The 72,089-nt window shown below is 37.8% G+C and overlaps 5 protein-coding genes across 11 annotated transcripts; all 5 read right to left on the bottom strand.

Annotated features, from left to right (window-relative positions):
• Window positions 1-5,085: 5,085 nt before the first annotated feature.
• Window positions 5,086-6,834, bottom strand: LOC142505713 (cis-prenyltransferase 4, chloroplastic-like). 3 transcript variants are annotated; one of them, XM_075618803.1, is made up of 3 exons: window positions 6,317-6,834; window positions 6,168-6,235; window positions 5,086-5,639 (listed from the first exon to the last, which is right to left on the bottom strand). In XM_075618803.1, exons 1-3 carry the CDS (start codon window positions 6,755-6,757, stop codon window positions 5,189-5,191), a joined length of 960 nt encoding a protein of 319 aa, XP_075474918.1. In that variant the 5' UTR covers window positions 6,758-6,834; the 3' UTR covers window positions 5,086-5,188. The 3 variants fall into 3 exon arrangements, with proteins under 3 accessions (XP_075474918.1, XP_075474921.1, XP_075474920.1); XM_075618806.1 differs by having other exon boundaries at window positions 6,368-6,834; XM_075618805.1 differs by having other exon boundaries at window positions 6,329-6,833.
• A 5,599-nt stretch (window positions 6,835-12,433) lies between these two features.
• Window positions 12,434-14,181, bottom strand: LOC142505710 (cis-prenyltransferase 4, chloroplastic-like). 3 transcript variants are annotated; one of them, XM_075618799.1, is made up of 3 exons: window positions 13,664-14,181; window positions 13,515-13,582; window positions 12,434-12,987 (listed from the first exon to the last, which is right to left on the bottom strand). In XM_075618799.1, exons 1-3 carry the CDS (start codon window positions 14,102-14,104, stop codon window positions 12,537-12,539), a joined length of 960 nt encoding a protein of 319 aa, XP_075474914.1. In that variant the 5' UTR covers window positions 14,105-14,181; the 3' UTR covers window positions 12,434-12,536. The 3 variants fall into 3 exon arrangements, with proteins under 3 accessions (XP_075474914.1, XP_075474916.1, XP_075474915.1); XM_075618801.1 differs by having other exon boundaries at window positions 13,715-14,181; XM_075618800.1 differs by having other exon boundaries at window positions 13,676-14,180.
• Window positions 14,182-19,783: 5,602 nt separating this feature from the next.
• On the bottom strand, window positions 19,784-21,532 carry LOC142505691 (cis-prenyltransferase 4, chloroplastic-like). Of its 3 annotated transcripts, none has more exons than XM_075618772.1 (3): window positions 21,015-21,532; window positions 20,866-20,933; window positions 19,784-20,337 (listed from the first exon to the last, which is right to left on the bottom strand). In XM_075618772.1, the coding sequence occupies exons 1-3, from the start codon at window positions 21,453-21,455 to the stop codon at window positions 19,887-19,889; spliced, it is 960 nt and encodes a 319-aa protein (XP_075474887.1). In that variant the 5' UTR covers window positions 21,456-21,532; the 3' UTR covers window positions 19,784-19,886. The 3 variants fall into 3 exon arrangements, with proteins under 3 accessions (XP_075474887.1, XP_075474889.1, XP_075474888.1); XM_075618774.1 differs by having other exon boundaries at window positions 21,066-21,532; XM_075618773.1 differs by having other exon boundaries at window positions 21,027-21,531.
• A 46,316-nt stretch (window positions 21,533-67,848) lies between these two features.
• LOC142505009 (uncharacterized) lies at window positions 67,849-68,313 on the bottom strand. Its single transcript, XM_075617835.1, has one exon. It carries the CDS (start codon window positions 68,311-68,313, stop codon window positions 67,849-67,851), a length of 465 nt encoding a protein of 154 aa, XP_075473950.1.
• A 2,289-nt stretch (window positions 68,314-70,602) lies between these two features.
• LOC142505008 (uncharacterized) lies at window positions 70,603-71,718 on the bottom strand. The gene is made up of 2 exons (XM_075617834.1): window positions 70,867-71,718; window positions 70,603-70,731 (listed from the first exon to the last, which is right to left on the bottom strand). The coding sequence occupies exons 1-2, from the start codon at window positions 71,716-71,718 to the stop codon at window positions 70,603-70,605; spliced, it is 981 nt and encodes a 326-aa protein (XP_075473949.1).
• Window positions 71,719-72,089: the final 371 nt, after the last annotated feature.

Genomic DNA, 72,089 nt, shown 5'->3' with positions numbered 1-72,089 from the left:
GCCATCGCCGTTTCATCTTCCAGGATTAGCTTTAATCCACATGCTTAGGGGGAACAAAGGTTAAGTCATTAATTAAATATAATTCTCAACTGTTTCCTGCTAACTACATTACTTATACGGTTCATTTTCCTTGGGCACGATACTTCCACGTCATTTCATAAAAATTACTCAAACTTTTCGACTGCCTCTGACTGACATGAAGGTTTTTACTTTTGAAATTTCAAATTAATGATTTTACCGCCGCCCATTTTTTTAAAAAAAACTTACAAAATTGTCTCCACTAACAGTCCTCCACGTGAACTGACTGGTGATTATCTGAACTGCACATACATACTCTACATTTGCAACCTTGTTGATATTACCTTGCTATTACACTTGATCGCGTTTTAACTTAACTTGCAGGTGCTAAATTCAAATCTTCTCGGTAAATCAAGGAAATGGCTGCCTCCATTGCTCAAAACACAGTCGCTGTTAACTTTGCGTCAATATTTGACATGCCCAACAAATCTATGCAAGCCATGTTTCGCACGATAGAACATTCTGGGCTTCGCTCTTTTCTGGGTTGGCACTACAGTTACTCCGACACACTATTGAAGGAATTCTTTGATTCCATGTACATGAAAAACGGAGAAATTGTTTGTGATGTTCAAAACAAAAACCTGCTGTTCGCACAGAAGATGTTTGCTTAATTGTTCAGCTTACCTACGGAAGGAATTACTGATTTCTCCACACTGCCGGTCGGAAACATTGACATTTGGTGTAGTGCTTTCTCAAACACAGATTCTCCAATTTCTCATCCAACATGTCAAAAACGCGACTTAAAGATTGAATTCAGACTGTTGGCAGATATCGTGGCAAAAGGACTACTTGTCAAAGCTGGTGCCTATGATAAAATAACCTTGGAGAAAATTCTTTATTATGGCCACTATCTCATCCAAATTGCGGATAAATTGGTCTGACATTCTCTTCAAGATATTGGTGGCCATGATCAAGAAAGAAAATCAATCTCAAGGTTTTGCGGTTCAAATCTGCCATATGCTGATTGATGTCGGGGTTCAACCGGTTGATATGGTAGAAATTGGAAAAACTAAGGTTTTCAACTGGGTATCGATTGAAAAATTTATCAAAAAGAATCGGCTGGCAGATGTGGAGATAGTCTCCATCAAAACCGAAACCAGGGAAGAATTCGTGAAACGAAAGAAAACATCCAAGACCGCTTCAACAGCCAAAGAAACCAAAAGGAAGCTGGTTCTAAAGTCCAGTTCCGATGATGAGTCTAAGGATGACGTTCCAGTCTCTCAAGTTTTTAAGAAGAAAAGAACTGCACACTCAAAACAAGCAAAGATCAGACTGGTCAAACATCTCTCTGCACCACTCGTTCCTGCCCCAATCCCTGCAATCTCCGCCACAAAGTTTAAAGGGATTCAAATTACTGAACCAGAGATTGAGTCCTCTTACTCATGAGTTCCAATTATTCTCTCCTTAGATAAGGGCAAACAGGTGATGATTGAAAATCCGCCACAAAGCAATGAAGTTCATACGACCATAGTACTCACAAGTGAGCGTGTCAATGAGGCCGTCCAGAAGAAAATGAAGATGTTTGATATATGGGTTCAATATCGGACTGCTGTAACTTTTGACTCTTTACTTCAAACCGGCAAAATAAAAGCAGCCGCTAAGCTTGAACGGTCCATTTTGGAATGGACAGAGACATCTGATATCCAAACCGCTCTACGTCGACGAGACTTTCTGGAACTTCAGATGAAAGAAAGCACTCCGAGTCATCATACAATTGAAAAGGAAAAACTTTGATCCTTTTTGTCCTATGGCCAAGGATGATTCAGCTGTCATCTCTCAACTTGAAATGGACGCATTGTCTCTTGCAATGAAGGTATCTTTAATGCGACAGGATCTCAATCTTCCAGCAGTTACAGCACAGGGAAAGTTTGACTCTCTGATGGAAATACATGAAGATCTGAGCTCTGAACAGTTTCAAGCCATCCCCACAAATAAGGATTCTTCACCTACTTCACACGGTACAAGCACTAAGCTTTCATCACCAGTACTTACCGTAACAGCTCAACCAGTTGATGAAGAGAATACTCTGGCTCCTTTTGAAAAAATCACGCCAGAAGACTTTCCAAGTGCTGGAAAACAATGCCATCAGATTGCTTCCGACATCACATCTGTATCTCCAACAATCTCTAACATTGATACGTCTGCACAACTGCCTCCACTTAATCTTTCAGCCACTCAAACTAAATCTGTTGATGAGGCAGTGAAGTTTTTATCTGATTTTGATAAAGCTATCACCTTTCAAGAAAAATCGGGCTCTCCAACAGGCTCTCCCACCAAGGATGATCCAACAGCTCTTTCAGAACAGCTGTTGACCTCTCCCAAGGAATTACATGAAACCGAGCTGATCAATCCTTCGATGTATGCAAACTCTCCTCCACCAACTTCTCCGCCAGCAAATCCAGAGGAACCAGATGTCACAGGATCTAAACCGTCTACTTCCACTGAGTTGAAAGAAAAGAAAGACGACTAAAAGAAGTGGAACAAAGTAAAAGGTCCAAAGAAACACTAGTTGCCTATTTTCTTACAACAGTTGGTTACTTTGAATATTGTAATTTCATTCACTTAATAAAATACAATAATTTCGCTCTCATATATCTTCGTCAAAATTATTATGTTTCATAGCCCTACAGCTAGGTTTTGTCATCACCAAAAATGGGGAAATTGTTAAGAAAATATTATTCCCCAGAATTTTGGTGTATAACAAAAACAAGACAGCTCGAAAACAGCTGCGATCTGTATATGAGATATGCATCAGTTCAACCGCTCGGCTCATCAGCTGGAATATCTTCCTAACCGGCTGAAGGTCAAAGAAGTCTCAACCGCTTACTTCAGACCGTTAGCAGATTCAGCTTGGACTTAAATGATCCTCAGAACTGGATTATTAAAGAGAACCATTTATTACTCAAAGATATTCTCTGAACGGCTTAATACATTCATAGTATTGCACCGCCTTGAAGTCAACGTATACATTCATCAGTTCCAAGAATGATCTGCATTTATATCTTTATCCCAGAAAAGGTAGACCAATTATAGACTTCAAGTTCTGATGAAAGAAGACAGTTACCATAAAAGGAACTCCTCAGGAAAAGCGCTTCAGAACTACGCTGAGCAAAAGGAATATTAAATGCTTATATGAAAGATCATTTAATACACATAAAGATGAAAGCAACACATCTGTTCAAGGGATCAGGTTAACGTTGATGCATCCTTTCCGACCGTTAAGAAGATCGTATATATTAACGGAGGAATGTGCTAGCTTAGACTACCTCTCGATCTACAGCTAAAAATCTCGTTGCTAGCATACACAAAGATCTCAGAGCGCTATTAAAAGCATTCATACTTTATCGCTCTTTCAGCACGCTTTAAACATCATTACATTCGATCTTCTATGGATCAATTTCGTGCTACTCAAAACAAACTGATTGTTCATATCAGTAACCTTTTGGTTATTTGATTTAGTCTCAGTATCTAGTGAACTAAGTGTTCTTAAAATCCAGAAGTGTAAAGTGATCACTAAGAGTTCAAAACAGGCAGTGTGATAAGTCCTGATTAGAGTGGGCTGTTGCAAAAATTTTGTAGAGCCAAAGTCTTTTAGTGGAAACCTTCCTAAGAAAGAAGAAGGGGTGACGTAGGAGTATTCATTCTCCGAACATCTATACAAATCTTGTGTCACTTTACTTATCGCAAGCATTTTCTTTGTTTCTAATTGTTGAATAAGCTTGTTAACGTGTTCAAGTTTATATTGGAAATTATTAACCGTCTTCCGCACTAAATAGTGGTACCTATTTCCAACCGTTTGAGAAGAATTGTCTCAACCGCCTAAAAACAGTCGAAACCAACATTTTACACGAGAAAATTTGAAAGAGTTCATTCACCCCCCTAAATTCTTTCCTGATCATAACATAACTCAAATTAAATAATCATATACGTTTAAAAATCTCATAATCCGTAAATTTTAGATAAAAAATAAATCAAATTTATTTCTTGACAAGTCGTACTATACTGATACCTATGTCGATCTTCTCAGTTTTGGACTTTTTTCAAATAAAACTTTCTTAACATAAAAATTCAACTAGATATTTATACAACTCAAAATTAGTTCATGATCATTATTATACTCTTGGACACTTTAATCATGTCAAGTTCTCAATCTCTATATTCAAATTCTTGAATTTAATTATCCTGTCCTGTTCTCGTAGATCACAATATGTGTGTGTGATCCCAATTATTCAAGTATATGTTAGTTTGGATTCAAATTCATTTAATCGACTATTCTGCGGGGATACACCTTCGCATAGATCACAATACGTATTTTTTACTTTTAGTCATTTTTTGCTGGAGTTATGAGGAGACGTCAGAAAAATGATGATGTGACACCAATAATTGCTTATAAAGTGTTCGGCGTCACGTAACGTCTTCATTAAAAAAAGAATAAAAGCCAAACACAACCTAACTTACAGAATCAATTAAATCCAAAATGAATACTTACAAGTCCAAAACACAAATAGAGCAAACTTACAAGATCATTTTGACTATTATCTCTTATAAATTTATTACTTAAGCACTTATATGTATACAAAATATATAAATTCTCACTTTCATATACATATACATATACATATACACACACATATATGTATACATATACATACACACACACACACACATATATATATATAGATATAGATATATATATATATATATCTAATGTATGCATATTCAAAATTGTTCCTGCAATTTATTGATAAATTACTTGATATTATGTGTGATCATCGTTCCTGCAATATATTGATAAATCACTTGATATTATTTGTGATCGATATATTTTCAATAAATATGTCAATCTAATATATATAGAGATTTGTATTGTTCAATTGTATGTTACCAGTGTCCATTCGAACGCAATAAAATTATTTTGGTGTTAAATGTTTTTTGGTTATTTTTACATGTCGGTTGTATATAATAATGTTTTATGTAACATAGTTAAAATATTTATATTAACCGAAATTTATTCTCAATATTTATCACACATGGGATATTATCTTTTATTGAAAAACAAAACAAGCTACAGAATCTCATGTACTCCATTTATTATCCAACTCGGTACAATTCAAGAACCTGATCTACCACCATATCGTCTCTGCCTTTGCTGAAAGGAACTCAAAGCCTCTACGAACTCATCTTCACCGAAATCGGGCCAGAGCGAATTTGCAAAATATAGTTCAGTGTAAGCCAGCTGCCACAAGAAGAAATTACTGATCCTAAGTTCACCACTAGTCCGAATCAGCAGATCAGGGTTTGGAAACTCAGTACAATTTGTTTCGAGTTCCTTTTCCAGCAAAAACTTGTTGATGTCTTCTGGTTCAATGAGACCGTCTTTTACTTTCAGTGCCATGTTTTGGCAAGCTTGCAAGATATCGTTTTGACCACTGTAATTAAGAGCAAAAACGAGGTGAAGCTGCGAGTTGTTCTTCGTAGTTTCCTCCGCTTCCTTTAGCAACACTTGAAGGTGTTTCGGAAGTCTAGTGCAGTCCCCGATGAGGGAAACACGGATCTTCTTTCTGGTCAGAACAATCAAGTAAAAGAAAAACTGCATTATATATATATATATGCCGACAGATACGATCTAGTTATGAACATATCGCCATGACAAAAAGCGATCAAAAAAATAAATGACGATCTGCGAATATTCAAAAAGACGGGGTTTTGATCAGAAAGGCGATGATTCCGAAACGATTTAGAGTTGAGATCAACTGATAGATAATAAATTAAATCATCAAACATAAGCACCATTCATACAGCATAGTAAAAAAGAAGGAAAATCTTGGCAACGCAATTGCTTCAAAAGTAACCTGCCAGAATTCAAGCTAAACAATAAAAAAATAATTGTTCAAAGAAGGTGAATTTTGATCAATCTTGCACTCATATATGGTAGACTCATTGAAGCGCAAAACGCGAATGCGTCACTTAAATTTCCTTATTCACATAAAACAACAATTATTCCGTACGTATTTTCAAACATTTAATTGGTTAGAAGTTTGGAAACAGTACTTTAATAGGATTACTGGGAAGCAATTTTAACTTAATACCTCATAAGTTGTTGCAATTCATCTCTCAATGCTCTCTCTAACAATTCCATGATGAAATCTATCTCCACCTACAGTTAAGTGGAAAACACAAAATAAAGTGAAACAAACAAACAAGAGCTTTCATTTTCTAAGAATGAAGTAAAGATTACTAAATGTTGAACTTTTGGACGAGTCCAATTGTCGGATGAGAAAGCAAAGACCGTTAGAACCGTGATCCTCCACTTGCAACACAAATCAACAACTGTCCGGAAAGCCTGAGCCCCCGCCTCGTAACCCCACACAGATGGCAAACCCCTCCTCTGTGCCCACCTCCGGTTCCCGTCCATAATCACCGCCACGTGGCTTGGCATGGAGTCCTTCCGGAGATCCGGTGGGACTGAACCTGGGTCTTCATCTGCATGATTATCAACAGGCGGCAAGCAATTCACTAGCACGCCGTTTCCCCGCGGCCCACTCAGGTTGGTAGCTTTAGAAACGGAGGAAAACAAAGGACAACACGTATTTGGAGAGAGTTTGTTGAGCGGCACGTGAGGGAAGCGCTGATGTTTGAGAGTCGAGGGATGGATTTGGAAAGATAGCATTGCCGCCATTGCTTGTTCGGATTATTTCTTGAGGCACTTCACTCGCTCTGCATATAGGAATATGTACCTAGCTCTTCACCCAAAAAAAAAAAAAAAAACACGAGGAATATGCAGTGTAATAGAGATCATTATATGTTAAGGAATAATTTGTACATAAAAAACTTTAATTATCTATGGTTGTGTGCTTGTCAAGCTAATCCATCCCACCTGATTTCCTTCACGATAAATGCTAGTTATAAAGCAAGATGACAGTCCAAAAGCATGTGAATGGCCATAACAAATTAGAGAAGGAAGCATGAGTTTACATGTTTTCACGGAATGGGCATAACAAAGTAGACAAGTACTTTAAAAACGTTTTCCGTATTTTATAATTGGAAAAAAAATAAATTAAGTTTGCGTTTAATTGGATATAAAAAAATTTTGAAAAATATTTTAAACAATATATTATCTAAGTAAAGTTTTGAAAGAATAATTGTGAGATGAAATTTGAAATTTTTGGAAACGAAAGCAATACTGAAAATGAAAACATATTATTTTTTAATTGTAGAAACATTTTTATAGAATAATTGTTCAAACACATATTTAATCTCAAAAAAAAATTAAAATTTTAAATTAAAGTTTTGTAAAAAAATACTTTTACACAAATGTTTTATAAGTATTTGTCCAAACGAAGTTTAAAACAGCTTTTTAGGCTACTCTCAGTTAATAAATATTAGTATGTATTAAAATTAAATATTTTATAGAATTTAAATTATAATTACATATATCTTAACAAATGTTAATCAAGTATGTTCCCATAATCCGTAATTTTAGATCGTAAACTTCAAAATAAATCAATTTTTTTTTCTTCGCAAGCGTATTATTAATACCCATGTCAATATTCACATTTTTGGACTTTAATAATTTCCAAGAATACTTTCCTAATAAAAATTCAACTAGATTTTTATGCAATTCAAAAAATCTATTAATCATCTTTGTTTTGTCCAATGTTTGACTCAAGTATTATAAAGATTAGTGTTATGCAATATTATCTTATCCAAGTATGTTGATTTATTATCTTTATATTATACATCATCTTATCCACGAGCCAAGCAATACCGATACTTAATAATATGGAATTCTCAATCTTTTAATTTTCCTTTCGCATAGACCACAATATGTAATTGTGTGATCCCAATGGTTCTAGTGTATTTAATTAGTCCGGATCATAATTCTTTGTGATTTTGGATATAGTCAATTAAAATCATTTGAATATTGATTGTGAAGGGAAATATAATTTTCATATTAAATTGATTTCCCTAATATTATCTTTTCCTTGTTGATTTGATTGAGCATAACATTTAATTATGATTTTGCCTTTCTATATAATTATGTTAAGATTTTATTGTGATATAATATCTTCCTTAAATTTAATTTCCTATTGATAGATTATGTGGAATATTGGGTTTGCCTTTTCTAGATATTATATTTATGATAAAGATCTTGAAGATATGATATTATTGATTTAACTCTTTATTTATTTATTTTGTAGATTTCCTTGTGATATGAAGTGAATTATAAATATAAGAGATGAAGATTCAAAAGAAAAGAGAGAGAGAGAATTGAGAGAGACGAAGAGAAATTCAGAGAGTTTTAGTGGAGGAGTTTTAGTAGTGGAGTTTTTCGTGGAATATTTTTCGTGGGCGGCTTCTTCGATTTATTGCTATCGTGTTTTTCACTCTGTGCTTGAAAGTTTTCCTGTTGCATATCTTGTGCACGTTGCATATCGTAGTTCTCAATGAAAAACACCCTACAAAGACGCTGCTGTTTTGAACAGTGCAGAAATCGCGTGTTTCCTTGAATGTTGGCAACATCTACAGACAACATCCGTGACGAAGTTGGCTGAAGATCGTTTTGTTGCCTTAACTTTTGACTCACGTTTTTTCTTTCTTGATTAAGTTTTTATTCTGTTTATTTGTTTTAGAAAGCGTTTATTTTGTCAACGTGTTGAGTAAATTGATTTTAGTCTTAATAACTAGTGATAGGTTTTTGTAATCGGTTTGATTTTCTAGTGATTAATTTTTGCCATAAGGCACCGCACAAGTATAAATTTAATCCCGTCCATTTATTTCTTTAAAGTGAATTTGTATTACAAACTTTCATATTCCGCTGCATGTTGTCTTAAATGTTGTAATATTTGACACAATATTTAATTCTGATAAAACACAAATTTACTATTTTATATCCTATTCTGATATTCTTATTATTTTGTGGTATCTGTCGAACAATACGATTCCTATCAAGTGGTATCAGAGCCTACTCTTGATATACTAAGTGTTGATTCTAGTTTTTGTTTTGTTTGACAGAAATATTTAAATGGACACATCACTGGCAAACGCAGCACTTCGACCACCAGCTCCTAAACCTCATGTCCAACAACAGTTTCGACCAAGGAATGAAGAAAAACGCTGGTTGCAAGTAAATCCTTTAGGTGTTGCCCTAGGTGTTGCCACTCCTGGCCGCAACATCTGCGAAAAATCAGTTTGTTTAAAATCTACAGCTTCTGGAAATTCGAGTGTTGATGATGAATTGGAAGCTGATGATGAAGAGATGACTCTTGAGAGTGTTTAAAAGCTTTATGAAGAGTTGTTTGAGGATTGGACCAAAAGAAACAAGCTTAACTCAACTCTTATGAAGGAAAACACCAATCTAAAAGTCGTGGTTGCCAAACTTGAAGTAATTCTGAGCAAAAAGGACTTAGAACTGGGTAAGACTAAAAAAGAGCTTCAAAAGACAACTAAAACATTATCCAAATTCAATTCGAGCACATCCAAGCTTGATTCCATAATTTTATGGGAAGAGATGATAAAAAAGGCTTAGGCTTCAAAGACAGTGTGTTTGAGATTGGTGAATCATCCAAGTCGACTATCTTTGTGAAGGGAAAAGATGATACATCCACACAACCACAATCCAAGCCGCCGATCAAAAGCTCTTCACCAAAAAGACAACCTGCTGCACCCGTTCCTAGGAAAAGAAAACACAGGTATGTATGTCATTACTGCTTTAAGCCTGGTCATATCAGGCCCTACTGTTTTAAACTCAGGGATGACCGCATGAACCAAAAGTCGAGTCGAATGTTGCCACTGAGCTGAAAGAAAAGAAAGACGACTAAAAGCAGTGGAACAAAGTAAAAGGTCCAAAGAAACACTAGTTGCCTATTTTCTTACAACAGTTGGTTACTTTGAATATTGTAATTTCATTCACTTAATAAAATACAATAATTTCGCTCTCATATATTTTCGTCAAAATTATTATGTTTCATAGCCCTACAGCTAGGTTTTGTCATCACCAAAAATGGGGAAATTGTTAAGAAAATATTATTCCCCAGAATTTTGGTGTATGACAAAAACAAGACAGCTCGAAAACAGCTGCGATCTTTATATGAGATATGCATCAGTTCAACCGCTCGGCTCATCAGCTGGAATATCTTCCTAACCGGCTAAAGCTCAAAGAAGTCTCAACCGCATAATTCAGACCGTTAGCAGATTCAGCTTGGACTTAAATGATCCTCAGAACTGGATCATTAAAGAGAACCATTTATTACTCAAAGATATTCTCTGACCGGCTTAATACATTCAAAGTATTGCACCGCCTTGAAGTCAACGTATACATTCATCAGTTCCAAGAATGATCTGCATTTATATCTTTATCCAAGAAAAGGTAGACCAATTATAGACTTCAAGTTCTGATGAAAGAAGACAGTTACCATAAAAGGAACTCCTCAGGAAAAGCGCTTCAGAACTACGCTGAGCAAAAGGAACATTAAATGCTTATATGAAAGATCATTTAATACACATAAAGATGACAGCAACACATCTGTTCAAGGGATTAGGTTAACGTTGATGCATCCTTTCCGACCGTTAAGAAGATCGTATATATTAACGGAGGAATGTGCTAGCTTAGACTACCTCTCGATCTACAGCTAAAAATCTCGTTGCTAGCATACACAAAGATCTCAGAGCGCTATCAAAAGCATTCATACTTTATCGCTCTTTCAGCACGCTTTAAACGTCATTACATTCGATCTTCTATGGATCAATTTCGTGCTACTCAAAACAAACTGATTGTTCATATCAGTAACCTTTTGGTTATTTGATTTAGTCTCAGTATCTAGTGAACTAAGTGTTCTTAAAATCCAGAAGTGTAAAGTGATCACTAAGAGTTCAAAACAGGCAGAGTGATAAGTCCTGATTAGAGTGGACTGTTGCAAAAATTTTGTAGAGCCAAAGTCTTTTAGTGGAAACCTTCCTAAGAAAGAAGAAGGGGTAACGTAGGAGTATGCATTCTCCGAACATCTATACAAATCTTGTGTCACTTTACTTATCGCAAGAATTTTCTTTGTTTCTAATTGTTGAATAAGCTTGTTAACGTGTTCAAGTTTATATTGGAAATTATTAACCGTCTTCCGCACTAAATAGTGGTACCTATTTCCAACCGTTTGAGAAGAATTGTCTCAACCGCCTAAAAACAGTCGAAACCAACATTTTACACGAGAAAATTTGAAAGAGTTCATTCACGCCCCCCTAAATTCTTTCCCGATCCTAACATAACTCAAATTAAATAATCATATACGTTTAAATATCTCATAATCCGTAAATTTTAGATAAAAAAATAAATCAAATTTATTTCTTGACAAGTCGTACTATACTGATACCTATGTCGATCTTCTCAGTTTTGGACTTTTTTCAAATAAAACTTTCTTAACATAAAAATTCAACTAGATATTTATACAACTCAAAATTAGTTCATGATCATTATTATACTCTTGGACACTTTAATCATGTCAAGTTCTCAATCTCTATATTCAAATTCTTGAATTTAATTATCCTGTTCTGTTCGCGTAGATCACAATATGTGTGTGTGATCCCAATTATTCAAGTATATGTTAGTTTGGATTCAAATTCATTTAATCGACTATTCTGCGGGGATACACCTTCGCATAGATCACAATACGTATTTTTTACTTTTAGTCATTTTTTGCTGGAGTTATGAGGAGACGTCAGAAAAATGATGATGTGACACCAATAATTGCTTATAAAGTGTTCGGCGTCACGTAACGTCTTCATTAAAAAAAGAATAAAAGCCAAACACAACCTAACTTACAGAATCAATTAAATCCAAAATGAATACTTACAAGTCCAAAACACAAATAGAGCAAACTTACAAGATCATTTTGACTATTATATCTTATAAATTTATAACTTAAGTACTTATATGTATACAAAATATATAAATTCTCACTTTCATATACATATACATATACATATACACACACATATATGTATACATATACATACACACACACACACACACACATATATATAGATATATATATATATATATCTAATGTATGTATATTCAAAATTGTTCCTGCAATTTATTGATAAATTACTTGATATTATGTGTGATCATCGTTCCTGCAATATATTGATAAATCACTTGATATTATTTGTGATCGATATATTTTCAATAAATATGTCAATCTAATATATATAGAGATTTGTATTGTTCAATTGTATGTTACCAGTGTCCATTCGAACGCAATAAAATTATTTTGGTGTTAAATGTTTTTTGGTTATTTTTACATGTCGGTTGTATATAATAATGTTTTATGTAACATAGTTAAAATATTTATATTAACCGAAATTTATTCTCAATATTTATCACACATGGGATATTATCTTTTATTGAAAAACAAAACAAGCTACAGAATCTCATGTACTCCATTTATTATCCAACTCGGTACAATTCAAGAACCTGATCTACCACCATATCGTCTCTGCCTTTGCTGAAAGGAACTCAAAGCCTCTACGAACTCATCTTCACCGAAATCGGGCCAGAGCGAATTTGCAAAATATAGTTCAGTGTAAGCCAGCTGCCACAAGAAGAAATTACTGATCCTAAGTTCACCACTAGTCCGAATCAGCAGATCAGGGTTTGGAAACTCAGTACAATTTGTTTCGAGTTCCTTTTCCAGCAAAAACTTGTTGATGTCTTCTGGTTCAATGAGACCGTCTTTTACTTTCAGTGCCATGTTTTGGCAAGCTTGCAAGATATCGTTTTGACCACTGTAATTAAGAGCAAAAACGAGGTGAAGCTGCGAGTTGTTCTTCGTAGTTTCCTCCGCTTCCTTTAGCAACACTTGAAGGTGTTTCGGAAGTCTAGTGCAGTCCCCGATGAGGGAAACACGGATCTTCTTTCTGGTCAGAACAATCAAGTAAAAGAAAAACTGCATTATATATATATATATGCCGACAGATACGATCTAGTTATGAACATATCGCCATGACAAAAAGCGATAAAAAAATAAATGACGATCTGCGAATATTCAAAAAGACGGGGTTTTGATCAGAAAGGCGATGATTCCGAAACGATTTAGAGTTGAGATCAACTGATAGATAATAAATTAAATCATCAAACATAAGCACCATTCATACAGCATAGTAAAAAAGAAGGAAAATCTTGGCAACGCAATTGCTTCAAAAGTAACCTGCCAGAATTCAAGCTAAACAATAAAAAAATAATTGTTCAAAGAAGGTGAATTTTGATCAATCTTGCACTCATATATGGTAGACTCATTGAAGCGCAAAACGCGAATGCGTCACTTAAATTTCCTTATTCACATAAAACAACAATTATTCCGTACGTATTTTCAAACATTTAATTGGTTAGAAGTTTGGAAACAGTACTTTAATAGGATTACTGGGAAGCAATTTTAACTTAATACCTCATAAGTTGTTGCAATTCATCTCTCAATGCTCTCTCTAACAATTCCATGATGAAATCTATCTCCACCTACAGTTAAGTGGAAAACACAAAATAAAGTGAAACAAACAAACAAGAGCTTTCATTTTCTAAGAATGAAGTAAAGATTACTAAATGTTGAACTTTTGGACGAGTCCAATTGTCGGATGAGAAAGCAAAGACCGTTAGAACCGTGATCCTCCACTTGCAACACAAATCAACAACTGTCCGGAAAGCCTGAGCCCCCGCCTCGTAACCCCACACAGATGGCAAACCCCTCCTCTGTGCCCACCTCCGGTTCCCGTCCATAATCACCGCCACGTGGCTTGGCATGGAGTCCTTCCGGAGATCCGGTGGGACTGAACCTGGGTCTTCATCTGCATGATTATCAACAGGCGGCAAGCAATTCACTAGCACGCCGTTTCCCCGCGGCCCACTCAGGTTGGTAGCTTTAGAAACGGAGGAAAACAAAGGACAACACGTATTTGGAGAGAGTTTGTTGAGCGGCACGTGAGGGAAGCGCTGATGTTTGAGAGTCGAGGGATGGATTTGGAAAGATAGCATTGCCGCCATTGCTTGTTCGGATTATTTCTTGAGGCACTTCACTCGCTCTGCATATAGGAATATGTACCTAGCTCTTCACCCAAAAAAAAAAAAAAAAACACGAGGAATATGCAGTGTAATAGAGATCATTATATGTTAAGGAATAATTTGTACATAAAAAACTTTAATTATCTATGGTTGTGTGCTTGTCAAGCTAATCCATCCCACCTGATTTCCTTCACGATAAATGCTAGTTATAAAGCAAGATGACAGTCCAAAAGCATGTGAATGGCCATAACAAATTAGAGAAGGAAGCATGAGTTTACATGTTTTCACGGAATGGGCATAACAAAGTAGACAAGTACTTTAAAAACGTTTTCCGTATTTTATAATTGGAAAAAAAATAAATTAAGTTTGCGTTTAATTGGATATAAAAAAATTTTGAAAAATATTTTAAACAATATATTATCTAAGTAAAGTTTTGAAAGAATAATTGTGAGATGAAATTTGAAATTTTTGGAAACGAAAGCAATACTGAAAATGAAAACATATTATTTTTTAATTGTAGAAACATTTTTATAGAATAATTGTTCAAACACATATTTAATCTCAAAAAAAAATTAAAATTTTAAATTAAAGTTTTGTAAAAAAATACTTTTACACAAATGTTTTATAAGTATTTGTCCAAACGAAGTTTAAAACAGCTTTTTAGGCTACTCTCAGTTAATAAATATTAGTATGTATTAAAATTAAATATTTTATAGAATTTAAATTATAATTACATATATCTTAACAAATGTTAATCAAGTATGTTCCCATAATCCGTAATTTTAGATCGTAAACTTCAAAATAAATCAATTTTTTTTTCTTCGCAAGCGTATTATTAATACCCATGTCAATATTCACATTTTTGGACTTTAATAATTTCCAAGAATACTTTCCTAATAAAAATTCAACTAGATTTTTATGCAATTCAAAAAATCTATTAATCATCTTTGTTTTGTCCAATGTTTGACTCAAGTATTATAAAGATTAGTGTTATGCAATATTATCTTATCCAAGTATGTTGATTTATTATCTTTATATTATACATCATCTTATCCACGAGCCAAGCAATACCGATACTTAATAATATGGAATTCTCAATCTTTTAATTTTCCTTTCGCATAGACCACAATATGTAATTGTGTGATCCCAATGGTTCTAGTGTATTTAATTAGTCCGGATCATAATTCTTTGTGATTTTGGATATAGTCAATTAAAATCATTTGAATATTGATTGTGAAGGGAAATATAATTTTCATATTAAATTGATTTCCCTAATATTATCTTTTCCTTGTTGATTTGATTGAGCATAACATTTAATTATGATTTTGCCTTTCTATATAATTATGTTAAGATTTTATTGTGATATAATATCTTCCTTAAATTTAATTTCCTATTGATAGATTATGTGGAATATTGGGTTTGCCTTTTCTAGATATTATATTTATGATAAAGATCTTGAAGATATGATATTATTGATTTAACTCTTTATTTATTTATTTTGTAGATTTCCTTGTGATATGAAGTGAATTATAAATATAAGAGATGAAGATTCAAAAGAAAAGAGAGAGAGAGAGAATTGAGAGAGACGAAGAGAAATTCAGAGAGTTTTAGTGGAGGAGTTTTAGTAGTGGAGTTTTTCGTGGAATATTTTTCGTGGGCGGCTTCTTCGATTTATTGCTATCGTGTTTTTCACTCTGTGCTTGAAAGTTTTCCTGTTGCATATCTTGTGCACGTTGCATATCGTAGTTCTCAATGAAAAACACCCTACAAAGACGCTGCTGTTTTGAACAGTGCAGAAATCGCGTGTTTCCTTGAATGTTGGCAACATCTACAGACAACATCCGTGACGAAGTTGGCTGAAGATCGTTTTGTTGCCTTAACTTTTGACTCACGTTTTTTCTTTCTTGATTAAGTTTTTATTCTGTTTATTTGTTTTAGAAAGCGTTTATTTTGTCAACGTGTTGAGTAAATTGATTTTAGTCTTAATAACTAGTGATAGGTTTTTGTAATCGGTTTGATTTTCTAGTGATTAATTTTTGCCATAAGGCACCGCACAAGTATAAATTTAATCCCGTCCATTTATTTCTTTAAAGTGAATTTGTATTACAAACTTTCATATTCCGCTGCATGTTGTCTTAAATGTTGTAATATTTGACACAATATTTAATTCTGATAAAACACAAATTTACTATTTTATATCCTATTCTGATATTCTTATTATTTTGTGGTATCTGTCGAACAATACGATTCCTATCAAGTGGTATCAGAGCCTACTCTTGATATACTAAGTGTTGATTCTAGTTTTTGTTTTGTTTGACAGAAATATTTAAATGGACACATCACTGGCAAACGCAGCACTTCGACCACCAGCTCCTAAACCTCATGTCCAACAACAGTTTCGACCAAGGAATGAAGAAAAACGCTGGTTGCAAGTAAATCCTTTAGGTGTTGCCCTAGGTGTTGCCACTCCTGGCCGCAACATCTGCGAAAAATCAGTTTGTTTAAAATCTACAGCTTCTGGAAATTCGAGTGTTGATGATGAATTGGAAGCTGATGATGAAGAGATGACTCTTGAGAGTGTTTAAAAGCTTTATGAAGAGTTGTTTGAGGATTGGACCAAAAGAAACAAGCTTAACTCAACTCTTATGAAGGAAAACACCAATCTAAAAGTCGTGGTTGCCAAACTTGAAGTAATTCTGAGCAAAAAGGACTTAGAACTGGGTAAGACTAAAAAAGAGCTTCAAAAGACAACTAAAACATTATCCAAATTCAATTCGAGCACATCCAAGCTTGATTCCATAATTTTATGGGAAGAGATGATAAAAAAGGCTTAGGCTTCAAAGACAGTGTGTTTGAGATTGGTGAATCATCCAAGTCGACTATCTTTGTGAAGGGAAAAGATGATACATCCACACAACCACAATCCAAGCCGCCGATCAAAAGCTCTTCACCAAAAAGACAACCTGCTGCACCCGTTCCTAGGAAAAGAAAACACAGGTATGTATGTCATTACTGCTTTAAGCCTGGTCATATCAGGCCCTACTGTTTTAAACTCAGGGATGACCGCATGAACCAAAAGTCGAGTCGAATGTTGCCACTGAGCTGAAAGAAAAGAAAGACGACTAAAAGCAGTGGAACAAAGTAAAAGGTCCAAAGAAACACTAGTTGCCTATTTTCTTACAACAGTTGGTTACTTTGAATATTGTAATTTCATTCACTTAATAAAATACAATAATTTCGCTCTCATATATTTTCGTCAAAATTATTATGTTTCATAGCCCTACAGCTAGGTTTGTCATCACCAAAAATGGGGAAATTGTTAAGAAAATATTATTCCCCAGAATTTTGGTGTATGACAAAAACAAGACAGCTCGAAAACAGCTGCGATCTTTATATGAGATATGCATCAGTTCAACCGCTCGGCTCATCAGCTGGAATATCTTCCTAACCGGCTAAAGCTCAAAGAAGTCTCAACCGCATAATTCAGACCGTTAGCAGATTCAGCTTGGACTTAAATGATCCTCAGAACTGGATCATTAAAGAGAACCATTTATTACTCAAAGATATTCTCTGACCGGCTTAATACATTCAAAGTATTGCACCGCCTTGAAGTCAACGTATACATTCATCAGTTCCAAGAATGATCTGCATTTATATCTTTATCCAAGAAAAGGTAGACCAATTATAGACTTCAAGTTCTGATGAAAGAAGACAGTTACCATAAAAGGAACTCCTCAGGAAAAGCGCTTCAGAACTACGCTGAGCAAAAGGAACATTAAATGCTTATATGAAAGATCATTTAATACACATAAAGATGACAGCAACACATCTGTTCAAGGGATTAGGTTAACGTTGATGCATCCTTTCCGACCGTTAAGAAGATCGTATATATTAACGGAGGAATGTGCTAGCTTAGACTACCTCTCGATCTACAGCTAAAAATCTCGTTGCTAGCATACACAAAGATCTCAGAGCGCTATCAAAAGCATTCATACTTTATCGCTCTTTCAGCACGCTTTAAACGTCATTACATTCGATCTTCTATGGATCAATTTCGTGCTACTCAAAACAAACTGATTGTTCATATCAGTAACCTTTTGGTTATTTGATTTAGTCTCAGTATCTAGTGAACTAAGTGTTCTTAAAATCCAGAAGTGTAAAGTGATCACTAAGAGTTCAAAACAGGCAGAGTGATAAGTCCTGATTAGAGTGGACTGTTGCAAAAATTTTGTAGAGCCAAAGTCTTTTAGTGGAAACCTTCCTAAGAAAGAAGAAGGGGTAACGTAGGAGTATGCATTCTCCGAACATCTATACAAATCTTGTGTCACTTTACTTATCGCAAGAATTTTCTTTGTTTCTAATTGTTGAATAAGCTTGTTAACGTGTTCAAGTTTATATTGGAAATTATTAACCGTCTTCCGCACTAAATAGTGGTACCTATTTCCAACCGTTTGAGAAGAATTGTCTCAACCGCCTAAAAACAGTCGAAACCAACATTTTACACGAGAAAATTTGAAAGAGTTCATTCACGCCCCCCTAAATTCTTTCCCGATCCTAACATAACTCAAATTAAATAATCATATACGTTTAAATATCTCATAATCCGTAAATTTTAGATAAAAAAATAAATCAAATTTATTTCTTGACAAGTCGTACTATACTGATACCTATGTCGATCTTCTCAGTTTTGGACTTTTTTCAAATAAAACTTTCTTAACATAAAAATTCAACTAGATATTTATACAACTCAAAATTAGTTCATGATCATTATTATACTCTTGGACACTTTAATCATGTCAAGTTCTCAATCTCTATATTCAAATTCTTGAATTTAATTATCCTGTTTTGTTCGCGTAGATCACAATATGTGTGTGTGATCCCAATTATTCAAGTATATGTTAGTTTGGATTCAAATTCATTTAATCGACTATTCTGCGGGGATACACCTTCGCATAGATCACAATACGTATTTTTTACTTTTAGTCATTTTTTGCTGGAGTTATGAGGAGACGTCAGAAAAATGATGATGTGACACCAATAATTGCTTATAAAGTGTTCGGCGTCACGTAACGTCTTCATTAAAAAAAGAATAAAAGCCAAACACAACCTAACTTACAGAATCAATTAAATCCAAAATGAATACTTACAAGTCCAAAACACAAATAGAGCAAACTTACAAGATCATTTTGACTATTATATCTTATAAATTTATAACTTAAGTACTTATATGTATACAAAATATATAAATTCTCACTTTCATATACATATACATATACATATACACACACATATATGTATACATATACATACACACACACACACACACACATATATATAGATATATATATATATATATATCTAATGTATGTATATTCAAAATTGTTCCTGCAATTTATTGATAAATTACTTGATATTATGTGTGATCATCGTTCCTGCAATATATTGATAAATCACTTGATATTATTTGTGATCGATATATTTTCAATAAATATGTCAATCTAATATATATAGAGATTTGTATTGTTCAATTGTATGTTACCAGTGTCCATTCGAACGCAATAAAATTATTTTGGTGTTAAATGTTTTTTGGTTATTTTTACATGTCGGTTGTATATAATAATGTTTTATGTAACATAGTTAAAATATTTATATTAACCGAAATTTATTCTCAATATTTATCACACATGGGATATTATCTTTTATTGAAAAACAAAACAAGCTACAGAATCTCATGTACTCCATTTATTATCCAACTCGGTACAATTCAAGAACCTGATCTACCACCATATCGTCTCTGCCTTTGCTGAAAGGAACTCAAAGCCTCTACGAACTCATCTTCACCGAAATCGGGCCAGAGCGAATTTGCAAAATATAGTTCAGTGTAAGCCAGCTGCCACAAGAAGAAATTACTGATCCTAAGTTCACCACTAGTCCGAATCAGCAGATCAGGGTTTGGAAACTCAGTACAATTTGTTTCGAGTTCCTTTTCCAGCAAAAACTTGTTGATGTCTTCTGGTTCAATGAGACCGTCTTTTACTTTCAGTGCCATGTTTTGGCAAGCTTGCAAGATATCGTTTTGACCACTGTAATTAAGAGCAAAAACGAGGTGAAGCTGCGAGTTGTTCTTCGTAGTTTCCTCCGCTTCCTTTAGCAACACTTGAAGGTGTTTCGGAAGTCTAGTGCAGTCCCCGATGAGGGAAACACGGATCTTCTTTCTGGTCAGAACAATCAAGTAAAAGAAAAACTACATTATATATATATATATGCCGACAGATACGATCTAGTTATGAACATATCGCCATGACAAAAAGCGATCAAAAAAATAAATGACGATCTGCGAATATTCAAAAAGACGGGGTTTTGATCAGAAAGGCGATGATTCCGAAACGATTTAGAGTTGAGATCAACTGATAGATAATAAATTAAATCATCAAACATAAGCACCATTCATACAGCATAGTAAAAAAGAAGGAAAATCTTGGCAACGCAATTGCTTCAAAAGTAACCTGCCAGAATTCAAGCTAAACAATAAAAAAATAATTGTTCAAAGAAGGTGAATTTTGATCAATCTTGCACTCATATATGGTAGACTCATTGAAGCGCAAAACGCGAATGCGTCACTTAAATTTCCTTATTCACATAAAACAACAATTATTCCGTACGTATTTTCAAACATTTAATTGGTTAGAAGTTTGGAAACAGTACTTTAATAGGATTACTGGGAAGCAATTTTAACTTAATACCTCATAAGTTGTTGCAATTCATCTCTCAATGCTCTCTCTAACAATTCCATGATGAAATCTATCTCCACCTACAGTTAAGTGGAAAACACAAAATAAAGTGAAACAAACAAACAAGAGCTTTCATTTTCTAAGAATGAAGTAAAGATTACTAAATGTTGAACTTTTGGACGAGTCCAATTGTCGGATGAGAAAGCAAAGACCGTTAGAACCGTGATCCTCCACTTGCAACACAAATCAACAACTGTCCGGAAAGCCTGAGCCCCCGCCTCGTAACCCCACACAGATGGCAAACCCCTCCTCTGTGCCCACCTCCGGTTCCCGTCCATAATCACCGCCACGTGGCTTGGCATGGAGTCCTTCCGGAGATCCGGTGGGACTGAACCTGGGTCTTCATCTGCATGATTATCAACAGGCGGCAAGCAATTCACTAGCACGCCGTTTCCCCGCGGCCCACTCAGGTTGGTAGCTTTAGAAACGGAGGAAAACAAAGGACAACACGTATTTGGAGAGAGTTTGTTGAGCGGCACGTGAGGGAAGCGCTGATGTTTGAGAGTCGAGGGATGGATTTGGAAAGATAGCATTGCCGCCATTGCTTGTTCGGATTATTTCTTGAGGCACTTCACTCGCTCTGCATATAGGAATATGTACCTAGCTCTTCACCCAAAAAAAAAAAAAAAAACACGAGGAATATGCAGTGTAATAGAGATCATTATATGTTAAGGAATAATTTGTACATAAAAAACTTTAATTATCTATGGTTGTGTGCTTGTCAAGCTAATCCATCCCACCTGATTTCCTTCACGATAAATGCTAGTTATAAAGCAAGATGACAGTCCAAAAGCATGTGAATGGCCATAACAAATTAGAGAAGGAAGCATGAGTTTACATGTTTTCACGGAATGGGCATAACAAAGTAGACAAGTACTTTAAAAACGTTTTCCGTATTTTATAATTGGAAAAAAAATAAATTAAGTTTGCGTTTAATTGGATATAAAAAAATTTTGAAAAATATTTTAAACAATATATTATCTAAGTAAAGTTTTGAAAGAATAATTGTGAGATGAAATTTGAAATTTTTGGAAACGAAAGCAATACTGAAAATGAAAACATATTATTTTTTAATTGTAGAAACATTTTTATAGAATAATTGTTCAAACACATATTTATTCTCAAAAAAAAATTAAAATTTTAAATTAAAGTTTTGTAAAAAAATACTTTTACACAAATGTTTTATAAGTATTTGTCCAAACGAAGTTTAAAACAGCTTTTTAGGCTACTCTCAGTTAATAAATATTAGTATGTATTAAAATTAAATATTTTATAGAATTTAAATTATAATTACATATATCTTAACAAATGTTAATCAAGTATGTTCCCATAATCCGTAATTTTAGATCGTAAACTTCCAAATAAATCAATTTTTTTTCTTCGCAAGCGTATTATTAATACCCATGTCAATATTCACATTTTTGGACTTTAATAATTTCCAAGAATACTTTCCTAATAAAAATTCAACTAGATTTTTATGCAATTCAAAAAATCTATTAATCATCTTTGTTTTGTCCAATGTTTGACTCAAATATTATAAAGATTAGTGTTATGCAATATTATCTTATCCAAGTATGTTGATTTATTATCTTTATATTATACATCATCCTATCCACGAGCCAAGCAATACCGATACTTAATAATATGGAATTCTCAATCTTTTAATTTTCCTTTCGCATAGACCACAATATGTAATTGTGTGATCCCAATGGTTCTAGTGTATTTAATTAGTCCGGATCACAATTCTTTGTGATTTTGGATATAGTCAATTAAAATCATTTGAATATTGATTGTGAAGGGAAATATAATTTTTATATTAAATTGATTTCCCTAATATTATCTTTTTCTTGTTGATTTGATTGAGCATAACATTTAATTATGATTTTGCCTTTCTATATAATTATGTTAAGATTTTATTGTGATATAATATCTTCCTTAAATTTAATTTCCTATTGATAGATTATGTGGAATATTGGGTTTGCCTTTTCTAGATATTATATTTATGATAAAGATCTTGAAGATATGATATTATTGATTTAACTCTTTATTTATTTATTTTGTAGATTTCCTTGTGAGATGAAGTGAATAATAAATATAAGAGATGAAGATTCAAAAGAAAAGAGAGAGAGAGAATTGAGAGAGACGAAGAGAAATTCAGAGAGTTTTAGTGGAGGAGTTTTAGTAGTGGAGTTTTTCGTGGAATATTTTTCGTGGGCGGCTTCTTCGATTTATTGCTATCGTGTTTTTCACTCTGTGCTTGAAAGTTTTCCTGTTGCATATCTTGTGCACGTTGCATATCGTAGTTCTCAATGAAAAACACCCTACAAAGACGCTGCTGTTTTGAACAGTGCAGAAATCGCGTGTTTCCTTGAATGTTGGCAACATCTACAGACAACATCCGTGACGAAGTTGGCTGAAGATCGATTTGTTGCCTTAACTTTTGACTCACGTTTTTTCTTTCTTGATTAAGTTTTTATTCTGTTTATTTGTTTTAGAAAGCGTTTATTTTGTCAACGTGTTGAGTAAATTGATTTTAGTCTTAATAACTAGTGATAGGTTTTTGTAATCGGTTTGATTTTCTAGTGATTAATTTTTGCCATAAGGCACCGCACAAGTATAAATTTAATCCCGTCCATTTATTTCTTTAAAGTGAATTTGTATTACAAACTTTCATATTCCGCTGCATGTTGTCTTAAATGTTGTAATATTTGACACAATATTTAATTCTGATAAAACATAAATTTACTATTTTATATCCTATTCTGATATTCTTATTATTTTGTGGTATCTGTCGAACAATACGATTCCTATCAAGTGGTATCAGAGCCTACTCTTGATATACTAAGTGTTGATTCTAGTTTTTGTTTTGTTTGACAGAAATATTTAAATGGACACATCACTGGCAAACGCAGCACTTCGACCACCAGCTCCTAAACCTCATGTCCAACAACAGTTTCGACCAAGGAATGAAGAAAAACGCTGGTTGCAAGTAAATCCTTTAGGTGTTGCCCTAGGTGTTGCCACTCCTGGCCGCAACATCTGCGAAAAATCAATTTGTTTAAAATCTACAGCTTCTGGAAATTCGAGTGTAGATGATGAATTGGAAGCTGATGATGAAGAGATGACTCTTGAGAGTGTTTAAAAGCTTTATGAAGAGTTGTTTGAGGATTGGACCAAAAGAAACAAGCTTAACTCAACTCTTATGAAGAAAAACTCCAATCTAAAAGTCGTGGTTACCAAACTTGAAGTAATTCTGAGCAAAAAGGACTTAGAACTGGGTAAGACTAAAAAAGAGCTTCAAAAGACAACTAAAACATTATCCAAATTCAATTCGAGCACATCCAAGCTTGATTCCATAATTTTGATGGGAAGAGATGATAAAAAAGGCTTAGGCTTCAAAGACAGTGTGTTTGAGATTGGTGAATCATCCAAGTCGACTATCTTTGTGAAGGGAAAAGATGATACATCCACACAACCACAATCCAAGCCGCCGATCAAAAGCTCTTCACCAAAAAGACAACCTGCTGCACCCGTTCCTAGGAAAAGAAAACACAGGTATGTATGTCATTACTGCTTTAAGCCTGGTCATATCAGGCCCTACTGTTTTAAACTCAGGGATGACCGCATGAACCAAAAGTCGAGTCGAATGTTGCCCCGAATGTTGCCCATCATTTCCCGCAACACCTCTCACCATCGACCTACAGTAAGAAAAATTTGGGTACCAAAGGTAAAAACTCACTGTAATGTTGTCTATACTTCATTAAAAACCAACATTGCAGGTCATTGGTACTTTGATAGTGGAAGCTCACGCCACATGACAGATTCAAGAGAACATCTCATCGATTATGTTGAACAAAATTGTGGTAGAGTAACCTATGGAGGGGGAGCTAAACAAAAAATTGTTGGAAAGGGGACTTTGAATGTTGAAGGACTGCCAAAGCTCCACAATGTGCTTCATGTTGAAGGATTAAATTCAAATTTTGTAAGCATAAGCCAATTGTGTGATGATAATTTGCTTGTTAAGTTTGATAAACATAATTGTGAAGTTTTTGATGAAGCTAACATGTGCATTATGACAGAAACAAGATCATCGGATAATTGCCATAAAATAAGTGAAGAACTGTCATGCAAGCATGTGCAAATTACCGAACTTGACATTTGGCATCAAAAACTCGGACATGCAAATTTCAAAACCTTGAAGAACTTGAGTAAGTACGATGCAGTAAGAGGTATGCCTAATCTTTCATCTGGAATACCATATATGTGCGGAGATTGTCAAAAAGGGAAACAGACTCGCGTGTCGCACCCAATGTTGCCAACATCTGGGACAACATGCTGTCTGGAATTGCTACACATGGATCTTATGGGTCCTATGGAAGTAGAAAGCCTTGGAGGTAAGAAGTATTCTTTTGTGTGTGTTGATGATTTCTCACGATATTCATGGGTAAGTTTCATTAGGGAGAAATCAGACACTTTTGGTGTGTTGATGATTTCTCACGATATTCATGGGTAAGTTTCATTAGGGAGAAATCAGACACTTTTGGTGTGTTTATACAATTAGTCACAAGAATCACAAACTTCCATAATTTAAAGGTGAGAAGGATCAGAACTGATCATGGTAAGGAATTTGAAAACTCTTTACTCTCATCATTTTGTGACAAGAAGGGGATCTCACATGAATTTTCAGCACCAAAAACCCCACAACAAAATGGATTTGCCGAACGTAAGAACAGGACTTTGCAAGAAATGGCCAGGGTGATGCTAGCCTCAAAGAATATCTCAAAGCGTTTTTGGGCAGAAGCTCTTAATACCGCATGTCATATTTCGAATAGGGTCTATTTAAGAAGTGGTTCAACCATGACTTCTTATAAAATCATCATGGGAAAGAAGCCTAATCTTAAATACTTTCATGTTTTTGGCTGTGTTTGTTACACTTTGAATGACAGGGATCAACTTGCAAAGTTTGAATCAAAGAGTGATAAGTGTTTGTTTTTGGGATATGCCACAAATAGTCGAGCTTATCACATGTTTAATTTAAGAAATAGGACTATTATGGAATCCATTAATGTTGTTTTTGATGACTGTGCAGGCCTCAAGAAGAAAACTACTGAGGATGACGTTGAAGACCTTCTGGATAATCCAATTCCACAGGAAAATGCAGATGTTGCCCCAGATGTTGCAACATCTAACACAACACGTGACACTGAAGTCACCGAAGCTGAGGACGGAGCAAACAGTGAGGATGACACAGTAGATGGTGGACTGAATATACCTACCAAGATCCAGAAAAATCATCCATCATCACAGATAATTGGAAGTGTGCAAGGAGAAGTTCAAACTTGAAAAAAATAGAAATTTGACTACCGCAAGATGGTTGGACTAGTATGCATGAGTACCATGTACTCACAGGTTAGATTTTCATGTTTTGTATCTCAAATTGAACCAAAAAATGTTGTAGAAGCCTTAAAAGATGAATTTTGGATTAGTGCTATGCATGCTGAGCTTGAAGAGTTCGTTCGGAATGATGTTTGGGATTTAGTTCCACCTCCTGACCATGGCAATATAATTGGAACAAAGTGGGTTTTTAAAAATAAAACTGATGAATTAGGAAACATCATTCGAAACAAAGCAAGGTTGGTTGCTCAAGGGTACGCACAGGTTGAAGGGGTTGATTTTGATGAGACCTTTGCTCCTGTTGCCTGCATTGAGTCAATCTGACTTTTGCTAGCCATTGCATGCAACATGAAAATAAAATTGTTTCAAATGGATGTAAAAAGTGCCTTTTTGAATGATTTCTTGAGTGAGGAAGTACATGTTAGAAAGCCTAAAGGATACGAAGATCCACACAATCCGAATCATGTGTACAATTTGAAAAAGGCTCTCTATGGTTTGAAGCAAGCACCACGTGCTTGGTATGGCAGACTGACTGATTACCTACTTGACATTGGATTTAAACGAGGTGAGGTAGATAAAACGCTCTTTATTCAAAAATCAAAAGGTGAGATTCTTATATGTCAAATCTATGTCGATGATATCATTTTTGGTTTCTCATCCCAAAAACATGCTAATGACTGTTGAATGTATGTCTACTACATTTGAAATGAGCATGGTTAGTGAATTACACTTCTTTCTTGGTATGTGAATCAAACAAATGCATGATGGCATCTTCTTGTGTCAAAGTAATTATGCTAAGAATCTAGTTACGAAATTCGCAAATGAAAACACCAAGCACATGAAGACACCTCTCGGCTCAAATGAAAAATTATCTAAAGATGTTGCGGCCGAAGATGTTGACAACACCCTTTACCGCAGCATCATAGGAAGTCTCCTGTACTTGACTGCTAGCCGCCCAAACTTAATGTTTAGTGTTTGCTTGTGTGCTAGATACCAATCTAATCATAAGATTTCTCACTTAAGAGCCGTAAAACGTATCCTACGATACATAGCCGGAACAATTGACTTAGGTTTATGGTATACTCATGACATCAACTCAAATCTAGTAGGATTTTTTGATGCCGATTGTAAGGACCGTGTATCGTATTATCGTAAATCCTATATGATTATCGATAATTCAGGAATTTGATATGTGATTATACATTTGATGTAAATAATGTTCTCGGACAGAACATGCCGTGCCCGAGCGGTAGTTTGTGACCGCCCGAGCGCGAGAGGCGGTGGGATAAGAATAAATTCTTCTCTTTCCTTCCTCCGTCAGTTAATTTCAACAATTTCGAGGGAATTTGAGAGATTTCGATTTTTTTTCGTCCAAATCAACTTCGAAACGCTGTCTAAACGCGAAACAAATTATATATTTGTGATTGTCGCGTCGAGGGCTTCTGACTGAGGTAATTTTCTTCAAGTTCCAGCAGCTCTAAATATCAAAATGCTGGAATAGCATGTATTTGAAGTTGAATTTCTGATATGTAGTAGAATAACCGACAAGAAACTTATATTCAAAGTCGGAATTGAATTATGATATGAATTTAATTTGATATGAATTTTTGAAGTTTCAAATGATATTTGAAACTCATATTAATGATTTTGGAGTATGTTATTGATTGGAATGAGTATGTTATTGATGTAGATAAAGTGTAATATCAATATCTTCAGGCTACATTAACGGGAAACGAAGAATTGAGGTATGTTGCGACCGGGTAACATACGAAAGGTATCTGTATTATATGATATATGTCGGAATGATTTGATTGATTGGAATGAGATTATGTGTCTATATGCCTTATTTGTCGATTGATGTGGCATACATGACATTGAGATTGAGATATCGGTGTATAAAATAAATGTTTTGTTAACACACATCATTTTATGCATACATCGATACATGACATGCACGTTGAGCTATGATCCTTGGATACCCTGATATGATTTGATTGGATTCCGGGGTTTGTGAACACAATCGCTATGCCGGTATTATATGACCCGTAAAGCATAGACAATTGTGGCCCCATATGATTGGATATGAGATTTGGGATTTGATGGCGCTTTGCCGACGCTATCATACGAGTATCCCATATTGGCCGGTGTGCCAACTCGAGCATTGATTTGATAGCGATTCGATTGATTCTGACATGTGCTCAGTGGATGGGCATTTGACCTGATACCTCCACGACATACATGCATTGCATACCATATATCATTGTTTAGATACTTGTGGTATATATGATTGGTTGTTCCATACGGAGCTTTGCTCACCCCCAAGGGGGGCTGTTGTTGTCTTTGTGTGTGGACAATGGCAGGTACTCCAGGATATCAGGAGACCGGAGAGGGTACTTCTGGAGGGAGTCACAGTTTGAGTTGAGGTTTATGTTTTGTTCCCAGTATATATAAATATGTATCTATATACCGGGGCATGTCTCGAGGATATGAGCTGTTTGTATATGATTGGTTTTGATTACGTGTGGGCATGTTTATGACGTGAAATGGAATACTATTTTTAGTATTCAAATCAAATGATTTGGGCTCATTGTAAAGAAAATTTAAACTCGTTTTCCGCTGTAATTACTTAACCCTAATCAGATTGCATTGTAATAACGATTAGGAGCTAAGAGCCCCACACAGTATGGTATCAGAGCATAGCTGGGAATGCTCGATTGAGTTTTGTGTGCACTTGAATAGGCACAAATGAATTGTGCGCTTGTGTTTGATTTATTTGTATTACTTGCTCCTACTTGATTTGATTCGAGTAAGTATCTGAGGATATTGATGATATGAGATGATGAGATTATGAGATTGATAGTGATTTGTGATATTCATCATTTGATTTGTAGATGGATCACACAAATGAAACTGCGAGTAGCAGTACTGAGAGGATTGTTGGGCAATTTGAAGGGTTGTCCATGGATGTTGTGATGGCTCGATTCCAGGATCTAAAACCACCGAGGTTCTTTGGCACTGAGAGTGCTGAAAGAGCTGAGGCCTGGCTGAAGGATATCGAGCACTTGTTTAATATTGTTGAGTATTCCAAGGCTCGGAGACTGAAACTTGCTCTTTATCAGTTGAAGGACCGAGCTAAATCTTGGTGGGAAGCCGCTGAGATTGGACTAAAAGAGGCCGGGATTGAAGTCACTTGGGATGTCTTCAAGGCCCAGTTTTTGGAGTAGTGTTCCCCTCCATCCTATTATACTGCTCAGGAGAATGAATTCAATAATCTGCAGCAGGGAACGATGTCTGTTGCAGAGTATGCTTCGAAGTTTTCTACTTTACTGAAGTATGCACCTCACGTAGCTGGGAATGCGAGGACAAAATATAACAGGTTTGTGAATGGATTACATCCTGCTATATATACTTATGTTGTTTCTGGATTGCCTACCAGCTACGCAGAGGCAGTTGAACGAGCCAAGGCAGTCGAGGCTGGACTTAGGAGAGGAGGTCCACAGTATACTCCTCCACCTCCGGTGTCATCTCAGCATCCTATTTTGCGGCTGAGAGGTAAGAAGTTCAAGAAGACTGGTTCTGTTTCTTCGTCTTCTTCGAGTTCGAGTGGATCACAGCGAGGGAGTCCTGTGATTGCTCCCTATTGTAGCCATTGTGGAGGCAAACATACTATCGAGCAGTGTCGAGGTATGTTTGGTACTTGTTATCGATGTGGGCAGGAAGGCCATTTCTCTCGAGTATGTCTGGACAGGGGTACAACTTCTGCTCAACCCCAGCCAGGATTTAGAGGTGGCCCTAGTACTATGATGAGACCTGCTGTTCCTGTTCCATCTTTTCAGCAGTCGAGTGTCCCACGATATCTAGGACCGGGTGGTCAGAGTGCCCAAGTTCCTCTTCAAGTGAGAGTGTATGCCATGACTGAGGATCAGGCGAGAGAAGCTCCTGGAGGTGTGATTGCAGGTATTTGCACGCTTTGCGATTATCCTGCACGTGTTTTATTTGATACAGGAGCATCTCATTCATTCATTTCTCATGCATTTGTTGCATCTCACGATATTGAGTGTACCCCGTTGTATGATACTTTGTCGATAACCACGCCAGCAGGGAAGATTATTTTGTCTGAGAAAGTTGTGCATAATTGTGTATTGATATATGAGGATAATGTGGTATTTCTGAATTTGATTGTCCTCCCAATGCACGACTTTGATTGTATTGTTGGCATGGATATCTTGATGACGAATCGAGCTACAGTTGATTGTTGTCATGGAGTGGTTCGATTTCGACCGATTGATGGACCCAAGTGGAATTTTTATGGCAAGGGTTCCCAAGCCAAAATTCCATTGGTATCTTCCTTGGAAATGTCCCGATTGTTGACTAGCGGAGATGAGGGTTATCTTATCTACGCTATTGATATTTCGAAGAATGAGTCTTCTTAATCTGAGATTCCTGTTGCGAAAGAATTCCCGGATGTATTTCCCGATGAGATTCCTGATTTTCCTCCTCATCGAGAAGTTGAGTTTAGTATTGATCTTGTGCCGGGGACTGCGCCAATATCTAAAGCTCCCTATCGCATGGCACCTCTGGAATTGAAAGAATTGAAAGAACAATTGCAGGATCTTCTCGATAAGGGATATATTCGACCGAGTGTATCACCTTGGGGAGCTCCAGTTTTATTTGTTCGAAAGAAAGATGGTACTATGCGAATGTGTATCGACTATAGGCAACTGAATCGGGCTACTGTGAAAAACAAGTACCCACTTCCTCGTATTGATGATTTGTTTGATCAGCTTCAGGGTACTTCTGTATACTCGAAGATTGATCATCGTTCTGGGTATCATCAAGTACGAGTTCGAGACGAAGATGTGCCCAAAACTGCTTTCCGTACGAGGTATGGCCACTATGAATTCTTGGTTATGCCTTTTGGTCTTATGAATGCTCCTGCTATCTTTATGGATTTAATGAATCGGATCTTCCGAGATTATCTAGACCGATTCGTTATTGTTTTTATTGATGATATTCTTGTCTATTCAAAATCGAAAAAGGAGCATACTGAACATTTGAGACTGGTACTTCAAACTCTTCGTACTAGTCATTTGTATGCTAAATTGTCCAAATGTGAATTCTGGATGGAAAAGTGGTATTTCTGGGCCACGTCATTTCGAGACATGGCATATCTGTTGATCCTGCTAAGGTCGAATCTGTATTGAATTGGCCGAGACCTACGAATGTTCTTTAGATCCGTAGCTTCATGGGTTTAGCGGGATATTATCGTCGTTTTATTGAAGGATTTTCGAAGATAGCTAAACCTATTACTCAACTGACAGAGAAGAATCAGCGATTCATTTGGTCAGATGAATGTGAAGCTAGTTTTCTTGAATTGAAGACGAGATTGACCACAGCACCTGTGCTTACTATCCCCTCAGGTACCGGAGGATTTGTTGTGTGCACAGATGCATCTGGTAAAGGTTTAGGATGTGTTCTGATGCAACATGGCAAAGTGGTTGCTTATGCGTCTCGTCAATTGAAATCTCATGAAACACGTTATCCTGTTCATGATCTCGAATTGGCTGCTATTGTGTTTGCTTTGAAGATTTGGCGCCATTACTTGTACGGAGAAAAGTTTGTTATATATTCGGACCATAAGAGTCTGAAATATCTCTTTTCTCAATCTGATTTGAATATGAGGCAACGCAGATGGATGGATCTCTTGAAGGATTTTGATTGTGAGATTCAATATCACCCTGGATCGGTGAATGTTACTGCGGATGCCCTGAGCCGTAAAGTTCATGATTCTGTGTTAACTTCTGTCAATGTCACCAAAGTACACGAGGATATATGTACTTCTGGTTGGACTTTTCACTCAAATTGGAATTCTGTCACTGTCTCAGCATTGCAAATTGAGCCGAACTTGATATCGAAAATACGAAAGGCCCAACGAAGCGATGCTCAGATCCAAAAGTCGAAAGAACTTGTATCTGCAGGACATCAGTCTGGATTTCAGATTTCTTCTGATGGTTCTTTACGACTTAATGGTCGGCTGGTAGTTCCTGATGATTCTGATTTGAAATCTGCCCTTCTTCGAGAAGCACATTGTAGCAAATACAGTATTCACCCTGGAGGCCGAAAGATGTATTTGACACTGAGACCTCAATTCTGGTGGAAACGTATGAAGAAGGACATTGCTGAGTTTATTTCGAAATGTCTTGTCTGCCTGCAAGTAAAAGCCGAGAGAATGAAACCGGGAGGATTGCTCCATAGTCTTGAAATCCCGAAATGGAATTGGGAACATATTGCTATGGATTTCGTGACTCATTTACCTCGTTCGCCCAAGGGCTGTGATGCTATTTGGGTCATTATTGATCGGCTTTCGAAATCTGCGCATTTCATTCCGTATGAGCGGACTTATCCTTATAAGAGAATGGCCCGTTTATACATCGAGAATGTTGTGAGACTGCATGGTGTGCCAGTCTCGATTGTATCTGATCGTGATCCCAGATTTGCTTCTAAATTCTGGGGTAGTTTTCAGGAGGTGATGGGTACGCGTTTGGCTATGAGTACTGCTTATCATCCTCAAACTGATGGCCAGACCGAGCGTACGATTCAAACGTTAGAGGATATGTTGCGTGCAATTGTGATGGACTTCAGAATGGGATGGCAAGATGCCTTACCATTGGTCGAATTTTCTTATAATAATATCTTTCAGACGAGTATCGGTATGGCACCGTTTGAAGCTCTATATGGGAGACGATGTAGATCACCGTTATTCTGGGATGAGATTGGTGAAAGACAATTGACTGGACCCGAAATGATACAGGAAATGAATGATAAGGTTCAGTTGATTCTGCAGCGGATGAAAGCTGCTCAGGATCGTCAAACGAGTTATGCGAATAAAAGAAGACGACCCTTGGAATTCCAGAAAGGTGACAGAGTGTTTTTGAAAATATCTCTCTTTAGAGGCACTGTTCGATTTGGCATGCGAGGAAAATTATCTCCTCGTTATGTTGGTCCATACGAGATTCTGGATCGAGTTGGTGATCTTGTGTATCGATTGGCATTGCCACCAGCTCTATCTGCCATTCATGATGTGTTTCATGTTTCTATGCTGAGGAAATATAAACCGGAACCATCACATGTGCTTGCACCTGATGAGGTTGAACTTGATCCTTCTCTTTCCTATGTTGAACAACCTGTTCGCATTATGGATCGAAAGGAAAAGATATTGCGAAATAAATCGATTTCTCTAGTTCGAGTGCAATGGACACGGCATGGTGTTGAAGAGTCGACGTGGGAATTGGAAAGCAAAATGCGAGAATCATATCCGCATTTATTTGATGCTAGTCCATCTGTTCCATTGTATTCGATGTATTCTGATCCTTTTTCTGATTTTAGTTTTGATATGTACTATAACTGGTGACATATGTATGTTTGCCAATGTTATGTATATAGAGATGTTTGAGATTTCGAGGACGAAATCTTTTAAGAGGGGGAGAAATGTAAGGACCGTGTATCGTATTACCGTAAATCCTATATGATTATCGATAATTCAGGAAGTTGATATGTGATTATACATTTGATGTAAATAATGTTCTCGGACAGAACATGCCGTGCCCGAGCGGTAGTTTGTGACCGCCCGAGCGCGGTACAAGTGAAAGCCGGGGGCATAATGTCTTGCGCTCGGGCGCGAGAATTCTACCGCCCGAGCGCGAGAGGCGGTGGGATAAGAATAAATTCTTCTCTTTCCTTCCTCCGTCAGTTAATTTAAACAATTTCGAGGGAATTTGAGAGATTTCGATTTTCTTTCGTCCAAATCAACTTCGAAACGCTGTCTAAACGCGAAACAAATTATATATTTGTGATCGTCGCGTCGAGGGCTTCTGACTGAGGTAATTTTCTTTTAGTTCCAGCAGCTCTAAATATCAAAGTGCTGGAATAGCATGTATTTGAAGTTGAATTTCTGATATGTAGTAGAATAACCGACAAGAAACTTATATTCGAAGTCGGAATTGAATTATGATATGAATTTAATTTGATATGAATTTTTGAAGTTTCAAATGATATTTGAAACTCATATTAATGATTTTGGAGTATGTTATTGATTGGAATGAGTACGTTATTGATGTAGATAAAGTGTAATATCAATATCTTCAGGCTACATTAACTGGAAACGAAGAATTGAGGTATGTTGCGACCGGGTAACATACGAAAGGTATCTGTATTATATGATATATGTCGGATTGATTTGATTGATTGGAATGAGATTATGTGTCTATATGCCTTATTTGTCGATTGATGTGGCATACATGACATTGAGATTGAGATATCGGTGTATAAAATAAATGTTTTGTTAACACACATCATTTTATGCATACATCGATACATGACATGCACGTTGAGCTATGATCCTTGGATACCCTGATATGATTTGATTGGATTCCGGGGTTTGTGAACACAATCGCTATGCCGGTATTATATGACCCGTAAAGCATAGACAATTGTGGCCCCATATGATTGGATATGAGATTTGGGATTTGATGGCGCTTTGCCGACGCTATCATACGAGTATCCCATATTGGCCGGTGTGCCAGCTCGAGCATTGATTTGATAGCGATTCGATTGATTCTGACATGTGCTCAGTGGATGGGCATTTGACCTGATACCTCCACGACATACATGCATTGCATACCATATATCATTGTTTAGATACTTGTGGTATATATGATTGGTTGTTCCATACGGAGCTTTGCTCACCCCCAAGGGGGGCTGTTGTTGTCTTTGTGTGTGGACAATGGCAGGTACTCCAGGATATCAGGAGACCGGAGAGGGTACTTCTGGAGGGAGTCACAGTTTGAGTTGAGGTTTATGTTTTGTTCCCAGTATATATAAATATGTATCTATATACCGGGGCATGTCTCGAGGATATGAGCTGTTTGTATATGATTGGTTTTGATTACGTATGGGCATGTTTATGACGTGAAATGGAATACTATTTTTAGTATTCAAATCAAATGATTTGGGCTCATTGTAAAGAAAATTTAAACTCGTTTTTCGCTGTAATTACTTAACCCTAATCAGATTGCATTGTAATAACGATTAGGAGCTAAGGGCCCCACACCGATTGGGCAGGGGATTTGGATGATAGAAAGTGTACCTCTGGAGGTTGTTTTTTCCTTGGAAATAATTTGATCTCATGGCATAGTAGAAAACAGAACTGTGTATCACTTTCAACTGCTGAATCTGAATATGTAGTGGCTGGAAGCGGTTGCACTCAACTTTTGTGGATGAATCAAATGATAGAAGATTATGGGCTTAAGAGTGAACCCTTAGTTATATACTGTGATAATTCAAGTGCTATTAACATTTCAAAAAATCCAGTACAACACTCTCGAACAAAGCACATTGACATAAGACATCATTTTATTCGAGATCTTTTAGAGAAAGGATTGATTCGAATGGAGTTTGTTGATACAAATAACCAACTGGCCGACATATTCACCAAAGCATTAGATTTTGAGAGATTCTCCAACCTTAGGAATTCTCTCAGCATGTGTTCTGCCTAATCATTCATAGATGTTGTGGCAGATGTTGTAACATCACGGACAACACCTAACTTGCATGTGCATTTTTAGGACTTAGGCATACTACATTGCATTCATAGTGTGATATGTTGTGTTGAATTCATGTAGCATAATTTTCTGATGCCGTACAATTCTTTGTTATCTTTTAAAACTTCACACCTTTACATGTGAACCTAGTCACAAAAGATTTGAAGAATGGTCACTTGACTCCAATCAATGAGACAAGCAACCCTAGAGTTTAAAATATTATCATATTGGGTCTTTGATTAAAAGGAAAGATGGAAAAAGCTACCTAAAGTAGCCCTATGAAGGCTGTACTTTAAGTGTGGGAGCTACCATTTCTAAATACGAACACAAAAATAAAAGAAAATGGAAAAAGCTACCTAGAAGAGTCAATTGAAGACTGTTCTTCTAGTGTGGGAGCTACCACTTCTATGATCAGAAAATTGATAAGTGTGAAGAAAAATTGAAAGTTTTTGTTTTCTGGAATTGTGCGTGTTGTCTCAAATGTGTTGTCAGAAGATGTTGCCAACATTTGAGACAACACTTCATTTGTACACATATCTCATATTTGCTCATATGTTTACATTTTTGTTACATTCTGTTATTAGGCATAAATAGGTCATGCATAAACATAACATTGTGAATATTGTTGTGTCATGAGGTAGGAGTATTTCAACAGAGAAAATTCGTTGAAAATCCAGATTTTACGAAAAATTGAATATGGGTGATTTTTGATGGTTCAGTGGTGTTAAATCGATGTGGGTTTCAATTCTGGAAATTTTTTTTGAAATGATTTTTGACGCAATTATCTCAGTAATTTTGGATAGTGATTACGGGCTCTGATCTTGTCTCCTATGAGAACTTAGTTTCTGACTATCGTCTGGCTATGGAGGTAGATGTCCATTCTGGACAAAAAGGGGATAAGATGCGACTCAAACTCAAGGGACTGTGAATTGAAAGGATCAAATGATACCATCTATCTGATACCTTTGCTTGATTTCTTTTTTAATGTTCTGCTCTGTTAAGGTTCTGCTTCCCTGATGTGTTTCTGTTTTACTTAACTGTTAATGATTTTTGCAGGTGTTGCCAACACAACGAACAACACCTGCACCAACTTGATTTTTTTCAGGGGGAGAAAAATTCTCATATTAAGGGGGAGTTAACTGGAGTTCAACTGAGAAATTGAGTTTGATTTAATTTTGTCCAGAAAGTCAAAAAGGGGGAGATTGAAGGGAAATATAATTTCCATATTAAATTGATTTCCCTAATATTATCTTTTCTTTGTTGATTTGATTGAGTATAATATTTAATTATGGTTTTGCCTTTCTAGATAATTATGTTAAGATTTTATTGTGATATAATATCTTCCTTAAATTTAATTTTCTATTGATAGATTATGTGGAATATTGGGTTTGCCTTTTCTAGATATTATATTTATGATAAAGATCTTGAAGATATGATATTATTGATTTAACTCTTTATTTATTTATTTTGTAGATTTCCGTGTGAGATGAAGTGAATTAAAAATATAAGAGATGAAGATTCAAAAGAAAAGAGAGAGAGAGAGAATTGAGAGAGACGAAGAGAAATTCAGAGAGTTTTAGTGGAGGAGTTTTAGTAGTGGAGTTTTATGTGGAGTATTTTTCGTGGGCGGTTTCTTCGATTTATTGCTATTGTGTTTTTCAATCTGTGCTGGAAAGTTTTCCTGTTGCATATCTTGTGCACGTTGCATGTCGTGGTTCTCAATGAAAAACATCCTACAAAGTCGCTGCTGTTTTGAAGAGTGCAGAAATCGCGTGTTGCCTTGAATGTTGGCAACATCTACAGACAACATCCGTGACGAAGTTGGCTGGAGATCGTTTTGTTGCCTTAACTTTTGACTCAAGTTTTTGCTTTCTTGATTAAGTTTTTATTCTGGTTATTTGTTTTAGAAAGCGTTTATTTTCTCAACGTGTTGAGGAAATTGATTTTAGTATTAATCACTAGTGATAGGTTTTTGTAATCGGTTTGATTTTCTAGTGATTAATTTTTGCCATAAGACACCGCACAAGTATTTATACTTGTGCAAATTTAATCCCGTCCATTTATTTATTTAAAGTGAATTTGTATTACAAACTTTAATATTCCGCTGCATGTTGTCTTAAATGTTGTAACATTTGACACAACACTTACTTCTGATAAAACATAAATTTACTATTTTACATCCTATTTTGATATTCTTATTATTTTGTGGTATCTGTCGAACAATACGATTCCTATCAGATTGTTGTACTCAATTCGGTTTCAATCAATAAAGCATGAGCTAGTGCCTAGCAACGTCACATCACAATCCCCTGGTACAAATGATAATGCCTCCGAGAACCTCCCATTGCACAATCTGGATACTTAAACATATAATTCATGTGGTTAAAAATTAGACTTAGTATGCTTGAAAAATTGGTGTTTTCACTGGTGTCAATAGGCCATTGTGTAATCTAGAAGATGTGGAGGGAAAACAAAAATAAATCAGAAAAGCGCATTTGAAAATAGAGTATTATCTCTTTTAGTTTTCCGATATACCAACAAATTGTTGGAGTTTTAAGGACAACTTGTTAATAAATCTCTTTCTCTCTTCTCAACTTTCTTTTTACTTTCTATCCCTTCAAATCTTGTTTTAAATTCTCATTTTCTAAATTTTCCAAGAATACCCTTTGTTTTAAATCCCTCATTTTCTAAATTTTCCAAAATACCCTTACTCTTCCAAATATGGTACGTGACATTGTTTTACCTATCAAGTTTGTTCTTAAAGACGTATAGCCTCAAGACATACAGCTACGCAAAGTTTTCAGCCTATATACCATGCTCAAATGATTGATTTTTTTTAAATGATCCATCATGCTTTCGTATAATAAATTGAACTATTTACCTCTTTGATCAGAGTGCTGTCGGATTAAATTCACCAGGTTTTACAGACCGCTCCTCACAACCTAACCACACACTCGCAACAGATGGTCCCCGAGGAAAACGTGGTTGTGGTCCTTCACCACTTGATCATGTTTCTGCAAGATGCTCTTGTCTGATCTAAGTTTGAAGCCCTTGCCAAATTCTGGCCCTTTTTGATTCGGGCATTCTGTGCAGATCTGTTCTGACCATCTTTGTAAGGTCCAAGAAATTAATTCACGTAACCTGAATGCATGTCAATCTAAAATTTTTATTTAAAATTATGTGTTTAATTATTTGTGCAATTTATGCATAATTCATACATGAAGGATTTATTGCATGAACTTTTTAAAGTTCATGCATTAGGGTTTCTTGATGCATTTTGTGCCCGAACGAGGAACAAAGACTGGAGAAATTTCAGGAAAATTATTATAGTACATGATTAATTTTTATTAATTAATTTAAGGTGTTTTAAGTGTGTTTTTGCAAAAATGGGCTTTTTGGATAATTTTATCCGCAGGATTTTATTTTTATCCGGTAAGTAAATTTTATCGAATCAGGGGATTTTTGAGGGTTCGACTAATATTTTCAAAAACTTTTCAACACGAGATATTTTTCGGGAGTGTGTTTGGATTTAATGGGCTACTTTTAAGCTTGTTGGACTTAAAACCCTTTTTAAACTCTTAATTAGCAATTTAGGGCCCATTAGTGTATTTGTTAACCATTTAAATAAAACTTAATTAACCCTAAACCTATTATAATCCCTTCCCACAGCCGACAACCCCTCCATTCATAAATTTTTCTCTCGATTTCCAACCTCCCATAGCTGAAGGGCCCCTCAGCTTTAGCAACTCTTGCAAGAATTATTCTCCCGACGTCTGATCTTCGATCTTCGATCCTCTCGCGCAAATACATCAAAGGCCTGCTTTGTATCATCTTTTCTCGAATCATACACGTTTTATATGCTATTGATCGGGTTCATGTATAAAAAATTTCAATCTAAGCTTTTCCATGAAAGATTTTCGATTTCCATGTGGTTTCTTGCATTCTTTAATTAATGTTCACGATTTTTCTGAATTTTGGTGCTAGGGGCTGCGGTTCTTGATTGTTTAGTGGCTGCTAGTGGTGTCAAGGTGCTGTCTTGGGGTTAGATTTGGTTGTTGGACGCTGCAAGGGAAGGACCGAGAGAAGGATTTCGTTGAGGATGGCTCGTTTTTTTTGGGCTATGAGCGTGCAGGGGGTCAGCTAGCAATGCAGGGACCTATACGTTCCTTAGACCAGACCCTGGTGGGTCTGAGACAAGGCCTGGAGATGTTTGAGGCTTGCTGGAACCAACGACAAGCGCGATCGATCGGGTGGAGAGTAGGAGACGCATGGGTGCTTCCTCGCGGGGTTCGGAGGTGCGAGCCTTATGAGCGTGCATGTAAGGTCCAAAATTAAGACGACGTAATTCAACTTCCTGCAAATCTAGGAAATATGAAAAATGGGTAATTAATTGAATTTAATTGCTTAGTTGATTATGTGACACGCATGATTATATGTTAAATAGGATTTTATTGTCATTATGCATAAAACTGTATTTTAAGGGTTATTCAAGTTGCGATCGAGGAACGGAGACCAAGGACTGAAAAACGTAAAATGTTTTTATTAAATAATTAAGTTTAATTATTTAAATATGAGTGATGCTTTTTAATATTTTTGAAAATAAGGGGTTTTGAGGTGATTTTATACGCCGGGACGTAAATTTTATCGATGTTGGTTTTTCAACAAAAATAAGCAACCCGGCTATTAAATTCACAAACTTAGTTAAACAAAATAATTTTTATTGTTTAATTAAAGACTAAGGGCCTAACTAGTATGCTTAATATGCATAAGCCTTAATTAGTGTATTAAATAGTATATAATATGTTAAATCATCCCAAACCCTTCCCATTAACTCACGCCAAACTTTCAGACTTTCTCCCAAAATTTCCTACAAATCACACGGCACACACACACCATAATTAGGAGAAAATTTCGAAAGTTCAAGGAAGAATTCAAGCCAAAGGTTGTCGTCCCCGTTTTTCGCAATCGTCAACGAATAATCATGCGTTAAATACGCAAAGGCACGCATATTTCTTTCCTTCAAAACATCATCACACCATAATATGTTTTTATGCATGAAAAGTATGGAAAACAAGTGTAACTTTGAATTATTTTCGGATTTATGGTATATGTCAAACTTTTGGCTTGTATTTTCCTTCAAAAATCATGTTTTTGTATGGTTTAAGGGCTACCATGATTTAGGTTATGATTAAGCAGTTGCTGTCATGGTGATCATAGGTTTCGGTTTTGGTCATGGAGGCTCGGCTTGGTCTTGTCTTGGGGTCAGGGCTATCCAGGGCCGTGGGTGAGTCAAGGGTAGGGTCCTAACAATGCTAGGACCCGAGTTAAGTTGGCTGGGAGGAGTCCTAGCCACCCGAGAGCAAGCAAGGAGTAGCGCAGGGGTTAGCTGGTGCAGAGAAGAAAGAGGCTCGGCCAGGGCGCTTAGGGCTGGGCTAGGCTAGGTCCTTAGGGTCCTAAGAGGGTGCACAAGGGTCGGGGCATGGGTTTGTGCGGTTGGGTTTGCTGTTGGCTCAGCTAGAAGTGGACAACGTGAGGGAAGCATCACTAACGTGCATTCAGCCTGGGCTTGCTTCAGGCAGCTTGTGTGTGGGTCCAGGGGCTGGGCTAGGTCTGGGCTGGTTCTGGGCGTGGTCCAGGGATTGCTAGGTTTAGGTGGGGCTCGGTGGTTAAGGGCTTGAAGAGTCCTAGAGTCACTAGGATTTTTTGTGCAAGAGTCCATCCGTGTGCGCAGGTTTGGGTGAGTTTCCAGAAGGTTTTTGAGCGGGCCAGGTCTGTTTTTTGGGCTGGGCTTGGTCAGTAGGGTCCCTAGGTGGGTTGGCTAGGGTTTGGCTTGAGGTGGCTCGGGCGTGGCTCGAGTAAATTGGGAGATGGCTTGGGTGGTTCGATAAGGTGTCAAATTCGAAAATTAAAAGGTTAAAATTGAATCCATGGGTCCACGGGTGTGGCTCATGACTTGTAAGGGTAGAATAAATGATAAAAATGTTATGTTTAAAATTTGGGGTCAAACTAATTAGTTTTGGATTTATCCGAGATTTAATCACCGCATGAAACGATAATTAAAGAATTAATTGAAACGCCTAGTTTTAAGCTTTATAAAATTATAAAAAATTATATTTAAGCCCAAATAATTATTAAAAGTCTAAGTTTTTAATTTGAAAATTTTATATTAAGGTTTGGTTTCATTCGAGATTAAAACGCTTTAATACGTTATATTTAAAGAATAATTTAAAAGTCCTCGATTAAGCTAAATAAAAATATTGGAAAATTCATGTAGGTTAAATAATTATTTGAGACATATTAGAGTCAATGGAATTAAGAAAATGTCAAAAACGTGAAATTTTACGTCTACGGGTAAAACGGTCATTTTACACCCGAAAATTAGTAAACTTCATGGCAGTGCTCTAATTGCTGTTTTATATGATAATATTATTATTTCACATGTTTATGAATTTTTATATGTTAAATTATGATTTTTAAATGTTCATGAATTTTTATGGTTTAATTTGGACATTTAAAAGATATGCAGCATGCTTGGTTTAATAGAAAAATGATATTATATGCATGTTTCTATTAAGTGATGGAAATACGACATGTTGAAGGACGTGAAGGGATTGTGACTAAATACGATGATATGTTGGAAATATTGTGAGGGTTATGGTCCCAGTGGGAGCCCCACGATCGTGTTTCCTTGGATACGGATACAAATACGAATACGAATATGTTAATACGTTGGCCAAGGCCCAGTTGATCGATGAGAGTGTTGATGGTGACCCTGCCGCCCAGTATTGTGGTTTACTCTAGATGGATCCATCGCCCAATACGATTAAGAATACGAGTCACAATCACGATCTGAATTCAACAAACACGAATACGAATATGAATATGTTAATATGAATATGAATGTGTTGATATGAAAATATTTATGAAAGTGTTAATGTTTAAGGTTGTGCATTATTATGAAAATGTTATTTAAGTACAAGTATTTTTCACTGCTGTATATGATCTGTATATGTATTACTTGTTATCAAGGATATGATGTGTTGAGTTTTTTGACTCATTAGGTGTGATTGATGCAGGTGATATTGATAATTATGATGTTGGAAGTCTTGATGGGTGACTTTGCTGGACTGTCAATGCACATAACCTGAGGACCAGTGCTTCTACTTTTCGCATTTAAGTTTATGATTTTCGTTAAAGATTATACGACTATTTACTTATGTTTTTGAGAGATTTTTGAGAGGTTTAGTATGAGCTATACTTTTCATATTTATTGCTTTTTAAGTTTGGTAAAACGTTTTACGATTCCATGTTTTGACTATTTCCTTTGGATTTTTACATACTAGTTGATCGTTTTATTTTAAAATGGTGCAAGGTATTTTTTAAAAAATTATATATATACATATATTTTCCAATCGGCCGAAATGTGAGAAGTGTGAAAAAAAATTCTAGTACTTTTTAAGTAAAACGAATAAGCAGACGTTTCAGTTGGTATCAGAGCAAAGGTCCTTGTAAAGGGTTATGCCACCATCAGCAGCCGAAAAAATCAGTCGTCAAGTCCTCAATTTTTAAGTTTTTAAATGCATTATATGATTTTATGTTGTTACATGCATGACGACATGAATAATATGTTTGTTACATTTTTACTAGCTTTTTGAGTATATATGCTTTGCAAGCTTAAATTGCTAAATTAATTAAGATATGTCACATGATTAAAAAACTTAGATTTAAATGCATGTTGGTTACGTTAGAATTTGGAAAACGTTCAGATAAAATACCTCCTAGACGTGCCCCTTTTAATGAAAACCAAGCAAAGAACAGTGTGAACCATCAAAGGAATGCACCCCCACCACCTCCTCCATGGGATGCTGCTACTCGTGCACTTGAGGGTATGACTCGTTTCTTCGAGCAGCAGTTACAGCAGGCACCTAGGCCGCAGCATGACATATATGATCAGTTCCGGAGGCTAGGGCCGAAGGAATTTTCTGGCACTACCGATCCTTTTGCCGCTGAGGGTTGGATTCGTTCACTCGAGGTACACTTTCGCTATCTGGATATGGTGGATGCTTAACGTGTGAGGTGTACTACTTATCTGTTTAGGGATGATGCTTCTTTATGGTGGGAAGGATCCGAGCATGGTGTTAATCTTGCTACACTTAATTGGGCTCGATTCAAGGAAATATTCTACGATAAATATTTTACTGCTGATGTTAGAGGGCGATTGAAGAGAGAATTTATGACTCTCCGTCAGGGAGACGCTACTGTTGCTGAATTTGTGAACTTGTTATCAAGGATATGATGTGTTGAGTTTTTAGACTCACTAAGTGTGATTGATGCAGGTGATATTGATAATTATGATGTTAGAGGTCTTGATGGGTGACTTTGCTGGACTGTCGATGCACATAACCCGAGGACTAGCGCTTCTACTTTCCGCATTTAAGTTTATGATTTTTGTTAAAGATTTTACAACTATTTACTTATGCTTTTGAGAGATTTTTGAGAGGTTTAGTATGGGCTATACTTTTCATATTTATTGTTTTTTAGGTTTGGTAAAACGTTTGACGATTTCATGTTTTGACTATTTCCTTTGGATTTTCACATACTAGTTGGTTGTTTTATTTTAAAATGGTGCAAGGTATTTTTAAAAAAAGTATATATATACGTATATTTTTCAATCAGCCGAAATGTGAGAAGTGTGGAAAAAAAAGTTCTAGTACTTTTTAAGCAAAACGAATAAGTAGACATTTCAGAGCATATGGCTTGTTGCAAGGGTTCAGTAGGCCCCTTAGGGTCTGGTCTAGGTCCTAGAAGGCTTGGCTCGTGGCTGGTGCGAGCTGGTGCGAGCGTAGGGGTGCTAGAGTTCGGGTTGTGCAAGGAAAGGTTAGATGATTGAATAGCTGAACTGTCCAGCAACGTTTATGGTCATTTAGAAATGTTTAAGGGCTGAGTCTTGATGATTTTAGGGCCTATTAAGTTTTTAAGGTGTGGTAAAATGTTTGGAAAAAATTGGTTGGGCTTTTTGAGTCGATTCGGCTTAAAACCGGGATCCCGGTCCAAGTTGTAAAACGAATAGGTTAAGTTGTAATATGTGCTCAAGTTTACGTCTAGGAATGCTTTTAAATATGTTTTGGGACATTTTAAGGAGTGTGGTAAACTTCAAGTCAATTTTAGAGGTTCAGGGTGAAATGATAATTTTTTGGTTTCCAGGGGCAAAATGGTCATTTTGATCCCGGGTGAGATTTTGGTACCGGCAGCGCTCTGAGCACATTTTATCATATTTTAAATGTTTACGCATCACGTTTATGATTTTTACGAAATTATGATAAATACGGTGCATGCTTGGTTTTAAGGAAAAAGTTGCGTATATGCATATTTTTATTTAGTGGTGAATATGATGATGTTTTGAAGGATGGAAATTGGTTGTGACTGACGATGTATATGTATACGATAACATGAGATATGATGAGCTGAGGCCAAGGATCAGTGGACGGGTAACGCTGTCGCTGATTTCCCTGCCGCCCGTTACCGTGGTTATACGTAGATGGATCCATCGATAGAGCTGATACGAAAGTCACAACTAATGAACTGAATTCAATTAAATGAAAATGTATACATATATGATGACACGAGATGACATGATTTGACATGATATGATTTTAGACGACACGTTTATGTTATGCTTTTAAGTTCACGAAAGATATGTTGAGTATGATATTTTTCACTGTTGTGTGCCATGTATATGTACTTGTTATTCCTGGTACATTTGTGTTGACTCTTTAGACTCACTAGGCGTGTGTGATGCAGGTTAGTTTGATGCTGAGGAGATTGGAGGTGCTGAACTCTGAGTAGGCAGCTCTGGTGCGGTGACATAACCCGAGGACCGCATGTTTTTCCGCATTTGATTTATGAGTTTTGAGAGGATTTAAACATTTTTATACATTGATGATATTACGATATTTACTCTTTTATGTTTACGTTTGAACTTGGATGACGTTGGTTATTTTTAAACTGCACTATTTTTATTGTCAAATAAATATGATTATTTGGAAAATCAGTGGCTTATCAATGCCTTGGAGGATAGGCCTTAGCATTACAAACCATAACTGAGTATAGGCCTGTAAACATCCTGCAATTCGATCAGAGACAATTCTCTTATCGGCTTGTTGTAGCCTTCCAGCAACTTCTGCGTTTAAGATCATCTTGTTAACTCATTTTAAAGCATTTCAAGGTGTTCCCTCAAAATCCTCTGCATTTTTATGATGACATCGATATCACCGCTGTTCATCTCTTGTTAAAAAATCTGCAAGAAAATTTTAATGAGATTTTATAATCACGATATAAAAAATATAATTTTGACATGACACTTGCCATCTTAATAATCTGTCCTTCTCAGGTTTAAATTTTATTCTATTCCTTAAGAAAGCTTTTACCTGTGTATTATCAATTATTAAAGTAAATTTCTTTGTAAATAAAAATAATGGTCATTTTTCAAAAGCCATTTTTACTGCATAAAATTCATTTTCGTTGAAATGTCATCTTATGGCTTCTGCATCTGAGAAGAATCCACTCCAATCTCTGCATGGATTGTTCTCTTTCTGGTGTGAGCTTAGTTAATATTGCTGCCCACCAATAATCACTGACATCTGTAAATAATATTATATCATCTTCATCCTGAGGAATAGCCATTTTTGGAAGATTTTTACCAATCTCTTTGAGTTGGCTAAGTCCATGTGTGTGTTCTTTCGTCTATATAAATTTCGCATCTTTTTTCAATAATGGAGTAAACACTTTCCTGTATTTTGCTAGGTTTTTAATAAACATCCCAGCAAAATTAACAACTCCAAGAAAACTTTGAAGTTGTTTTTTTTCTTTTAGCTCATTTGGAAAATTTTGCACCTATTCTACTATATGATCCTGCAAAATTATTCCCGACTCATCGATTTCTATTTCGAGGAATTCAATCCTTCTTGTAGCAATGACTGCTTTCTCTTCAGATAGAACCAGTCCCTCTTTTTTGCAAACATTAGAAAAGATTTCTAAATGCTTGATATGTTACTCCATATTTTTTTATGCGATTGAAACATCATCAATATAGACAAACATAAATTTGAAATAATCTTTAAAGAGATTATTTATTTTCATTTGAAATATATCGTGTGAATTAGTCAATCTCATTGGTAATATTTTCCAAATATAATGTCTTTGTGGTGTTGAGAAACCTGTGAATTCTTCATGCCTCCAAATCTGATAAAATCCAGACTTACAATCAAATTTAGAGAATATCTTTGCATTACGTATGCAACTAATTAGATGTTCTCTACTGGGTATAAAATACTCATCAAACTCCAGAATCTTATTAATTTATTTGTAATTAATTACTAATCTGGGTTTGTTCCTTTTTATCTCACCATGATTTCTTACAAGAAATTATGGACTACTGTATGGTGAAATTCTTGCTTTGATCAAACCAAGGTCCAGATGTTCCTTGATTATAATTTGCATACCCTTTTGATCAACTATATTAATTGAGATAGGCTTGCATCGGACAAATTCATACTCTTTATCTTCCTTAATTTTAAGATAAACTTTGAGTTGATTTTTGTCCCACCATGCCAAGGAATCTTCATTGTAATTTTCTTTGATCCTTCTCTTGACATTTTCTAATTATACCTTGGATTTAAACTCTACCTCATTCTTATGTAGAGCTATCTTGAGGCATTCTATGTCTTCGGGTTGGAGTTGTTTATCTGCTCTTAGTTGGAGCATTGTTTCTCCAAACCTTCTAGAATCCTTTATTTTTGGGTTTAGAAGTTTTTCTTCATCAGTGCTTGCTGTGAAATTGAATGGACAATTTTCTGTAAAATGCTTCTCTTAATCGTTGAACTATGATTTTATGATCACAAGGTGTTGTGAACACTAATCTTCTAGTCTCATTTTCTTGCGTATAGGACTCATTCTTACAAAATCATTTAGCTTTACAAGATCTGGATTACTATTTACTATATTTTAGACAACAAGATAAGGTCTTGTTCATAGTCTTTGTTTGATCTTGCTCATATATTTAATTTGATAACAACAAAATTAATTCTTTAGCAAACACCTACCTATGTGTGTGTGTGTATATATATATATATGTGCGCGCGCGCGTATATATATACACACACATATATTAGTCAAATCAAAGATGCTCCATGTTTCCTCAATAAGGGTGTGACTAATTATGACAACGAGTCTGATTTGGATAATGTTAAATAGTTATAATTATGGTATCGAGTACTCAACTTTACGTGGACGGGTATGAGTCAAATAACAGATTTTACCCCATTTATGTTTTATAAATTGGGATACTTATTTAACATTGATATAATACTAAAGAAAAAGAAGATAAATTTCTATCAAACTTAATTTGTTTTTGAAAATATATAGAAATATTTGATCTGATAGAGCAGTTATGTATATAATATTTTCATCTAAAAGCTGAAGACATTTTTTTTTTAATGAAAATGCATATTTGTTCTTTCGGAGTAGTATAAATCTTTATTGATTTGTAGTAACATATTGTATCAAATTAGAGTTTGATTCAAATATCCATATGTATTTTTGTTTATCACTATATTAAAAATAACACAATATCAAGCGTATCAAAGTTTATACTATTTTCGTTATCGATCAAATGATCTTCTTGATTTTGGATGCATTCACATTAGGTTATGTTGAAAATAATTTGGATGGACATCATTTAATTCTACAAACTATACCATGCTAGATGAGATCGATAAAAACCTCTAACGTACTTCAGATACGATATTTTATAAAGAAAGATATGCGAAATAAGTGTACTTATATTACAATACTTCATAATTATGAGATAAAATGTATGAATCTCTGCATGCAGCTGATATATTCCCATATATTTTGTCCTAATATTTTATTATTCATATAGATCTCACTTCTTGTGAGATAAACATTCTTCTACTTTGAATAATTAATCAACCATTATGTTTGGGTCGTTTTATTCATATCCACATCATAAGAATTGACTAATGCTTTAATAATCACAAACATTATCACATTCACTTCCGGTTGTACTATATTAATTAGAGGAATTTCGATATTAACCATTCATTATTTTGTTTAAAATAACAAAAAATAATACAGTTATAATAACTAATCATTCTTATGAAATTGAAAAATTACATGTAGCTTTCTTTTAAAACCTTCTACTTTGCACGCTTTTGCATGATTTATTTTTCACACAACATTCTTGTTGACCAAGTGTCACGTTCCGAGATTGGGGTTAATCGACATCGACGTTATTCAATAATCACATTGATGCAATCACGCTGAAATGGATGAGCCGGGTAAGGAGCTCCAACGGATCGAATCAGTAATTTTTAGTGTTTGGGAGTTTGAGTAAAGATAATGGCTGCAACAACACCTGCAATCAAGAAAGGGACTTGTGAATGGGCGCCGGAGGAGTGTCCGGCATAGCCACTCCGATGCTTAAGTTAGCAGGTTGAGGATGAACACTAGCGAATATATGAGAGAATAGATGTAAAATGCTTGAGAGTTCAAGAATTCAAAATCATGAAATGGGAAATATACCTGCTATTTATAGTAGAAAATGGGGTAGATACCTCGATTCTCGCGCCACCTACTAAGTATGGCAAGTCGGCTGCCCATATTTGTAGCTTTTGATGACTTTTAAAATACTCCAAGTCCAAATTGCTCTAACAGATTAGACATCTTGTATCAATCAAACTCGAGTGTGGTGCAATTCTCGAGGTGGTCCGGGTGGTAAGGTACCCGGGCATTTGTCTGAGGGCCCGGGCTATTTGGCGATCACCCGAGAACAGAAGAAGTGCCCGGGTCTTGCGAAAAGTGTCCGGCCTATTAGTTCTGATCTGAACTATCCGAGTAATAAGCCGGGTTAATGATGACCCAGATCTTTATGAGGGTATCACCACCCATCCTTAAAATAGTCGGGCTAGAGTCTTGCTCGCTGTCCCGATCAGTCATACTTGTACTTTGTAATGAACATAATTAAGAATGTGTAAGAGCATCGGGGGCTTCAAATATCCCATGGATGGGATGAGATACCGGGGTCGGATACCACCCGAGTTCAAGATAATATGACGTGGCCTCACATTGCCCGGGATTTGAATAAGATGCCGGGGCCTCATGTCTCCCGGATTTTTTGTCGTTTAGTATTCTCGGGCAGTCCAAGGGGTGTCATTATGACGCATGTTTTAGCATTTATACCGCCGAAAAATCGTTTCATATTCCGAGAAAATAATTAGCATGTCTCCTCGATATCCGCACGCGTCTTTTCACCTGCCTGCACAACTTTGTTGGTTAATCCTGATCGTCCAACCTGATCTCAGATCAACGGTGGAGATTGATTCCCTCCCCTATAAATAGTAGCCCACCTATTTTTCAAAAATCACTTTTAAATTAAAACCATCGGCGAAGCCCTTGCAAATTTTTTTCTCAAATTTCCGGCGCATAATCTGTCTTATTCCGGCGATCTTCCACCGCTCTCCTCCCCACACTCGTAAGTTTTCTCTCCAATCTTTTAAAAATGTCGAACTCCACCTCTTCTACTTCTGGAGCGAATGTGCGAGGCTCGCCTAGTGACGAGTCCACCGCGATGCGCTCCGACTCCTCCCCATCTCCCCCTCGCCGTCGCCTCCCTATCCAAACTTCCAAAAAACAAACAGCTCTTCAAACCAAACCCTCCTCTTCTAAATCCTCCTTCTCAAGCACCTCCAGCGTTTTTAAAAAAGACAAGGGTAAGGGCAAAGCTTGAGCTTCCGACCCTCCATCAACCGAGGCCCCGGGGGTTCCCTGGTTCTCCTCTATGAGCAGCATTCTGCGCTCGGGGGCAGACGAGGAACTCCGGGTTCTGGGTTCCATCCCCTCTTCCTTTTCTATCCTTATACCTGGCCCCTCTGATCGGGCTGATAATTCTCCTACTAGGTATACTACTTTCTTTCGGGACCAAGTTAGAAATGGTCTCCGGTTTTCTATCCCTCCTTTCTATATTGCAGTCGCCAAGTTTTTTGGCGTGCCCGTCAACCAACTCCACCCCAATTCCTTCCGTATAATGGCTTCAGTCTACGTTCTTTTTAGGATGAACAATCTTGTCATCAACCCCATCATCCTCCACTATTTTTTCTCTTGCAGACTCGGAGACAATGCCTTCTCCCTAATTGCCCGCCTTAACTCCCGGTTCCTTAATGATATTCCTTCTTCCCAGAAGGGTTGAAATGACGATTCTTTTATATTCAACTCCCGAGTCCTCTTCCCTGTTTGACCGGGTTTCTTCCTTCTCTTCCTTCACAACCTGCCCTTCCCAGGACTTACAAATTCGAGAAATTTTATACCCGAAGCCAAGATTTGGTGGAGGGCAAAAAATTCTCCTCCTCTATTCTTATTTCCAACGAGAATTTGGTTGCTTATGGGTTGAGTACCCGGGCCGAGGACCCTTTGGACAGGGTGAATGACGAGGTTGCTGGCTCGGGTGCTCAACCCCGTATCTTCTTTATCCCTGTCCTTTACTTTACTCTATTAAAATTTGCTACTTGTATTGATGTTTCCTTCCTCCTGTCTATGCACATAACTCGAAAATGCAGGAGGCCTTTGCCAGGAAATGGGCGGCCGAGAAGGCAGCCAATGAGAAAAAGCTAGCAGCCCAGAAGGCTGCAGCTGAGAAGAAACATGCCGAGGAGGAGGCAGCCCGGCAGGATGAGTTGACTCGGGTCGAGACTCGACAGGAGGAGGAGGCGACCCGAGATGAATCCCGGGAGGATTCTGAAGACCACGTCCCCCTCACCCAGAGGAAGCGAAAGGCTGTCTCAAGCCCGGAGCTGATACTGGTCGAGGATAACCAGGAGAGGGGCCAGGGTTCGCCCCAGGAAAATCAATCAACCACCCCTCCCTGTCAACAATATGAGCAACAGCCCCTCCTAACTGAACAGCCTTCCTGGGTCAATATTTTTGAGGAGGGATCCTCGGCAACGTGGCTCAAGATCTTTAAACAGCTCTTTACTCCTGACGAGGAGCCTTGTTTGAAGGGTTCCCGACCTTCTGCCAATATTTTCGAGGTTTCGAACAAGCTCTTGGCGGTTAGCTTTTCTACTTTTCTTTCTTGCTCTATTATTTTTATCTTTTACTAACTTGCTTCTGAAAAGGCTACTCAACTGATGATCTCGGCCTTCGAGGAGGTTGCTGCGGCTGCCACCATTTCCACTAATCGAGCCCAGCAATTCCAAGATACTCAGTCAAAACTCCAAGAGGAATTGTCCCGGGCTCGAGCCACTTACGAGGAAGAAGTGGCCAGCTTGTGCTCGGCCCTGGAAAAGGTTCGAGATGAAATCAATGAAGGCCTTGTTCGGAAGAAAAACCTACGAGGTACCCTGTCTATCTCAGAATCGAGGAACCATTCTCTTTTCGAGCAGGTAGAGGTGCAATTATTTCGGACCGAGAAAGGCGAGAGCGCCTTGGCCCTGGCTGAGTATAACAAAGACAAATGGCAGGCTTCCTTCCTTCAATCTCCCGAGTTCAAGAAAGCCGTCGAAGACCGGGCCTATCCCCTTTTCCAGACCGGTTTTGAAAAGTGCCGGGAACAATTTGAAGAGGCCGGGCTTTTACCTGAGGATAGGGGAGATTTCCTGGACTTCGGACGCGCTATAGCATCCCTTCCCAAGGATGGGGAAGAAGAGAAGAAGGAGGCTCCAGAAGAACAGCCAGAGTCCAAGCCCGTAGATATAGATTAGGATTATTTTTTTTTTACCTTTTCTTGTAATTCCTGCCTTCGGGCTTTTTAATGAAATTTATAATTTCCTTCAACTACCCTTAATAATATTCCCATAAGTCTTCAAGAAACCCGGGTAATATAATTGCTTGTATGCGAAATCCTCAGAAAATTTTCTAAGTGTTAAGAATTAACCGGTAACTTCAAATAAGTAGTCGGGATTCCAGTTAATATAATAAATAAAGAACCCCATACTTTAAGAAACAACCGAGATGTAGAAAATTTAAACCTTGCTTAAAGCTCTTGAATGTGTATAATTAAAATGAGAAAATTTGGCAAGAAAGCATATCTCGGGATTTAGACTGATCGAGATGTGGTGCCCCGAACCAGGGTGTAGTGCCCTGGGCTTATAAAGAACCAAGGTACGGAGCCTTGGGCCGGGGCGCATGTACCAGGACTTGGGAATGGTCAAGGTGTGGTGCCCCGAGCCAGGGTGTAGTGCCCTGGGCTTATTAAGAATCAAGGTACGGAGCCTTGGGCCGGGGAGCATGTCCTGGGACTTGGGAATGGTCGAGGTGTGGTGCACCGAGCCAGGGTGTAGTGCCCTGGGCTTATTAAGAACCAAGGTACGGAGCTTTGGGTCGGGCAGCATGTCCCGGGACTTGAGAATGGTCGAGGTGTGGTGCCCAGAGCCAGGGTGTAGTGCCCTGGGCTTTTTAAGAACCAAGGTACGGAGCCTTGGGCCAGGGAGCATGTCCCGGGACCTGGGAATGGTCGAGGTGTGGTGCCCAGTGCCAGGGTGTAGTGCCTTGGGCTTTTCAAGAACCAAGGTACGGAGCCTTGGGCCAAGGAGCTTATCCCGGGACTTGGAAATGGTCGAGGTGTGGTGCCCCGAGCCACAGTGTAGTGCCCTGGGCTTTTTAAGAACCAAGGTACGGTGCCTTGGGCCGGGGAGCATGTCCCGAGACTTGGAAATGGTCGAGGTGTGGTGCCCAGTGCCAAGGTGTAGTGCCTTGGGCTTTTTCAGAACCAAGGTACGGAGCCTTGGGCAGGGGAGCATGTCCCGGGACTTGGGATTGGTCGAGGTGTGGTGCCCCGAGCCAAGGTGTAGTTCCCTGGGCTTTTTAAGAACCAAGGTACGGAGCCTTGGGCCGAAGAGCATGTCCCGGGACTTGGGAATGGTCGAGCTGTGGTGCCCCGAGCCAGGGTGTAGTGCCCTGGGCTTTATAAGAACCAAGGTACGGAGCCTTGGGCCGGAGAGCATGTCCCGGGACTTGGGAATGGTAGAGGTGTGGTGTCTCGAGCCAGGGTGTAGTACCCTGGGCTTTTTAAGAACCAAGGTACAGAGCCTTGGGCCGGGGAGCATGTCCCGGGACTTGGGAATGGTCGAGGTGTGGTGCCCCGAGCCAGGGTGTAGTGCCCTGGGCTTTGTAAGAACCAAGGTACGGAGCCTTGGGCTGGGGAGCATGTCCCGGGACTTGGGAATGGTCGAGGTGTGGTGGCCCGAGCCATGGTGTAGTGCCCTGGGTTTTGTAAGTAATCGAGGCTTTGTCCATCCCAGGTTAAGATATAAGAAACATACACAACACTTTGAGAAAATAGATCTTTGATTATATCTTCCATCAAATAAGTACATCTGTCAAGCGTAATATTTCTTTAAATTAAATACATTGCAGGGCCTTTTGAGAGAACGTCCTTGGGAATCTTCTAGATAAAAAGATCCCGAGCTGACCCTCCGGGTGATTTTGTAAGGTCCCTCCCACCGAGCTTCCAGTTTTCCAACATCTCCTGCTGGGTTGACTTTCTTTATGACTAGATCCCCTACTTGGAAGTCTCGGATTCGTACCTTTATGTTATATGATTTCATAACTCGGTCCCTGTATGCTTCTATTCGAATCATTGCTCGATCTCTCTTTTCTTCTACCAAGTCCAACTCCATGGTCCGGCTTTGATCATTATTATCCAGGTAAGATTCTACCCGGGACGAGGTTTGCCCTATTTCAACTGGGAGAACTGTTTCAGAACCGTATACCAAGTTAAAGGGAGTTTCTTGAGTTTGTGCTCGGGGAGTTGTTCTATATGCCCAGAGAACACAGGGTAATTCTTCTACCCAGTCCTTTCCTTTGCCTTGTAGCCTAGTTTTCAGTGCTTGTACAATAATTCTATTCACAACTTCTATTTGGCCATTAGCTTGAGGATAGGCAACAGAGGTGAAAGACTGAGTGATCTTCATTTTTGGGCACCATGATGTAATTTCTTTGCCCTGAAACTGTCTTCCATTATCTGAGATCAATCTTCTAGGCACTCCAAATCGGCATACTATGCTCTTCCACAAAAATTTCAAAACTTCCTGCTCAATGATCTTGGCCAAGGGCTCAGTTTCCACCCATTTAGAAAAATAATATACAGCCACTAGTAAGAATTTCTTCTGAGCCCAGGCAATTGGGAAGGGACCCACAATATCCATGCCCCACTGATCAAAGGGGCAAGATGCTCAAATAGGCTTCATAAGAGTGGTCGGGCTATGTTGAAAATTTGAATGATGTTGAAAACCCTCACAAGCCTGGACCACTCGAGCAGAATCTTGGCTAAGTCGAGTGGTCCACCAAAACCCGGCAAGAATTGTCTTCCGGGCCAAAGATATTCCTCCGAGATGCTCAGCGCAGCACCCTTCATGAATCTCTCGGAGGACATAATTCACCTCTCCCTCAGATAACCATTTTAATAGTGGTCCTTGGAATGATCTCCTGTACAAGACATTATTTAAGAGAACAAACCTGAGAGCTTGTATTTTAATCTTCTGAGCTCGGGCTTTGTCCTCACGTAGTTCATTATTTATAATGAATTTGATCAGTGGTGTCATCCAGGAGTCCTCGGGTACTGGTAATATTTCTTCCTCGGCGGAAAGGACCAACCGAGAAACATGCAAAACTTCCCGGGTGCTGACCTCTGACAAAGAAGCAGTCATTTTCGCCAGAGCATCTGCCTCTCCATTCTCCTCCCGGGGTATTTGTTCAATATTCCAATCCACAAATATTTCTGCTTGCGATTGAATGAGCTGTAAATATTTGAGCATCCTGTCATCTTTAGCTTCATAAACGCCCTTTATCCGTTGAGTGATTAGCTGTGAATCAGAGTACAGAATAATCCGGGATGCTCCAACCTCCCAAGCAGCTCGGATACCAGCAAGGACAGCTTCATACTCGGCCTCATTATTGGTTACCCGGGAATCTATCCTTAGTGCCAATTTTAATCCTTTCTCCCGAGGGGGATATTATCTCAACCCCTACTCCACACCCAGCAAGACTAGACGCCCCATCCACAAAAACTCTCAATACTTCTTCTTCCTCGGGTTGAACCATCTCGGATAAGAAATCTGATAAGGCTTGCGCTTTGATAGCAACCCGGGGCTTGTATTCAATGTCATACTCTCCCAAATCCATTGTCCACTTGATCATCCGCCCGGATACTTCTGAGTGAGTCATGATCCTGCCAAGAGGACTATTGGTAAGAACAATGATTTGATGTGACAGAAAGTAAGGTCGCAGCTTCCGGGCGGTCATGATCAAAGCCAAAGCAATCTTCTCTATTTCACTGTAACAGAGCTCGGGGCCTCTTAGAGCATGGCTGACATAGTAGACATGCTTTTGATCAGAGCCTTCTTCTTTAATCAGAATTGAGATGACAGCATACTCCGTAGTAGATAGATAAACGAATAGTTTTTCCCCGGGCTCCGGCTTCACCAATACAGGGAGCTCTGCAAGATGGATTTTCAAGTCCTGGAAGGCCTGTTCACACTTATCATCCCACCCGAATTGGTGTACCTTCCTTAGGAACTGAAAGAAAGGATAACTCCTGTGTGCAGACCGAGATATAAATCGAGACAGGGAAGCAATCCTCCCAGTCAGCTTCTGCACTTCTCTGACAGATCGGAGAGATGGCATGCACAACACGCACTTGACTTTTTCCTGATTTACTTCAATCCCCCGGTCTGTCACTATGAACCCCAAGAACTTGCCACTCTTTACGCCAAAAATACACTTGGCAGGGTTAAGCTTGATCCCGTAATGCATCAAAGTGGCAAAAGTTTCCTCCAAATCAGCTATGAAATCCGCAACCTCTTTAGACTTGCCCAAAATGTCGTCTACATACACCTCCACATTCCGGCCCAATTGTTTCTCAAAGACTTTGTTCATGAGACGCTGGTAAGTGACCCCTGCATTCTTCAACCCGAAAGGCATTACAACATAACAAAATGTACCTCCCAAGGTGATGAAGCTGGCTTTGTCTTGATCATTCTTGGCCAGGGGGATTTGATGATACCCCTGGTAAGCATCCATGAAACTCAGAAGTTCAAAGCCTGAGGTGGAATCCACCAATTGATCAATCCTGGGCAGGGGATAATGGTCTTTGGGACAAGCTTTGTTGAGATCATGGAAGTCCACACACATCCTCCACTTCCCGGTGGTCTTAGGTACCAGCACCACATTCGAGAGCCATGTAGGAAATTGAATTTCCCGAATGTGGCCGGCCTTCAGCAAATCTTTCACCTGTTCATCAATAACTTTGTCCTTTTTCGGATCAAAGTGTCTTTTCTTCTGCTTCACCGGGTGAGATCCCAGGAGAATGTTCAAATGATGCTCAGAGATCAGGGGTGAGATCCCTACCAATTCTTGTTGGGACCAGGCAAAAGCATGAATATTAGTTTTTAAACAGTTAATCAAACTAACACGGGTGGATGCACTGAGGTCTCGAGCCACCCGGATTTGCTGCCCTGGTCCAACTTCTACCACCTACTGCTCTTCCTCAGCCACAAAATGTACTTCCCCCTTCTCCACTACTCCCCCTCCCACTTCATCAACCCTTGCTTTCTTTCCCTACCTCTTGGTTTTACTTTGATCAGCCCGGACTGCTTCCACATAGCATTTCCAAGAAGAGGGTTGATATCCGCGAACTTCTCCTACCCGGGCTCCCAAAGGAAATTTAATCTTTTGGTGGTAGGTGGATGGCATGGCTCTCAACTCGTTCATAGCCGGCCTCCCCAGAATGATGTTATATGATGATGGGGAGTCCACCACAGTGAAAGAGATCATCACCGTATTCTTAAGATCTTGGGAGCCCAAAGTTAGTGGCAAGACAATCTCCCATTCCGGGTAAACGACATGGCTAGCAAAGCCAAAAAGGTCAGTCTCCACAGCTTCCAAATGATAACCCTGCAAGTCCATCTGAACCAGGGCCTCTTTAAAAATTACATTCACCGAACTGTCCGAGTCAATAAAGACCCTCATGACATCATAGTTGGCCACCCGGGCTTGGATGACGAGGGCATCATTATGGGGCAGATTTACCCCCTTCAAATCCTCCGGGCCAAGACTAATCACCGTCTCATTCCTCTTCATCTTCTCTACCTCCATGCAATCCATCCTACTCCTAGATTTCCTCGCCCGGTTAGATTCACCATCAGTGGATCCTCTAGAAATCATTTTGATTACCCCCAAAACCGGGGATGAATTCTTTTTTCTCTCAAGCTCGGGTTCTCTCCTTCTCCCTGGCTCACTCCTCGGATTACTTCTCACATCTCCTCCCCGGGAACTGGACCCTGGCTGTCGAGATGTCCACGGCGGCAATCTCAGTCTTTTGTTGGTTTGACTAGGTCCGAGGACGGAAGGTAAGGCATAGTCTCCCTTCAATGTTTTGTAGTCCTCAGTGTTGTGATAACACACTTTGTGGAGGGTGAAAAATCTCCTCTTCTCAGGCCGGGATAATTGAAAATCCGGGGCTAGATCTCTACTGCACTCTTGGACCTCCCTGTCCTGGGCAATCTTTAGAGGCACATGGTGAGAAAAGTGCCCTGGATTACCCCTCATTTGTCCTTTCTCCTCTGGCTTAGGCAGCCGGTCCCCTCTCTCCTTCCTCACGGCCTCCCTTTTCTGCTTCTGGGCTTCCTCCATATTGATGTATTTTTCTACCCGGGATAATAAGTCCTCGAAGTCCCCGGGCACTTTCTTGATCAATGACTTGAAAAATTCACCCTCCCTCAATCCTTGGGTGAATGCAGTCGTTTTTGTCTCAGTGGCACAAGTAGGAACATCCAGAGCCACTCTATTAAATCTTCTGATGTAAGTCCTTAGACTCTCTTCAAGGCTTTTTTTTACCTCAAAAAGACTAAAACCAGTCTTCTTGTACTTCTTGCTACTGCTGAAGTGATGTGAGAACACCTTCTGAAAGTCTTTGAAGAAATGGATGCTTTGAGGAGCCAATCCCTCAAACTATCTCTGAGCAGAATCTACCAATGTTGTTAAGAACACCTTACACTTGATTCGATCAGTGTAACAGTGTAACATGGCCATATTCTCGAACTTGGCCAGGTGTTCTTCAGGATCTGCATTGCCATCATAATCCTTTATTTTGGCAGATTTGAAGTTCCCGGGAAGAGGCTCTCGGACAATAATATCAGCAAATGGGCACCCTTTGGCGATTGTCCGGGAAGTACTCCGGCTCTCCAATTGCCCTTCCAAGACCTTTATCTTTTGTCTTAGTTCCAACAATTCTTCCGCCACAGTTGGAAATTTGGACCCGGTGCTAGATTCCTCGTCCTCTTTTCTCATCTCCTCCTCCTCCCTCAACTCCTGCTGCTGCTCCTGCTCATTCTCATGTCCCCCTCTAGGTGGGGTAACATGATGAGAAGCTTCTTTCCTGACCATGGCTTGCTTCACTGCCTCAGATACAATTTTAACCAATTCCACCGGGGTCATGGTAATAAGATTGGGTCCGGTGGTATGACCACCACCTTTTCCAGAAGTCTGTGCCCCATTTCCAGGAGCCCGGGATTGTCCCGGTTGGTTCTTCTTGTTCGAGCCATATCAACGCCTTAATCTCAATATTTACCACAGACGGCGCCAATGATGCAATCACGCTGAAATGGATGAGCCGAGTAAGGAGCTCCAACGGATCGAATCAGTAATTTTTAGTGTTTGGGAGTTTGAGTGAAGATAATGGCTGCAACAGCACCTGCAATCAAGAAAGAAACTTGTGAATGGGCGCCGGAGGAGTTTTCGGCGTAGCCACTCCGATGCTTAAGTTAGCAGGTTGAGGATGAACACCAGCGAATATATGTAAAATGCTTGAGAGTTCAAGAATTCAGAATCATTAAATGGGAAATATACCTGCTATTTATAGTAGAAAATATGGTAGGTACCTCGATTCTCGCGCCACCTTCTAATTATGGCAAGTCGGCTGTCCATACTTGTAGCTTCTGATGAATTTTAAAATACTCCAAGTCCAAGTTGCTCTGACAGAGTAGACATCTTGTATCAATCAAACTCGAGTGTGGTGCAATTCTCGAGGTGGCCCGGGTGGTAAGGTACCTTGGCATTTGTCTGAGGGCCCGGGCTATTGGGCGATCACCTGGGAACAGAAGAAGTACCCGGGTCTTGTGGAAAGTGCCCGGCCTATTAATTCTGATCTGGACTATCCGAGTAATAAGTCGGGTTAATGATGACTCGGATCCTTATGAGGGTATCACACATAATTGTCAAACAACAAGTCTTGTAATATAGTATAAACAAAACCCAATTTATTTCATAAATACTATAAATATAATCGTCTTTACAACATAAACTCTGAAACGAATAACTTATGCTCGAACGAAAATTTCGGCAACTGAAACAATTCATTTACAAATTATTTTAAAACATAAGCCCACTTAAAAGAGCAATGTGTCAAACTATATACGAAAGCCCAGTTATATTATTATTACTTGAAAAATCGAAAACCACAGAAGAATCACACAAACGACACTTCAAAAATACAGTAACACTTTGAACTTAAAAACAGTCGCCTTGCAGGATTCTTTTTGACTTATTGAACTGTTGGATCGAGCTTAAATTTTCATATTACGTTCACAGCAAGTCAACTAAATTATGAAAAGTGGATATCGGGTTTGGAAGATGTTTTGACCTGTTTGTGGACGAAAAAACCATAGATATATTGTTCTCGCCTAGAATCTGAGCAGTTTTATTTCGAATGCTATTAATGAAAAATCAACCATTTGGATTTGGGGGAAATTTGGATATGTCATTCGCAACATATGATAGCATATTCAGAATATTGAAGATTGGATTTTAATTAGTCTAATGAGTTAGAAACTATTTTCCGAAGGTGAACAACACTTTGATGGCTGCAGCAGCACTTAGAAGAGGATTTTCAAAAATATTGGATAGCAAAACTCGAAAAAATTTGAGAGCTTGGGACGTTTAATATTTTCAAATGGAGTGATGCCCTGTTTATAGGAGTGTATATGCTATCCAGATCATGTATTATCCTTACATTTAAACTTTTGAATTAGATTCTTAATCTAGGATAAATTATCATCTCTTATCTACCTCCTTGATAGGATTTTCGAAAATCTACTCCTGCTAGGCATGGAATTATAATTTCATGTCTAATTTCCAATAACTGGAAGATTTTTTGTTCTGCAGTATAACTTAACTTATGTCTTTAAATTTTCGAATTCTTCCTAGAGAGTTTTTAATTATAGCACTCAAGATTTGCTTCTTGATTTTGTGGAATCTTGATCTTCTTGAAACCTTGGTCTTCTTGACAAGCCAAATCGCGATCCTTGCTAGGCAAACTTTTGAATTTTATATGCATAAATTTTCTTTATCGCGTAGATTTTCATCCATCCCTCTGGATATATATTTGCAAAATATATATATCCATAAATATGTTATAAATTCGAAAATATGAGGTTATACTAGTAACTTATATAATCTCCCTTTATCTTAAACCTTTATCTTGTATTTTAATTTACTTATTTCGAAATTATACATATAAATTTCGAAACACACACACACATATATATATGTATGTATATATCCAATATCTCCATATCTCTCTTAAATTTTAATCTACAAGGATTTAATTTAGCATATAACTTTGGATAATTTCAATGCTTATCAAATAAAATTTTTGATAATTCAATATAAATAAAATCGAGTTCAAATTAATACAGGGTTTGGAAATTGCAGATTTTACATCCCTACCTTCTTATGAGAAGTTTCATTTTAGAAACTTGGATTGATTTGGTCTTCGAAAATATAAGGATATTGATCTCTCATTCTTTTTTCTAATTCTCATGTAGCTTCTCTTTCTGTGTGATTGAACAATTGTACCTTGACATAGGAAATGTTGTGTCGTCTTAGCACTTGGTCCTTGATTCGAATGGGAACCTCTTCATACTTCAATTCTTCTCTCGATTCATCTTCCATCACGAGTGTTTCAACTTCCGATATGTGGCTTAGTTCTGCTCACACTCTCAGATCCTTCAAAGTGCTTTTGAAGAATTTCCCATGCATTTTTGGAAAATATGCAATGGAAAATATGCAATAATGTGATCTAAGAACGCCACTCTCTCGAGCCAAAACTCGCACTTGCTGAACTTAGCGAATAACTTTCCATCTTGCAACAATTGTAGCGTCGTTCTCAAGTGCTGACCATGCTTCTCTCGGCACTTTGAGTAAATCATAATGTCATCTATGAAGACTATGATAAATTGATCCAGATACGGCTGAAATACGCGATTCATGAGATCCATGAAAATTGTTGGCGCGTTGGTCAATCCAAATGGCATGACCATAAACTCATAGTATCCATATCGAGTCCTAAAAGCCATCTTATGAAAATCGGACTCCTTTACCTTCCGCTGATGGTATCCCGAACGAAGATCTATCTTCGAGAAAATCGATGCTCCTTTCAACTAATCAAATAATTCTTCGATTCAAGGTAATGGATACTTATTCTTGATGGTCACTCTATTCATCTCTCGATAATCAATACAGAGTCGCATACTACCATCGTTTTTCTTCACGAATAGTGCTGGTGCGCCCCACGGAGAACAACTAGGGCTATTAAAACTCTTGTCCATCAATTCTTGAATTTGATCCTTTAGCTCTTTCATTTCGACGGGTGCAAGACGATAGGGTGCCTTAGAAATTGGCACAATGCTCGGCATCAACTCAAAGTCAATCTCTTTCAGGGCTTGCTCAACTTGGAAAGCGCAAGCAGTAGCAGCTGCATAATCCGCCGGTCGCATCAACATCAAATCACGACGTAAAGTAGGTCGAATACCATCCATGAAATGCCTCAGTTTCTCAGCAGCATCCCTAGAAATAAGGGGCACAAAGTGACAACCCCTATCAAACCTCCTAATGAACTCAGCCACAGACATATCTCCCTCACGGAAAGTCATAAACTCCCATTTCCAGCGTCCTCGGACGTCAGTAGTAAAATAATTTTCATAAAAGATGTTCTTGAATTGCACACAAGTGATAGTGGCTGGATTGACACCATGTTCAGCTCTTCCCACCAAAAAGAAGCATCATCTTGAAGCATATAAGTAGCACACCTCACTCGGTCAGCATCTCCCATATTTAGAAAACGGAAGTTCATCTCGAGAGATCTAATCCAACCCTCAGCAGCAAATGGGTCAGTGGTGCTATAAAACTCCTTTGGACCGAGCCTCCAAAACTGATCATATACATCATGTTGTGGCCTCAGAGCCTGCTGCTCAAAGAAACATCTTATGCCCTCTAGAACACGAGTAGCAGCATCCCATTAGGAGGTGGGGGTGCATTCTCTCTACGATCCTCATGAGTCTTAGCTTGCCTATCAGTATTAGGTGCGTGTCTAGGAGGTATTATATCTGAACATTTTCCAAATTCTAAACGTAACCAACATGCATTTAAATCTAAGCTTCTAATCATGCATCACATAAAAATCCTTTTTCGAGCAACTTTAAGCATAAATATAGTTTAATTTCAAAAAACATTTAAACATGTAACTTAAACAAATGAACCATGTAAACATACAGGTACTATCATTAAAATCATTTAAAGCAATTAAACTTACAGACTTGAGCCTTGACGACTGAGCTATCCTGAACTGGCGGTAGCACAACCCTTTGCAAGAACATTGCTCTGATACCAATTGAACCGTCTACTACTCGTTTTTCTTTAAAATATACTAGAATTTTTTTTCGTTCTATGCTTACTTCGGCCGAACCATACTATACATATATATATAAACCAACCAACCTATTGTTTACCAAAACGCAGTGCATAACATAAAATCATAAGATGGAAATCAAACCTAAAACTAGTATTTTTCAAAATAAAGCATAAGCATCTTAAATCCTTTCAAAACCCCTCATAAGTATCTAAAGTCATAAAAGTCATCAAAATCTTTAAAATCATACTAATGCGGAAAAACTAGCAAAGGTCATTGGGTTACGTCCACCATCAGTCCAGCTAGTTCAACAATGAAGTCCTCCAACATCATCAAAATCATGCTCATCTGCATCATTCACACCTAGTGAGTCTATCGATTCAGCAAATCTTAACCATGATAATAAGTAGTATATTTACACATTCGCAAGCAACAGTGAAAGATAATTTAAATAAAATAAATTTTCATGAACATGCATAAACTTTAAATATTTTCTTTTCATTATATCATTTTTCCTTTCCTCATATACGTATAAGTTTCCCTTTTGCTGAATTCTGATCATTAATTGTGACTTTCGTTTCAGCTTTTGGTCGATGGATCCATCTACGTGTAACTATGATACCAGGAGTCGGGGACATCAGCGACACTCTGACCCGTCAACTGAGATTTGGCCTTACATATCATCATATCCTTTTGTACGAGTCACAATCAAATCACCTCCTTCAACTTTTTATATTCATCACTTATAAAAAATCATACATCAATATCACTTTTCTTTTTAAACCAAGCATGCAACACATCTTTTAGTATTATCATTTTTCATCATAAAATCCCATAATATTTTAAAATAAATATTTTATCATTCATTACAGTATTTAGGGCATTGCCAGGACGGTAACATTTTTCAGGTGTAAAATGATCATTTTGCCCTTGAAACCCTAACTTTCCCAAATTACCCTTAGACCTTAAAACGACGACCCGAATCCATCCAAAGTTAACATAACACCTTAAAATACACCCATAAATATTTATTAGACTTAAACTTAAACTCCCCAACTAATTTTCCAATTCGTTTTAAAACTTGAACCTACGTACCGATTTTATCCCGAATCAACTCGAAACTTAGCCAAACTTTACCAAACTTGAACCATGGCTTATTAACACCTAACCATACCCTATGCAACCCAAATCAATCAATTTAAACCCTTGAACAAGCCTAGAACAGCCACTGAAAATTCTGAACTTTTATACAAGAAACCCTAACTTGAACCACCTAGGTGCCCTTCGTTCTTAGCCTTTAACCGACCCTAGCTGGCCTTGCGGGGACCCTAACCGAACCCCTTTGACCCTTCCTAGACCAGCCCTTGCACCAGCCTTTCCCTAATCCATCTAGGACCATGACTAGAACCCCTTAGGACCCATGGAAACGTCCCAACAGCAGCCCACAGCCGTGCCGTTCTAGGAACCCAAATTTGACCCTAGTTTCCAATCAAACCCAAAAAAAAGCGTGTGGTCTTCTCCTCACTCTCGTCCAGCCCTTAACCGAGGCCTCTAAGAACTCTTAAACACACTGAAATTCATCCATTTTAATGACCCTACCATGGCAGCCCCTTTTGTGCATCAAAGACATGAATTTAAAAGCAAGAAAACCAAGGTTTTGATCATGTATTGCAATACACATAATATGGTATGAACGAAGAGTAAAGAAATATTAAGGCGTACCTTTGCGTGTTTCACGCACGAAAACAATTCTAGACGCGAAGGACGTTGGCGGAGAGATGGTGAGGAAGCTTGTTGCGTTTTTCCTTCATCCTCATGTGAATTGCCTTTGAAAAAAGAAAGTTGTGTGGCCGTGTGATGGTGGATAGAAAACTAGGATCTTTTGAAACTTGGTGGCATGTGGTTTGAGGTGTTTAAGGTTTAGGAAACTCTAAATTTTGATATAAATAATTGTGTAGTAAGCTAGCCCCAATAACCTTAGTATAATAGGCTCATTATAATGTAGTTAAAATATTTTGTTTAGGAAAATTTTTGAAAATATTAATCAAGCCTCCAAAAAATCCTTTTTTCGTCAAAAATCGATTACCGGTTTAAAATACGACTCAACGCGTAAAAACACCTCAAAAAGCACCATTTTCGAAAATACCATTTAAAATATACCATATATTAAATAATTAAAAATAATCGTTTAATAAAAATATTTTTCCTTTATGGTCCTCGGTCTCTGTTCCTCGATCGCGTCTCGAACAACCTTTAAAACATAATTTTATGCATTCCAATATAAAATCCTATGTTAAACATGTACACATGCCTATTACATTCAATAAATGCAATTAAAAATAAATTAATTATTCTATTTCTATCATTTCTAGATTTGAATGCAGTTAGATTACGTTATCGCATTTTGGACCTTACATTAACAATTATCATAACTAACGCGTGAAATTAAATACATCTCAAATGGCCTTGGCAGGCAGCAACAATCCTTAATTCATTGCCTAATAATAGGTGTCACGCCCCGAGACCGAGGAGTCGGTGAAATCCGGTATTATTAATCAAAAAACAATAAGCCTCGTAGCAAATAGCCAAATACCAGTCTATTTCATAAAATTCCATTGTATTTACATGAAAGTAAAAATACAGAGGTTGTGGAAGCGAAAAGTACAAACATTACTAAGAAAGACAAATGAATACTAATGGGCTTGAACATTCAGAACTTGAATTCCTTCCTTCTAATTCTTTATCAACCCCAGAACTTCTCCTTCTCCTTTTGTTCTACATAATATTCATTGTCATCTGGAGAGGGACGTAAGGGGGTGAGCGTTTTGGGAAACAGTCAGCAAGTGGGGCTGATCGAATACTAGAAAACATTTGATACATAATATTTTTAAAACATTCTTCTTTTACATAGCATAGTATATCAGTGTTGGATGAACATAAGTTAATCATTGAACAAATTAGAGCTTCAGAGTTGGATGAACATAAATCAGACTTAGAGCAAATCAGAACTTCGAATCAGAACATTTCAGAACAGAACTTATCAGACAAACAGATTATAATGATCATGATCTATCCTTGATCTTGGGCTCCCTCTGGTGTCTTCTCCTGTAAATGGGCTCCCTCTGGGGCCTTTTTCCACATTCGGACTCCTTCTAGGGCCTTCTCCCACAGACAGACTCCCTCTGGAGCCTTTTCCCTCACAAGATTTCTCAATGAACCATTATCAGATTCAAACAAATGACTTATCATCCGGAGAAAAATTGGCTCGAACAGAATGACACCAAAATAAAACGAAACGAAGAAGCATAAACGAACAAACACGCGGAACAAAACGATTTGAAGTAACTTAATGATTTTCGAAATCTACACTTATTCACATCATGCAGTAGACGATCGAATTTTAAAAAATACATAATCTTTAAAACATATAAACCCACTTACATGAAAGATTGTTCCAAAAATCTTGGAATGAACAAGTTGGAGTTTGACACTGAAAAACCAATCACCTTGCAAAAATGTTTGTGCCTAATTGAACTGTTGGATCGATCTGAATTTTGGATGTTGGTCCAAACACGTGTAGGTATATTCTGAACGGTAGAGATCGGATTTGGACTTGTAAAACAATGAGAAAACTTTCTGACATTGGGCAGAATTTTTGGTACTCGAAAATTACAATTTTTGGAGAAATTTTTTATGTTTTTTGTGTGATTTTACTCATTCCTTTGTCACTATTTATAGGCACCAATATAACTTTAAGTATTCCCCCTCCATGCCAAAGGTTGCATGATTTATGACATTTAATCACCAATGTGTCTTTAGGTCTTCCCCCTCCATGCCAAAGGTTGCATGGTTTATGTATTTAAATGTCACCAATGTGACTTTAGGACTTCCCCCTTCATGCCAGAGGTTGCATGTAATTTTATTCTCTTCCATGACATAGTTTATCTTCAATGCAAAACTAAAATCAACTTGGTACTTTGTCTCTTTGTAATGAAAAATTTTGGGTCTTCACATCCTTCCCTCCTTTTTTAATGTTTCGTCCTCGAAACTTGAATTAGCTTGGTCTTTGAAAAGGTAGGGATAAAGGGTGCGCGTCTTCTCTTCTAGCTACAATGTTGATTCTCGTTCAGTATGGTTTGACCATTGTATTTTCACGTATGGGATGGTGCGGTGATGTAGGAGTTGTTATTTGGTGTCCACTATACGGATAGGGACTTCTTCATATTTCAATTCTTCATTCAGGTTGCCGTCGAGTAGCAGTGGTGCAACCTCGTTAATATGACTCGATTCGGGAATGTATCTTCTTAGTCGCGAAACGTGGAAGACGTTATGGATTCTTGACATGTCAGGCGGCAAGGCTAGCCGATAAGCTAGGGTTCCGATTGTTTCAAGAATTTCGAAGGGTCCAACGTATCTTGGGTTTAATTTCCCCGATTTGCTGAAGCGGACCACTCCCTCCATAAGTGAAAACTTAACATAGGTCTTCTCTTCGACTTCAAACTCCAACGGCCTTCTCTTCAAGTCAGCCCAGCTCTTTTGTCGGTCCTGAGCCGCTTTGAGTTTCTCTCTGATGATAGCTACCTTCTCAATTGTGATCTGTACTAGTTCAGACCCGGTGATGGCGTTCTCCCCGATTTCATCCCAAAACATGGGCGATCTACATTTTCTTCCATAGAGTGCTCATAAGGGGTCATCTCTATGCTACTGTGATAGTTTTTCTTGTATGCGAACTCTATTAGAGATAGATGCTCACTCCAATTTCCTTTGAAATCTAGAGCACACGTCCATAACATGTCCTTTAAGGTTTGAATTGTTCTTTCGGTTTGGCCATCTGTTTGCGGGTGATAGGCCGTGCTGAGGGTGGCTTTGGTTCCCATGGCTTCTTGGAAATTTCTCTAGAATCGGGACACAAAACATGGATCCCTATCAGACAATATACTTGCTGGAACTCCGTGTAATCTTACTATGTTGTCCATGTACAAGATGGCTAATTTATCTAGGTTGTAGTTCATTCGCACTGGTAAAAAGTGTGCTGATTTGGTCAGTCGATCGATGATAACCCAGATCCCATCATGGTTTTGTCTTGACTTTGGTAATCCTACCACAAATTCCATGGAAATGTTCTCCCACTTCCATGTTGGGATCTCTAGCGGTTGTAGGAGTCCTCTGGGTCGTTGATGTTCGGCTTTGACCTGTTGACAAATTTGGCATTTAGCGACAAAGTCTGCTATGTCCTTCTTCTTTCCATTCCACCAGTAATTCTGTTTCAAGTCTCGATACATTTTGGTGCTCCCAGGGTGAATTGAGAATTTTGACTTGTGTGCCTCAGACATTACTTCTCGTCTTATCTCATCGAGGTTTGGTATAAACAAACGTCCTTTCATCCACATGACGCCTTTCTCATCAGTTTGGAATTCTTGAGCTTTTCCTTCTTGAACTTGCTCCTTAATTTTTGCTATGAAAGGATCGTGATTTTGCTCCAGCTTGATGGTTTCTTGAAGGCATGGTTGAGCTGAAAGAGCCGATAAATTTATTTTTCCTGCGTCTCTTCGGCTCAAGGCATCTGCTACCTTGTTGGCTCTACCCGGATGGTAGTTGATTGGTTTTATCATAATCCTTCAAGAGTTCAATCAACCGTCTCTGCCTCATGTTTAATTCCTTTTGGGTGAATAAGTATTCGAGGCCTTGATGATCGGTGAATATCTCGCATTTATCTCCATATAAATAATGTCTCCATATTTTTAGTGCAAATACGATGGCTGCTAACTCAAGATCACGAGTTGGGTAATTTTGCTCATAAGGTTTTAATTGCCTTGATGCGTAGGTAATTACCTGACCATCCTGCATAAGTACACACCATAATCCTCCCTTTGATGCATTGTTGTATATGGTGAAGTTCTTGCCATCTTCGGGAACTACTAGCACTGGTGTAGATGCAAGTTTTCTTTTAAGAATCTGAAAACTCTTCTCGCATTCTTTGCTCCAAAAAAATCTAGAGTTTTTCTGTGTGAGTTTGGTGAGGGGTACGACTATTGAAGAAAATCCTTCAACGGATTTCCTATAATATCCAGCTAAACCCAGAAAGCTTCGAATCTCAGTTACTGAATTTGGTCGAGGCCAGTCCACAATTGCTTTTACTTTCTTGGGGTCCACTGAAACACCTATTTCAGAGATTATGTGTCCCAAGAAGGTGACACTTGTTAGCAAAAATTCACATTTCTTAAATTTGGCATACAGTTCTTTTTCTCTGAGTGTCTCTAGAGTGAGGCGAGGATGTTCCTCGTGATCTTTCTTACTTTGTGAGTACACAAAGATGTCGTCTATGAATACGACCACGAACCTATCAAGGTATGGTTTGAAGACTCTATTCATGAGGTCCATGATTACTGCTGGAGCATTGGTCAGTCCAAACGGCATTACTATAAACTCGTAATGGTTGTATCTCGTCCTGAAGGCTGTTTTAGGAATATCTTCTGCTTTGACCTTCAGTTGATGGTATCCTGACCTCAGATCGAGTTTTGAAAAGACCTTGGCTCCTTTCAATTGGTCGAAAAGGTCATCTATCCTCGGGAGAGGGTATTTATTTTTAATTGTAATCTTTTTCAACTCTCTATAGTCGATACATAATCTCATACTCCCGTATTTCTTTTTCACAAATAGTACAGGGGCTCCCTAAAGAGATGCACTGGGTGTAATCTGCTTTTTATCCAACAACTCTTGGAGTTGGTCCTTGAGTTCCTTTAACTCTGCTGGGGCCATTCGGTATGGTGCTTTTGAGATCGGTGCAACACCAGGAATCAAGTTGATCTCAAACTCCACTTCAAGGTCAGGAATCGTACCAGGAAATTCTTCAAGGAAGACGTTCGGAAATTCCTGAATAACTGAAATTTCTTCTATCTTCAGAGTAACTTCATCATTTACCTCGCTGATCATTGCTAGTTAAATTTCTTCACCACTTTTCATGGCTTTCAAAGTTTGTGATACCGATAGAAGAGATTTTTTCTCTTTAGATCTACCATGGTATATGATCTCCTTATGGTTTGGAGTCTGCAGTTTGCTACTCTTCTTCTGGCAATCCACCAAGACATGACTCTTAGCCAACTAATCCATTCCTAGGATTGCGTCGAACTCGGCCATATTTAGTTGAATCAGCTCTGCCTTGAAGATTAGATTACCTATACAAATTTTGCAATTTCGATGTACCTTATAGGTTTCAATCGTTTTGCTAACAGGTGTTGCTACTCTTAATGGTTCACTAAGAGTTTCTCCTTCTAGTTTTTGTTTCTTAGCAAATATTTTGGATACAAACGAATGGGTAGCACCACAATCAAACAACACATAAGCATGCATTTTATTGATCAGAATAGTACCTGCTACCACGTCGTTTGCATTATTTGCTTCCTCTTGAGTTATGGCAAAGATCCTAGCATTGGGCTTGTTCTCCCTCGGCTTGTGATTTTCTGCGTTTGGTTTAATCCCTTTGTCCTTGTTCTCTGGACAGTCAGCAATCCAATGGCCTAACTTCCCACACTTGAAACAAGCACCAATGTTCCTGTAGCATTCTCCTGAGTGTCTCATGCTGTAATTTGGACAAGGCCTGATTTCCTTGTTGTAATGGGTTGGGAAGGCTCCTTTTGATGGTCCAATTGTCTGGTTGGGTCTTTTAAAATCTTGTCCTCTACGGAATGACTGACCAGGAAAGGGTCGTTTGTGCTTACCCTCTTCCTCTCTGCGTTTGATGTCAGTCTCAGCGCTCATGGCAGCTCCCATTAAGTCAGCAAAATTTGTGGGTTTGAATACAACTAAGACTGACTGTATTCGACTGTTTAACCCTTTCTGGAGACGATGCATGTTTAGGGTCTCATCTGCCATTATAGTTGGAACGTACGTTCCGAGGTCATTCAACTTTGAGTTGTACTCAATCACCGTAATGTCTGAAGTTTGTTTAAAGCTTTCAAATTCACTCAGCTTTTGCAAACGGAATTCCGTCGGATAATACTGCTTCAGGAATTCCCTTCTAAATGTCTGCCATGTAATTGGCCCATCCTCGGCCATAGCTGGGGAAATAGTCCCCCACCATTTGCGTGCTCTTTCCTCAAGAAATGGTATCACCACTTCTACCTTGAGTTCTTCAGGCTACTTTCAGCAGATGAAGTTGACTTTTGTTGGAACATTTCATGTTCTCAATCTTGATTTTGATGTTAACAAAACTTGTTATTGTGTTTCTAACATATTTACTCAAGTGTGAAGTTGCTAACACAAGAAGCAAACTGAAACGGAATTCTGCCAAACTGAATTTCTGGCGAGCTTCGGTGTTTTGAAGATATCTCTCAGCTGGATGATCCAAATGACAATCCGCCAACAGAAACCTTCGCAGAAACTGATTAAATATTTTGTAAAGCATTTAAAATATATGCAAGTTGAAT

Source organism: Primulina tabacum, chromosome 10 (genome assembly GCF_025594145.1).
Source record: "Primulina tabacum isolate GXHZ01 chromosome 10, ASM2559414v2, whole genome shotgun sequence".
Lineage (NCBI taxonomy): Eukaryota > Viridiplantae > Streptophyta > Magnoliopsida > Lamiales > Gesneriaceae > Primulina > Primulina tabacum.
Note: the sequence above shows the minus strand (reverse complement) of the source record. Positions and strands in the feature narration are given on the sequence as shown.

Bases quoted from the DNA above. Each gene is read 5' to 3' on its own strand.
- LOC142505713 (XM_075618803.1), bottom strand. From the start codon at position 6,757: ATGGCGGCAATGCTATCTTTCCAAATCCATCCCTCGACTCTCAAACAT. The intron at 6,236-6,316 runs GTAATCTTTACT...ACTTAACTGTAG, and splicing joins GTCCAAAAGTTCAACATTTA to GTGGAGATAGATTTCATCAT. The intron at 5,640-6,167 runs GTATTAAGTTAA...TGTTCTGACCAG, and splicing joins GAATTGCAACAACTTATGAG to AAAGAAGATCCGTGTTTCCC.
- LOC142505009 (XM_075617835.1), bottom strand. From the start codon at position 68,313: ATGTTTTGGGATGAAATCGGGGAGAACGCCATCACCGGGTCTGAACTA.
- LOC142505710 (XM_075618799.1), bottom strand. From the start codon at position 14,104: ATGGCGGCAATGCTATCTTTCCAAATCCATCCCTCGACTCTCAAACAT. The intron at 13,583-13,663 runs GTAATCTTTACT...ACTTAACTGTAG, and splicing joins GTCCAAAAGTTCAACATTTA to GTGGAGATAGATTTCATCAT. The intron at 12,988-13,514 runs GTATTAAGTTAA...TGTTCTGACCAG, and splicing joins GAATTGCAACAACTTATGAG to AAAGAAGATCCGTGTTTCCC.
- LOC142505008 (XM_075617834.1), bottom strand. From the start codon at position 71,718: ATGGCCGAGGATGGGCCAATTACATGGCAGACATTTAGAAGGGAATTC. The intron at 70,732-70,866 runs GTACATCGAAAT...GTGGATTGCCAG, and splicing joins AAACGATTGAAACCTATAAG to AAGAAGAGTAGCAAACTGCA.
- LOC142505691 (XM_075618772.1), bottom strand. From the start codon at position 21,455: ATGGCGGCAATGCTATCTTTCCAAATCCATCCCTCGACTCTCAAACAT. The intron at 20,934-21,014 runs GTAATCTTTACT...ACTTAACTGTAG, and splicing joins GTCCAAAAGTTCAACATTTA to GTGGAGATAGATTTCATCAT. The intron at 20,338-20,865 runs GTATTAAGTTAA...TGTTCTGACCAG, and splicing joins GAATTGCAACAACTTATGAG to AAAGAAGATCCGTGTTTCCC.